The sequence below is a fragment of the Pteronotus mesoamericanus genome, unplaced genomic scaffold, assembly GCF_021234165.1.
Source record: "Pteronotus mesoamericanus isolate MK-2021 breed Mesoamerican mustached bat unplaced genomic scaffold, CSHL_Meso_final contig_32, whole genome shotgun sequence".
NCBI lineage: Eukaryota > Metazoa > Chordata > Mammalia > Chiroptera > Mormoopidae > Pteronotus > Pteronotus mesoamericanus.
In genome coordinates this window covers 13,875,957-13,948,045 of record NW_026555134.1, presented here as the reverse complement: position 1 = coordinate 13,948,045, position 72,089 = coordinate 13,875,957, and the positions used below count along the sequence as shown (strand labels likewise).

The window sequence follows — 72,089 nt, the reverse complement described above, 5'->3', positions numbered from 1 at the left end:
AGATTTTATCATTGTGTATATATTTGTGTTCAATTAAAATGCACTTTTGAAATTAATTACAGGAAAATGTAACATTGCCGACTCTCATTTACCAGGTAAATTTGTAATACATTTTGAGCTCTTTGCCTTAAAGTCTGTAGAGATGCTAAGTATTATTATTTCATATCATAAGCATTTTGGCTGGGAACCTCTCCCTCCAGGCACATATGGGATTTTTCTTTTTATACATCAATTTGTACACATAACTGCGTCACTGTCACAGACTACACATAGTCTTTAGACAATAAGTTGACAAATATAATTAAGTCATCAGTTTCAGTCTGGCTCAGTGGTTTTGAAACTTCGTAATGGAGATATTTTCATATCTACTCAGTTTTCAGTTTTTCTCTCCCCCTGTCCAAGAGGCACTTAATCAGTAAGAACCGTACATTGACACAACAAACACACTGATTTTCAAAAATAATACACATGATTTTGTTTAGTATTTTCACGTAACTCCATGTCAGCATAAAAATCAGGAATAGGTTTATTCAGATAAAAATTCTATGATGAAAAAAAGGAAGAAACCAAGCAAAACACCACGAACATATTTCGGAAAAGAGTGATACCTCTTGGGGGGGCCTCAGACACGTCCTTCAGACGGCGTCCAGAAGGCACTGCTGCCCTAGGTGATGGCAGCTCCAAGCAAGTGGTTGCCCTGAAGACCTTGCAGTGGGACAAGAGGTAGGAGTAGAGGACAATGATATTGATGAGCCTAATCCATTGCAGATTATTCTAATATTTGTCCTGATATTTATATGATTTTAGAATAAAAACTTTAATTCATTTTGTAGATTCTGTTGTATCAAAACCAGCCATGCCTGTCAAATTTGTCAAACCATGACCAAATACATGTGTAAGGAAATTGAAATATATTAATTTTAGCCAAAAGTGTGAGAAATTCCTATGAATTACTGGACCCACAATTCTGTTAAACTTAAAAGTACTACATTAACCAAGTTGTGTAACTTACATAAAATAGAGAACAACAGCAACTCTAAACTTCAAAATAAACCTCTTGCTTTGCCAATGGTAAGAGAAAATTAACAGTAGCAAACAAAAACAGCATAAATTGTTTTAGTCCTCTTGTGTTAGGTTACTTTCTTCCTTTGAAAATAATTTTACTAAGGTTGTTTTTTTAAGTGTCAAAGAATAAGCCCCTAGATGTTCCTAAACTTGAAAAATAGTCATGCACAGTTTGTTTCCAATATCATAAAACTTGCTAGCTGTCCAATAATGATCTATTTATTTGTCAGCCACCTGGGAAGTGTGGGTGGTGTGGGCTGTCCAACTATCTTTTGGTTATATCCTTGGAAAGGAGTAGCAGGTGCCATGCCAATGTTCCTGTGGTATTCTCCCAATGCCAGATAGACAGTGTTTTGAATCTCTGTCAGTCTCGTCCCTTAATACTGGTGAATTCAGCCCACAGTTATTAAAGAATACTGACATGTAAGAGTAGAGTTACTGCAGTGTTCACAGACCTGCGGCCCAAAAAATAGAAATGTGAGAGAGATGGCAGCAAGCTCCAGTTTTCCTTGTTTCTCTTTTAAGTACTATAGTGTGTCTATATAATCAAGCCACAGGCAGCAGCATGCTTCTACTCATCCTCTCTCTGGCTTCCATTAAGAATTCCTTGAATAAATTAGATTAATGAGTTATTTAAGCTATAAAACAACAATGTAGGAATCACAATGCAGTCTCATTTATTATTTTTTTAAAAAAACTTTTCTGGTTAATCACAGGTCTACGTATCTCACATTGATTAATTTACATAGGTACTTTTAAAATGTCATCCAGTCATCCAGAGGCCTTTGCATTATGAGTTTAGCCTTAAAAAGCTGAGCTAAATGGAAGAATCAAGTCAACCATCTGATCAGAATTTTCAAAGATGTCTTTGCTATCTTTTAATTTTTATTTATGTAGCCCTAGAATAAGGTTGAGAGCAATTATATTGAAATGCATACATAATTTAATTCTGAATAAGAATAAAGCAGATTATTATGGGAAAATTTCTTCCTAATCTAAGTATATTAAAAAAAATCAAATGTAAATTTATTTCTGAATTTTGTAGCAGAATAACTTCTAGAGAAAAGCTTAGAAGAGTCTGAAATTTCAAATTAAAAGTAATAGTTCAATATCAGTAATTAAATGAATAATCATTTGTCAAATGCCTGTGTGTCAGTTATTATTCACAGATAACTGAATATTAACTGTGTAAATCCACTTAACACTGATGAAATTGACATTTGAGTATTGGAGCATTTCTCTGTGACAGCACTGCCTAGCACTACGCCCACTTTACAGGTGAAACTGAAACTCCGAGAGGCTAAGTCGCTTGTCCAAGGCCATACAGCTAGAAATGCAAAGCAGAGATGTTAGAAGCAGCCCGGCTCTGCAGACGCCAGCAGGCCATCCTGGCCATTCTGCCTTTAAGCTAAACCTGCTGCTGCATTTTCTTCTTCCCTCCCGTCCCCAACCCTTTCCTTACCTCCCCTCCCCTCCTCTCTCCTCTTCTCCCCTCTTCTCTATATCCAGTTATAGCAGTATATATAGCACTTGGCTTTATAATTTTTGTTCCTTTCTTCATAGTTTTAGATTTTTCCTCTCTGCTTCTCACTCAACCCTTTTTGGTTGGCTAAAGCATTCCTACTTTCAGGTCATGGTGACATAAGAGGCCTCACGAAGCCCTGATCCTGGATGGTGCATTCATTATCTGATCCGTTTCTTCATTTTTCAGGAGGCTCCTGACTCCCAGAAATAGTAAGAATTTTATACAGTTGGCAGATGTATCCAACTGACTCATTAGTGATTTGACCAGTTTAAGCAACTAGTAAAAAATTCTCATCTTAGTATTTGTTCATTCTGACAGTTTGTAGCCTTGGTGTTTAGAGCAATTCATGTCAGACAGGAATAGTTTCAGTCAGTATTTTTTAGTGATGTCTCCAGAAACTAATTTCCCAGGGGTTATGATCGTACTAGTTACAACTGTCAAACTAAGTCATGCTTCTTTTCTAAAATAAAAAAAGCAAGAGATGCTATAATCCTCAAGGCATACATGCTTCAACAATGAAAAAAAAATTTCAGGAACTGACAGAAAATGAATTGTACCAAAAAGTAGGCAATTCTCATGCTGTGAAACTTGTCCATTTTTAATCAATAAAAGCAAGTATGCTTTTTGTTTCTATGTAAAAAAGGAACACAAGGAAGAGCTATTAAGTTAATAATAATAATGAGTATTAAAAATCATATTTAATGCTATGATAGATTTATAAAATATTAATAAATATCCATTCCCTTCCCTGTTTTTTATTTCAATTACAATTAACATTCAATATTATTTTGTGTTAGTTTCAGGTGTACACTTCCTTGGTTTTTATTCTTTTTATTTTTGTTAGAAATGGATTTTATTTTTAATATATTATTCTTTAAACTATTCTGAGAGAATGGGATTAACACTATTAATATCATACATTTTTATAGCAGGAAATAAAGAGCCCGCATCATGTGACCTTAACCCCACAGTGACCCGGAGTAACAGGAGGACTCTGAAGCTGTTCAGTAACCCATACAAGCTCAGTCTGCAATGAAATAGCAGAACTGGGCATAGAAAACACTTCTCTAGTTTAAATTGGTGCCCTTTCTATGCACTAGTTTACCTCTAAGTACCTGAGGGAGGAGAGAAGTCTTAAGTAATTACCCCATAGTTTCCTTGCTTTCAGTGTGAGGGTTCTAAAACTTGAATGCATGACAATTACCAAATGCAGATTTCTGGACACTGTGTTTTAAAAAGCCAGGATTGGGGCTAGGGAATATGCATTTCGATAGTCAAATCTGTTGATTCCATTGTTAATTCAAAGGCCAAAAATTTAAAAATCCTTCTGGGTCCTAATTCCACCTACATTTTTTATTTTATGTTGGCAAATTACAGGATTCATTACATAAGGAATATGATGGCCAAATGTTGAAGCCTTCGGAGCGAATTCAAGGGCAGCTGCAGAACAAGAGTGAGAGGAGTAATTGGATCGCCAACACTACGTTACAGATGTAAGTGCCTTGTTGTAAACTATGTTTTCTAATCTTACTACAGCTCTTCTTTTTCCTTTTTAACATTTCCAACTAGGCTAGAAAATGAAAAGCAGGATTCTCTATAACATATTTTTATCCTACCCAAACCCCATGTAAGAGAAATGTCTGTAATGTGTTATTTTTGACATTTCTAATCTTTGTCCCTGAAGGAAATTGGCAGTGAAAAAGTATAAAATGGGAATTTTCAAAATCAAAATATCAATTCAAAGTTCTTTTTTGTTCTAGAATCAGGCAAACCATTTTCAGAATTCTTCCCAAGGCATTCATTTTCTTACGACGTACTTGTTTCCAATTCTCCTCTTTTGGAAGATTGCTAGCTGTAATTAATGATTTAGAGATGTGCCCTAGCTCATCTTTAACAGTGCTCATCTTTGAAATTTAGCTGTTAAGCTTATGTCCTACCGTGATCACATCGGAAGAGCTTTGAAGTTTTATTAAATGGTATAATTGCTACTTTTACAGTCTGGTACTCTTTAGTTCAATTATATAACTAAAAGTGGAGAATATGATTTTAAACGGTAATTTCTGTGTACAGACGAACACCTGTTTACTGACCTTTCAGTCACTATGTTGAAATCTGCTCTAATTGACTTACTTTCACTCAGAAGCGACCAGGCTGTTTTTAACACTGACAATCAGTGAGTGTTATAAAGAGCTTTGGAGACACACAAACCAGCAATCAGACTCTGAGTCGTTCACTTACTCATTTTCTCACTCTAGACAAATTAGTCAACCTCTCATTTTCTTTATTTGTAAAGTAGGAATAAAAAAACTGCTACCCTCATAGCATCAGCTTGAGGACTGAATGAGGTAACTTATAAAAAGCATTTCACATGGTGCCAAAATTATACTAAGTGCTCCACTTAAGTTAGCTATTAATAAATGAAGGAAAGATAATAAAATGTTTTTCATGGCCACATATACATTTTAATGGCAAACTACTGGAAACAAGTATCTCAAGTAAGTTGGTTGAAAAAATTACATACGTGGAATATTACTAACAATGAAATATTATACCCTCATTAAAAAGGATAAGAAAGTACTTTATGTGCTGATATGGAATTCACTACAATACATGCTGTTATCTAAAAAAACACAAAAACAAAAACAAAACCAAAAAACAAAAAATAGTGCAGAACTGGTATATATGCTACCAGATGCCAAAAAAGATAGGGGGGGGATAATAAATTTTGGAGAGATCACACAGAAGAATCAGACACAGATTCTCATCTTAAGGAGCTTATTGTCTGTAAGCGTTAAAAACAGCCTGCTCATTTCTGAGTAACAAGAAACCTATATCTATATTTGTATCTGTATCTAGATTTTATATATTTTACTTAAAAATACATTTGTATATATTTGCTTGCATGTGCATAAAATATTTCTGTAAAGATATGCAAAAAAATTATACAATAAGTTGCTTGTGGGGAGAGAACTGAAGTCTTGAAGACAAAAGTAGGAAGGTTATTTTCTTCTGTATTCGCTCTTGAATCTTTTGAATTTTGAGTCAAAGAATATGTTATTTATTCAAAACATAAATAAATATAATTAAAACAGAGAGAGAATTTAAAAACCAAGATTGTTACAAGGAAATGATAATAATTTCTTAGAAAAATGACTCTTCTTCATGCAAAAACACCCAGAACCCTCAATAGATTCCTTTTATGTTAAAATTGAAAAGTAATGTCACATCAAAATTAAGTGGAAAAAATGGGTTAAACATAATTAACAAAATGTTTTTTATTATGGATATCTGCATGGAAGAGGAAACTGCATTTCATACACGAAAAGACTTTTTACTTATCTTAAAAAACAATGTATATTAAATTAATTATCATATGTATACAACAGTTCACTTACTTGTTCCTAAAAGAACTTTAATCAAGTCTATATTGATTTAACTCTAAAAACATTACAGGGTAGGGAAGATTCTTAAGCAAGATACAAGTACACCTCAAAGGGTTAAGTACTTTACATTTGACTACATCAAATTAACAAATTTCTATATTAAAAAAGTCACTAAAACCATTTAAGTTAAAATGTAAAAACATGTTAATTGATATGAAACCCTTGGGAACATGCTAGTTCAATATATGTTAATATTACCAGGTATTTTTTTGGGAATAGAGTCATGAACATAAACTCATGGAAAGCTAAGTCATATCTTTCTTCAATAATATTTAATTGAAACTATACATTCAGAAAAGTGCACAAATCCTTTATGCACAGCTTAGTAAATTTCCACAAACTAAGCATGCATGCTCAGATACAGAAAAAGGACATTATTACATCCCAGAAGCTCCCTTATTTCCCCAACCAACTATTACCTCCTCATTTTACTGCCCAGAGGTGACTCTCTCTTAATATCTAACACCACACACACTTCAGTTTTGCCTACTTTTCAACTCCAATAAATGGAATCATACTGTATGTATTCACACTAGTTTTTTATCCTGTGGAAAAATTTACCATAAACTTAGCTACTTAATAAACACATTTATTATCTCATAGTTTCCATGGGTGAAGAGCCCTGCATTGTGGCTGGATGTTCTGATCAGGGTCTCACATGAGTGGAATCTGTCTAGATTTTGAGGTTCTGAAGCTGACCTATATCATGGTTAAAACAGAATTGCTCAAGAGCCCACAGAGCTTTGCCATAAACAACAGCGTTGATTTTAGATCCAGTCTGTTATAGGGCAAAACAATATTTTTTAAAAGCAGTATTAGAGCAGCCATTTTATAGGCCATAAAATTTATAATTTTTGTATACTTGTAGGAAAAATTCTGAAAGCCTTTGAAACTGACCAAAAAATTTGTTCCTGTAGCATACCCTTCCTGGTTTTCTCACTCTTTCAATGAATTTGCACTATTTTACAATCTTATAAGTTATGAGTAATAATAATGATGTGAGATTTTTTTCCTCATAGAATTGCACATTAGTTGTGTTAGGTAGAATAGGATTGATTATTGCTTGTGGATAGATAGACCACTGTGCACCTATTGGTAAGCTTGTTTCAGCATTCCTTATTTATCTATATGTGCATGGTTCCTTTGATACTTGCTGGCATCCGTGCAGCATAAGGGAGGCTTCAAACCTGTCCAGGTTCTTGTCATGGAACAAGAAGGAATTTGAGAGCATGACAGAAAGATTTAGCAAAACACAATTAAATTTATTAAAGAGACAGCATGCATTTGAGAAGTGAGAGCAGGTGACCTCTGAGAACCAGAAGCACCTATGGGTCTGGGTGGAAGCCTTTTATTAAACGTGGGCAGGGATGGGGTAGGGAGCTTATATGGCATCCAGAAGGGGCCATCTGTTTAGTTCTCTCAAATGAAACAAAGAAGAGCATTTCCTGTGTCATTCGGGGCCAGAAGACCAAGATATACATGTGTTTTGTTTACTTCTGCTCCTTATACACAGAAAGCAAAATACCCTGAGGCCCCAGATAAGAGTGGAGACAAAGGGGGGAATCTGGGAATTACATCAGCACCATGAGGAAGGATGCTTTTGGAGCCTCCAAATTGCACTGTTTATGTGAATGAGAAATAAATTTTTATCATTATATTAAGCCAATTAATACAATACAGGTAAGTAGATATCACTTAAGGAGAGCAGGTATTTAGAGATGAGAACTAGGATCAAGGTTCAGGTTTGAGAACTCCAACATTAGAGGATAGTTAGAGAAGCTGAAATCTGCAAAGGATCCTGAGAGCACCTGTGAAGTAGAAAACAAAAGAGGTGTAATTCTAGAAGCAGACAATGAATTATTTCAAGAAGCAGAAAGTGGTCACTCATGTCCAATCCTGCTGAGAGTCCAATCAAGATAAGACTCCTGAATAGCCCGTTGAATTTGCTGATTTGAAAACTGTTTGACACCTTTACAAAAACAGTGTTGGTAAATTTGATGGGAACAGAAGCTTGGTTTGAGTAGGCTCAAGGATAACTGGGAAGGGAGGAAATGAGAGAGATAAAGGGAGAATGGAAGGCAGAGAAGGATGTGGAGGGAAGGTAAGTCATGCCGAGTTAGTATACTTCAGGAAGGATCCAAAAGATAGGAAGAAATTGCTGCAGGGAAAGAGTGAAAGGAAGAGAAGCCAGGATCCAGAGCATCAGTGTAGGGTCCCCTTGTGGCAAGGAGGAAGACAAAGACAACATGAATATGGATGATATGGCTTTATTAATGTATTGATTATGTCTATTTTTGAGTATTCTCCACAATAAAGAAGTGAGGGCATCCTTAAAGACGGTGAAGAAAGGGTTACTAGAAATTTGAAGAGAGAAAGTATAAAATAGTCATCTCATAAAGGTAAAAGTGAACCTTCTAGTCAAATATAGTAGTATTTCTGGGTAATTTTGAATAGCAGTTTGAGAGCTTTATTCATGATTTTTATAGCATATTCTACCACAAGTTATGTGAGTGTATATGTTTTCTTCTGTAATGATTAAAGGTAGATAATTGAATTAATAAAAGGATGGGATGTTTTTATTAGTGTATATAATAGAGGGACTGAAAATTCTTTGTATTTTTCCCTGTGGACCTTCTGCATAATCATAGCTGCTTGTGAACTGCATCTTACTCATCTGAAAAAAATGGATGCTGTTATAGAAACAGAGGGCAGGGAAGCAATTCTTGGAACTTTTTGTGGTAGAATATATATTACAAACCTGTGTGTGTGAATTATCTCCAAAGAAAAGACTTTACAAAAACTGAGCATCTCAGAACAATAACAAAAAGATTTTTGAGACAGTAAGGTAATGTAAGAATCTCATTTCTTCCTAAGACTTGGTGAAGATTTTCATAAGGAGAGAATTTTATTTCTGGCAATGAAAAGTTTAAGTCTTCAGAGAAACTTTTTGAGTATTAGCACATATAAAATGCTGGATTATTTTTAAGGCATTCTTTTTTTTTGGAAGAAAAAGAAAAAAAATCTTACAGAATTTCTACTATTCTAATACCTGTTATTTGAGTCAATTTCAAAATAGTATAATTTCAGACTGTAATTGCAAACACGCTGAAGCCTGAGAACAGATTCTACATTTAATGGAGCCTAGCGGAAGCTACCCTCCAAAAGGACAATGAGAGTATCTGAAGAGCGCGGCAGAAGTCCCTGTTGTGAGGGGAGGGACGGAAGGAGTCAAATATCTTATATAATTTTTTTTCAAGTTCTAAAATACATGGTAGGCTATTGCAAGCTCATTTTATAAAGAAAGGATCCATCTGCTTCCCAGATTTCATTGAAAGGTTCATAAAGATGACATAAAGTATAAAAGGCCAAGGATGACCTTTAGTTGCATGAGCAGAAAGCACTTAAAAAAATAATAGCTGCTTTAAAAGCATTTTCTAGCTAGGCACTAAGATCAATTAAACTATTATTCAGCAAATATTTATTCCTTCACTGCATACTTTCTTAGGAGGAAGATATCTCCTTGGACTTTTGATGTTGGCCTTCTCCATGACTTGTATGGGTCAATGAAATGTGGATGGGAATGAGAGGGTTCAAATCCAGATCTTAAATGTAATTGTCTATTTAACCTTAATCTTTAATCAACTCGGAGGCAGTCATAGAACCTGATCCACATAGTCTCAAGTGTGATTATACTAATTGTTATATCATATAATGATAATGATGTTGTTTTAAATGCAGACAAAATGAACTAATGTAACCACACAGATGAGAATTCAGCTGCTTGTCCCCCCTATATATGACCCAACCATTTGTGTTGAAGGAAACAGGTCTTTATTAACAGGGTTCCAACTTTGGAGGCGCTGAGAGCTCTCCTGCTCTGAGCCCTTCTCTCCCAGGAGACCCAGCACTTCCCTTGCTCCCCAAAAGGCTACAAGCCAAAAACCATGCCCAGAAGTTCCCTTACCCTTATCTGCCCATCAGCCAGACACACAAACAGACCTCCATCCTCTCTGGAATGTGCGCTTGTGGGTGTCAGAGTCGCCACCCTCTCCCAGCAGCTTTCTCCTTCAGGATCTGGGGTGCGCTGTTCTCGGTCTCCATGCAGTGGTTCAGGAAAACATATGCTGTGTTACGCTGGGTCATGGTGTCCCAGGGAAGCACAAGTCTCAGTGTAGGACCCTGCCTCCAGTCGTGGGCTTTCACCCATGCCCAGTCTAAGCCCAGGTGCACCTGGCATTTGCCTGGTCCTACAAGTGCTCCCATCCATGTGGGGAGCAGGGACAGAGGCCCAGAACTTCCAAATGCCGAAAGCCCAGAGAGAGAGCTTATACCAAGCTCCAAAGCCAGAGAGTCCCTTGCCTCTGAACCAAGAGGGCGACTTCTCCGTACCAAGTGACAAACCAAGAGAGAGGGAGCTTGCATCAAGCTCCAAAGCCTCATCCCAAGAGAGAGAGCCTCTCCATGCCTTTGCTTTCAAAAGGTCCTCCTGAAATCCCACATGCGCAGGCAGCCAGTGGGGAGTGTCCAGCTTTTCCTATGGTGGGTCTGTGTGTGCCATTTTTGTCAGCTGTCCAGCGTCCTTGACCCTCTTTTGGCTGCCATCTTTAGTCAGGGCAAGAGTTCTCAGTCATGTACAGGTCCACAGGCATCTGTTCTTCTGGGGTGGGGCATTTGGGCCCTGTATGAGCTTCTCCTCACTATGCCAGCAGCCTTCTTCCGCAGTGTCTCCCTTTGGGAAGGAAGGCTGAGTTAATCTGCCTTTGTTTTACAGTGTGCCTTAAGCACCCTGTCTTCTGCTCTGTCAGCCCTGCCCTGTCTAAAGCATGGTATTTTTAATCTGCCTCCTCTTCCTACCCTTCCCACCTTTTGGTTTGTGGAGGGGTTCCTCTGACCCTGGGGTCTCCTCTGTTTTCCAGGGACCTCTGGTCTGACCTACCCTGTTACACTAATACAGATAACTGTTGACTTCAGGAATTAATTAGAAGGCTTTCTGTTTACTCAGCACACCCCTGATCCTTGGATACTTTTCTAGTTATCACTTAGGCCCCTGCAAGGCCGGGATTAAATCGAGGGTAGCTTTCCCTTAAGACTTCCTGTGTCACTTTGAAAGCTGCCCACCCATTGTTTCTCTAATTCTGGCCTCCTCAGATCCATGACTTTTCATTTTATATCCTGTCTTATTTAAGATATAATTTAATATTTGTTAAAAGTTCTCTATCTCTGAGGATATTTTTGTCTTAGTGAAGGGATCCTGCTGACATAACTTAAATCATATATATTTTGAACAACTGACTGACCTAAATGAGAGCAAGGGAATACAGAATAAACAAGATAAATACTTAACCAATAGCAAAGTGATAGATTTAAACCCAAACATTACACTTATAAATGTAAATAAAAATAAACTAATTTCTCCAATTAAAAGACAAAGACTATCATATTGGACCAAAACAACAAAGCCAACTGTATACTACTAAAAGAGATTCACATAAAATATAAAGATACTGGAAAGTAAATAAAAAAAAGTTATACTGTGTAAACCTTACCTAAAAGAAACTTTTTGTATCTATAATAAAATTAGTAGACTTTCGGACAAAGCTCCTACCCCCCCCAAAAAAGCATTAGTACAAATAAAGGGGCACATGTGTACATATTCTTATAAAGCTAAAGTAATTAACACAATGTTGTATTGGTATAACAATGTATGTATAGATAATGGAATGGAATAGAGATATAAAAAGAGATCCATTCATATATGAATACTGATTTATAACTTAAGTGACACTCCTGAGAAAGAAAATATAATAGTAGGCACCTTGACCAATCATAGATGAGAAACTTAACTATGTGAAAAAACCAAATATTAATTCTAATAATATGAGCAAGTAATTTACAGAAGAAAAATAGGTAGTTTAAACTCTTAATGTATGGTTTTAAACCTCATTGTAAAAACTAAAGATATTCCTCTAAAATGAAACTTGAATTGACACTACTTTTCTGCTAAAATCCTAAACTGTTTTAGCAGGCAGGGGTTACTCATCTGGGTCTCAGGGAGAAGGTGAGGCTGGAAGATCCAGGCAGGTGGTCGATCCGTATTAAAGGTCTGGTGGCAAGATGAGGGACATGAGGCTGAGGTTCAGCGAGGTGACATAGGACTCAGGCAGGGTTAACACGCACAGTTGGGCACTTTGTGAACAGCACAAAGGTGTCCGGCAAGGGAGCCAATAAGTGCTAGCTACCGACCCTGTGAGTCTGAAGATCTAGGTGTTTCTTCCCAGAGAAGACACCCTTTTCTAGTTCACACAGAAACATTGTGCAGACTAGTGGTAGCTCTGTAATCACAGCAATTAGCAAAAACAAGATGTGACCAAAAATAAAGCATGGCCCTAGTCTGGGGGGACATATTAGCAAAGCTTTGATCTTGATTACAGGAACAAGGAAATAGCCAGATCACTAAATGTAGGGCATGAGATCAGTACGAGAGGAGCAGCAGGGCTGACCTGTTTTCAGTCTCTTCGGCTCGCAGGTCTCCCCTCTTAATTAACTCTGACCATAGACAGATTTGATCTCAAGTGCCAGGGCAAGGGTGGCTGTGGGTAGGAGTCTAACGGCTTCCATCTGAGTATAAAAGGACCAGGGGGAGTACGTAATGAGGGAAGTCATTATATATCAGCCTTCTCATTTGCCTTCACTCCCGAATTCCAGATTACCAAACAGCAAAACAGTTTGCCACTTATCTGTCGAAGCAGCCAATGACCGATTTTCTAAATCTGCTGTGGCCTACAACAAATGCCCCCTTTAAATCAGTACCATACCACATCAGCCTGAGCCCATCGCTTCTTTGCTGAAAACTCTTTGCTGTTTTCCCATTGTGTGTAGAATAACTCTTAAGGGGGCTTACAAATGCATCCCTGATGTGATGCATGCCTATTTCTTATACCTCCACATCTCAAATTGTGTTCTGTAATCTCAAACCAGTTTTGCCCAGATTTGTCTAAGCAGCGCTGTTCTGCTGGAACGCCAGTCCTGCTTTCCATTTTCTCAGGTAGCGCCATCCCTAGCAAACCTTATCTGATGTCCTTCCCTTTGTGTTCTCGTACTGTCCACACCTAACTTCATCAATTGCTTTTTTATTTAATCATTCATTCACAGAGTACATATATAGTGTTCATTATGTCACAGTCATACTCAGAGCTGGAGATAAGAAAAGAGGAAGATAAGAAAGAAACAATAGGCAAGGCCCTTTAACCAGGGCTCCTCTTAGTCCAGTGGGAAAAACAGACAATGAAATTGAAATTGCGTAATGACTGTGATAGCAGCGCAAGCTCTTATTATTATTTGATTTTGCTTGTTCTCCCACTGAATGCGAGTCCTTTGACTGTATTTTATTACCTTCTCTATCTCTAATACTTAGCATTCCGTAAGCAAGCACACTGTAGTTGATAAATGCTTGTGGAATCATTTTCTCATCCAATCATTCCTAATTTAACTATGCTGTCCTTGTTTAAGTGCTTCCGCAATATTCTCCCTAAGAAGTCCTCTTATTTCTAGCTGGACCAGTCTTCTCACGGCTTGCTCACTCACTTTCCCTCAATCATGTTGTCTCCTGCCCACAGCTGTTCAGTGGTTTTCAATCATTTCAGAGAAAAATACAAATTTCTTAGGTAGGCTTAAAAAGCTCTTTCTTTTCTGGATCATGATGATCCAGATTTCCTTTCACTGTCCTTTATTGCCCTAATCACACTCCCTTCATTCATTCCACAAACAAACTGAGCACATTCCCACCTCAGGATTTTTGCAGTTCTAATCCCTCAGGCTGGAATGCACTTCCCTTTCTATCTTTGGATCTCTGCTTCCTTTTCTTCAGGCTTCCTCTCAAATGTCACATTACCAGAGACTACATTGCCTACCCTGTCTTTCTTGACTGCCCTGTCTAAAGTGGCCCTCTGTCCCAGCCTTTCTCTATGCCCTCACCCCATCTTGTTTTTCCTAAGTTACCACTGTCATTGAATCCCTGCCATGCTCCAAGCATGATGCTAGGACATAGGAATACAAGTGTGAACAAACCAACAAAATTACAACCTTCTAAGAGCTTACATTTTAGAGGGTGAAAACAGACATTAAGTGTTTTAAAAAGATGAATATCTTGTATATCAATGGTTGTAGTGCTAAATGGAAAAACAGAGCAGGAAAAGGATAAGGAGGATAAGCAGTGCAGGGAGACATTTTCAGGTCTGCCATGACAAAATAACCGCTTGAGCTAAAGCTGAACTTTCAGGGAGCCATTTTAAATAAGAGGTTAAGGAGAGTGTTCTTATTATCAGTCTGCATTTAGGTAATGACAAACAGAGCTTCTATGTCAGTCCCCATACCTCTTAGTTCTGATTTAAGTCCCCTGAAAATTGTCGAAGTCCCACACTAGTGCTTGAGATTTCCTGGAGCCAGCTGTGCTGCAGAGGGACCTGGACCCGGTTTCCACTTTCATGTCTTGGAGGCACTCTCTGCCTACCTCCCCTGTGCATGAGGTCAGCAAGGTGCTCCAAAGAACTCCAGGACTCCTGCCTCCGAGGTCATCCTGGGCTTGCATGGCCAAGCACCAGTCCCAGGAGGACGGCCTGAGAAGTGGATTGCTTTCACTGGTTGGTATGGTATTTCTTTCTTGGGGTCATGAGGGGTTGGACCACCAGAATAGTGCTGACCTGGTGGTTTGATGTGACTCTGAAATAGTGCTTTGGACTAAGGATCGTCATGTTCCCTGATTAGGAAATAAACATACTCATTATTGATAAAGTGCTATGCTTCACATGGATCCATGCCCTGTTAAATGCATTTCTTTTTAATCAAATGGTTTGTGTAGTGAGGGGGTCCACAATCAAAATTTCCCTGGGGCCCCACATGCCCTACTGGCAGCCCAGCCAGTTATCTCTAACTGTGTAACAAACTGGGTCAAAACTTAGTGTTATAAAACAACCATTTGTGGTCTCAAGGATTTATAAGTCAAGAATTTGGATGAAGCATGGGGAGGATAGCTTGTCTCTTCTATAATGTCTAAGATCTCAGCTGGTAGACTTAAAGACTAAGGGCTAGAGTCACCTGAAGAATCATTCACTCACACGCCTGGCAGTTGATGCTGAAACTATTAGATGAGGTAAGGCCTCTCCTCAGGGCCTGAGCTTCCTCGCAAAATAGTAGCTGGGACCCAAGGACTTGAGTCCCGAGAAAGAGAGGTCCAAGCAGAACCCCTTTGTAGCATAGTCTAAGAGTCATGCAGGGCCAATTTTGCTTCTTTCCATCTATTAAGATAGTTCAAAGGGCATGCCCCGTTCCAGAAGGATAGGAAAGAGTTCCCACCTCTCAGCGCAGAGTGGCAAGGTCCTGGAGGAGCACTTGGGACTGGAAACACTGCTGTGTGATCTTGGAGAAAATACAATCTGCCACAGAAAATTTCATAGAAAACACTAGCTTTGAATAAAAACTTGGCAGGACATTTGAAGAACAAGGGGGAAATCTTTGTAGACAGACAGAGCGGGGGCAGAGCTCTTTAGAAGGGAGCATGGCTGACCAGTGTGGTAGAGGACCATGTCGCTATTCCCTCTGAAGGCCCCGTCACCTCCCTGGGCGAGCTGCTCCCGAAACAGGTGTGTCTTTATGCTCTCTCAGCTCCAGCGAGCTGTTCCTTCTGGCTCCTTTAGGCAATTTATGCCTTAGAGTGATGGATAGGGGGAGTAATTGTGATTTTACCTTACAGAGTTAATATTCTGCCTGCCATACGAATTCATGCCTCTATTTAAAACTTTAAATTAAATAAGCTTAAATGACTTCATGACATGACTAATAACTTTCTAAAAGCACTGCCAGAGAGCGATTCACAGATCTAGAAAGCTCAAAAACCACCAATGTAGGTGTTCACCCCAAAGGGTACATGTGACAATCCACTAGTAGGAAGAAAGTTTAGAACTTGCATTTATATTTATTTTTTTAATTGAACATTTTTTGAAAAAAACAGCTTTACTAATGTTAAATGCATAGCCTGACTCGGTTGCCCTCACTTTACTTTTAGATTAGTCCAGAGTTCCCTACAACAAGAGAAATATTTGGGGGGAAGAATGATGGTTTCATAGCGCAGAGGGCTTGATAGGAGAGTCCTCCCCTGTCCCTCTACTTGAAGTAGATGGTAACATATTGAATGTTAAGTATGATGTAAGTAGATTTATATTGTTTTATGATATATGATATATGGCTTTAACTAAGTGCTCATAATACGTGCAAATGGCTTTAAAAATTATCTCAAAGAAACCAGTGCTTGACATAGACACTACTAAAGCACACAAGGAAACAAGAAGACAGTGGAGCTGAACCTTCTGTTTCCTATTAAGAGCTCTTTTTATATACTTCAAAGTTGCTAAGAGAATAGATCTTAAATGTCCTCACCACAAAAAAAGAAATGATAATTATATGCCATAATGGAGATGTTAGCTAAGGCCACAGTGGTAATTATATTGCAATATATAAATGCATCAAATTAACATAGAATATACTTTAAACTTACACAATGTTATGTCAATCATATCTTTTTTTTGTAAGGAGCTCTTTTATCAAGCATATTACAAGATGAAACAATGGCAGTCTAATCAGCTCTTAAAAGGTTGGGCAAAAATGTTCAGAATTGTCAAGGAGACTCTTTGCAATACACTTTCACATGCGTGATCATCCACAGTTTAACTTAACTCTAAATGTTTACTGTATATTGTTTTATTTTGCTTTTATAATACTTTTTTTTCAGCTTCACAGTCATTAAAATCAAGCTTCAATATAAGCTTAATGTCTGTAAAAAAACTTATAGAGAAATATACATAGTGCCTGGATATTAGATTATATTAAGAATTTTCTGTTGATTTTTTCCATGTTAATACGGTTGTAGTTATTTAAAAAATACATATTTTTAAGACCTGCATATTGAAATATTTACAGATAAATTGTATGTAGCCTAGAATTTGTTTCAAAAATAACCCGGGGCAGTGGCCGGGGGAAGCATAAGGCGTGGATAAACCCATATTGCTAAGGATTTATAATGACTTAAATAGAGGACAAATGCAGAGGGACGTGTTCTAATAGTCACGCTACTTTTCTATTAAAAATTTTCATGTTAAAAAGGCAAAACACTTTAATTTAGAAACTCTAATTTGCTGTATCACATAGTGCTAATGTAATATTTTCAAGTAATAAAGCATATTCAATAGCATTGGTCTCACTAAATTATTATTAAATGTGTAGGTATCCAACCAAAGCAAAACTTTTTGTACCGTTAATTTAAAAGTCTGCATCTGTTTTAAATTAGCACCTCCAAGGCTAGTCAGTTCTTAGAGATGGCAAAGGCTCCACAGAGCAGTCATTGACGTGCCAACCAGCTAGTCCAAAACCAAGCATTCTCTATCTGGCTTTTACATCCTGGGGACAACATAATTCTGCCTTAATCATAAGAGTCAGGTGCCAGGACACTAGGAACACCCCTCCGGCCCCAAACCTGCATAAAATCATTCCTATTCGGCAATCCTAAACTGTTGACTCAGCACGGCTTTGCCTTCCCCGGGGAAACTCCATTTAAGGCAGTGGAAATCTTCCCCAGCTCCAGTCTCCTGCCTATGCACCACCTTGGTGGCTCTCTTCTGCGGTCCTGTGTGCCGTGTCATGCCTCCTGTTTCTAGGACCTGCAAGTATAACGCACTTGGTGTGCCCTGAGCATCTCCTCTGTGGCTTCTAGTAGCGCGTCTGTCTGACCATCTCGTAAAAGAATTCAAAACAGGTGCACATAGCAAAAAAAAAAAAAAAAAAAAAAAAAAAATGGAGATCACCATCTTAGAAGTCATTTAGTCCCCATTCAAGCCCATCATGAAGATTTTCTTCAATATTGTCTTATCCTGTGCTTGAAGTATTCCCTTTTGGTTTTAAACCCCCTACATCCTGAAGAAGCTGACTGCATTGTATTATGCTGCTTACAACAAACGATCAGTAAATTGGCACTTGTCATGAAAGAAGGAGAATGGAGAGAGGTAGTATCACATAATTATCTCATTTTTTAGCATATTCAGAAGTGCTGAAAAGTGCATTACTTGATTCCTGAAACATATTGAAATGATCTTGCCTGCTTCCATCAGTGCACCTGAGTAGAGCGTCTGATAAGAAGACTCCAGGGGCAATTAGTCCGAAACACTTTTCCTCACTCTGTCATTCAGTATCACCTTTTCCACGATTTATGCAGTTACTATTCCAATGATTGCCATCATCATTTAATTCAGAGAATAGAGCAAGAATGACCCTGACATATTTGAATTTGGAATCTAGGGGAAGATAGAGTATTTCCTATAAGAACTTTCCTTCAATTATTGGTACAGCTCAACAAGGCAGTGTGAAGATAATTTTCTCTGACCCAGCAAACAAACCACAAGACATCTGTTTTTACTGCTTCTTTCCCAAATTGGAAACGATGACAGCTGTTGCATCCAAATTCGCGGGTTCATAAAGCCATTCAACTATTGATTGACCTCTGTTTGACTTTCATATTGCTTTATTAAAAAGAAAATATAGTTCTTGGAAGAATAAAATCAATTTTGGTAACTTCAGGACTGAATTATAGGCAACAAATAGAAATACTCAAAATTGGCCTGTAAATGAAAATTTACAGAAAAGGGGAATGTAATCCCTGGCTTCAGGCAGAACTGAAAGTAAAAATAAATGTAAGAAATCTGTTGAGTGTGTTAGCTGTACATCCTTGCTGGATTATAGAGCAGTTCCAAAAATACTCACTTAAAAAAATCAGCTTTATTAAGGCATAACTGACATATAAAATTGACTTGCAGTTCTCCTTGCCATTCTCTTTTATGACTCTGTACCGCCTACCCTGCCTGACCCATTGGTAAGCCAAATAGGTGGCAGCACGGGTCATAGCCATATGTCCCTGGGTTAGAGGTTATTTGAAGGTAAGTAGAGATTCTGAAGTAGTATTAGCCAAGGTCGTTCTGAGACGTGTTGGTGGGATGAAGAGAGAGCATTTCATAGGGTCAAAAGCATAGTAGGTATACCAGAATGAATGCAAAGTCTGAAGAGATGGGATTGAAAAAAATACAAAGGGGTTATTAGAAGAAAGAGTTCAAGACAGTTGTAGAGTATGGTTTCTGTCCAGCAGTTCAGTACGTTTCAGAGGCCCCTTTTAACCTGGAGCCTGATGTGGTATCTGCTGAAGATATGGTTACTCACTCCTACTCCCTTGCTCCATCCATCATAACCACGGATATTCCTGGTCTGGGATGTACATGAGGAGGCGAGAGGTCCTTGATTGCCCAAGCTTGTAATCTAGCCAGGCCCTGAAGCTGCCAGCATTGCTTTGGGACAGAAAGGATGAGGCAATGTCCAAAAGTTAGACATAATAAAGAGTGAAGATTAATATACAAAGCGGGCGATTTTAGGAAAGAAAGTGATGAGATTGATAACAGTGAATCCATGTTATGGGCCCACCTAGTTTTCCACTTCAGAGCAGTTTATGCCTGTTTGAATTACCCTCTGCTCTCAGTAAAGCATGCTTTCCTGCAAGATGTTGACGTGTCCTCGGTTGTGGCTATGAAAGAGTACCTGCCATGGGGACCTCGCCCAGATTTGGGTGGGCAGATGGCTGGGAAAGTTTGGGGATTTTATGATTATGTACAATGGACTCATGCCATGTGATTCAAAATACAGCTTCACCTGTGTCTTCCACGGTCCCGTTACCTCTGCCCAGTGGGAGTAATCCTTCTCCTGCCTGTGCGGAAACTCAGTCCCTCTGACTACGCTGGTCATTCTTCAATAAGAGTAAGTCCTATGATTTTTTAAAGGGGCCAATATAGTCACAATTCAGAACCGTAATATGTCCTAGATAATATTCAAAACTCTAAATTTGATTTTAACATGAAATCTCACTTACTGTCTGCTGAAGCCTTTTCCGAGCTGGTCACTGACAGTGGGAAGTAGGACATGGTCTTTCTTTTCTCTTTTATTCTTCTACAGTCTCTTCTCTTTTTGTAGCTTGTTACCATTCTAGGTTTTTCAGTCCTTCTTGTGTTGATGGAAAATGGTGGGGAGAATTAGTGAAAGGAGATTGAAGGAGGCAATGGGCATCAATAATCCATGAATTTTTCTTCCAAAACCTTCTTCATAAAACTCTTTAAATATCCCTCCTCCTATTTTTTTTTTCATTTTTTCTGATGTAAGATTTTTATCAATGAGCATTGGTTATTTCCTTTGAAATTCTGTATTCAAGGAAGTCTAGTACCTCATGTGTTCTGGGGCTTCATTCAAAAGTTTGAATTTAATATACTTTTAACAAATATGTTATGGAATGTTGGTGTCTTCATTAGTCAGGATGCTATAACAAAGTATCAGAGACCAGGTGATTTATAAACAACAGAGATTTATTTCTCACAGTTTTGATGGATTGAAGTCTAAGATCAGGGCGCCAGTGTGGGTGGGTTCTGGTGGGAGCACCCTGCCTGCTTGCAGACTGCTGACTTCACCCTTTAGTAACACTGACAGAAAAGCAAGGGAGCTCTCTCAAATCTCTTCTATAAAAGCACCAATCCCTTTTATAAGTGCTACACCCTCATGACTTAGTCACCTTCCTAAGGACCCTCCCCCTAATACTATTACTTTGGACATCGGGTTTCAGCATATGAATTTGGAGGGCATACAAACGTCCAGTCTGCCACACTTGGTATATATAAATTCAGTCCCCAGGAAAAGAGATAACCCTGGAATCCTTCCTAGAGGATTTGTTTCCCTGGAGACTTTTTTCAACTACCTGATTCATGTGGTCTACCTGGTAGTTTTTCTAGTAGCAGTAGGCAAGGGGAATATATAGTATCCTAAGAGCGCTTTGAAGGGTCCCTGAAAGACTGATATCAAGTGGCATTCTTAGTCATATTCGAAGTGGGTAGGGGGACTTTAAAATACCTGCCATAAAAACAGGGTTCTAGGGTTAGAGCAGAGGATGATCAAATGCCATGGGTGATCATTTTTAAGGGTCAGCAATACTGTAAGTGGAGTCTTCATGGCAGTCTAAGATAAAGTTTATAGTTCCAACTTCTAAGAGCTGTCAAGTTTTAGATTAGATCATATATATTTGAATATTTGAGAACAGTGTGTCAAATGTAGCCATCACAAAATCTCCAACCCAAAACAATGTACACCAGCCCAATATTTCCCTGTCACCATGCTTTTTAAAATTGTCTCTGACAACATGTTTATTCTCATCACCACTTGGGTGGGTGACTTATAAGTCTATGTTTCCATTCTACATTTAGGAGTTTGACGTTATCTTCAGACAAAGGGGAGTTATTAGAAGGTTTCAAACCAAAACAATTATATGATCACGTGTGCATTTCAGAAATCATATTCTGGCTAGAGTTTAAGAATAGATTAGGGAAGAGGTGAAACTGATCAGTACACCAAAGGTAAAGAGCGAATGGAGGGTCAAAAATAAAATGAAGGAAGGAAGGAAGGAAGGAAGGAAAGAAGGAAAGAAGGAAAGAAGGAAGGAAGGAAGGAAGGAAAGAAAAGACAAGCAGAGAAGGGAGAAATATAAGAATGCTACCCCAAATGCCAAAAGTGGAGGGAGTGATGAACAGCATCATGTTCCTAGAGGCCAGCAAAGATGAATGCTAAAGAACAGTGACTGGATTTGGCAATTGAGCTAAAGTTGTTTATGGCTTTCAAAGAAACGTTTTAGTGTAGTGGTTCTGTCATAAGTTTACTGCAATGAGTTAAGGAATGAGAGATGAGGAGTTGGAGAAAACCAAGTGCCGACTACTTTTTCAAATAGTTTTCCAATGAAGAAAAAAAATAAGGAGAGGGGTTAAAAAGAAAACATATTTAAGGAGGGGGAAAAAAGGAAATAGAGGAAAGAAGAAGACAAATGTTGATTTTAACTGAAAATACTGAAATAAAATAGATGAGAATGGTCCCTGAGAAGGTCTGAAGAGATGAAATCCATAGCACATCTGCATCAGTTCTAGATTAGGAAGGAACTTCTGGTTTTTAAGATCAAAGAGATACTAGTAAAAATGGGTAAAATGAAGTTTATAAATCTGGAGGCAGAAAGCTGAGGGAGCTCATAATCTAGTGAGTAGTAGCTTAAGTTTAAATTCCTGCTTCTTTTTACAGGATTTCCATCAGTCTTACTTAACAGAACTTACATCTTCTATTCCACATTTCAAGTATTTTTCTACATCCTGTGCATTGACCTTTTTATTTCAATTAGATTGTAAACTCCTTAAAACCACTTTTGTCTTGAATTGCTGTGAAGGTTTACTACTGTGAAGAACACATAATAAATTCTCGTTGAATACAGACGGCCTTCTGTTATCTGTGGGTTCTGCATCCTTGGATTCAACTGACCGTGACCTCGGAAGGAAAATATTTTAAAAAATGTTACATTGTTGCTGACATGTACTATGTAGCTGGGCCTATGATGGTTGTGTCTGTACTGAACATGCATAAACTTCTTTTGTCATTATTACCTGATACAGTATAAAAATTATTTACATAGCATTTACATTGTATTAGGTATTTTAAGTACTTCATAGATGGTTTTTAGTTTACAGGAAGATGTGTGTAGGTTATATGCAAATACTATGCCATTTCATATAAAGGCCTTGAACATTCTTGGATTTGGCATCTGAGAGGGAGGGGAGTGGGGTTTCCTGGAACCAATCCCTCCAGAGAACTCTAACTAATAAAATCTTTAGCACACTCCTTGACACATATGCATGCTTAATAAATGGTAACAATGAGTACTACTACGGGAAGCTCTGATGCATTAAATTTAAGTTCCTCTAGGAAAGCATACAATTCCGATCCCTACCTCAATCCTAAGAACTTTTTGCTTGTTTTCCTTATGATCTGAAGTAATGGCTTTCCAAGCTAAGTTTCTATTAGCCTCTTCCCACCCTTTTGATGAAAATATGTCAACTATTTGCTACAAGATACACATCACTAAGTAGCAACATTCTGTTCACCATTACTGCTCTCTTGAATTCGAGGTTGCTTTGGAGGAAAAAAAAATTGGAACAGTTGTAGTAATTTTTTTGAGATGAATGGTCAACGTGCTCGATATCTATCAATTAACTTAATGTAATTTTAGTGGTTTGCTGAAAGTGTCTGTTCAAGGCTTCCTGGCTCTAGTTTCTGAAGTACAGAGCTCCGCACAATCACATCTTTGCTCCCGATAGATAAGCGCCAGGTCCAGTGATAGGACTAGGAGTCTAGCCATCTGATCCTGCAGTTCCAGCTGTACACAGCACCAAAGTTGCAGGGAAATTGGGGACTTGAGAGCCGCCGGAGATTCTAGTTGCAAAGATCCCGCGGTTCGCCCCGCCCTCAGTGAGCGCGGTGGCGTCACGTTACGCCAAACGTTCTCCCGGAAGTGCTGGTGAGTAAACGGTGGGGGCGTGTCTCTAGGTAACCCCGCGTGCAGTTACTGGAGAAACGCGGGAAGTGGGGCCCAGGCGCGGTTCTGTCCACTGCTAAGGTCGTTTTAGTTCCAGATCGAGCGGATAGCCTCTCCGAGGCCAAGAACGTGAGCCTGACCCGGTCTCCAGTGCGACGCGATGGAAGTAGTGGAGGCCGCCGCCGCTCAGCTGGAGACTCTGAAATTCGGTGGCACCGGCTTTGGGGTTGGCCAAGGGCAGGCGGTGCCGTCACCGGGCTCCGTTCCTGTCCCGGAGACACCGCAGCCACCACAGTCGGATGAGGTGTCCCCAGACACTGGGCAGGACGCGGAGGCTCAGCTATCCACGGAGCAGCCGCCTGAGCTCGCGCTGAGCACTGCAGTCGGCGGCAACCCCGTGCCGCAGCTGGGGCCCGAACCGCCACCTGGAGGGAACTGCGTCACCGGCTCGGGCGCTGCAGAGCTGGTGCCGACCCCAGACTCCCTGGGGACCTCGGACTCGGATTCGGACTCGGACAGGTCGGGTGCCTGCGGGTCCCGAAGCTGCTGGGAGAGCGGTTGTGTAACCTGCGGGAGGAGCCGGGGCTTGGGGGCCGAGGCGGTGCCCGCCTGGGCCCGGCAGGCAGGGGAGGTCCTTGCAACTCGCTGCGCACGTGTTGACTCGTAGCTGGGACCGCCCCTTTCTCGCTGTACCCTGCGGACTCCACATCTCCTCCCTAAATTTGGTAGTCTAAAAGGTCCTCTGTATAGATGGTAGCATTTTCAGTTGAAATATGGGAAACCTGAGAACATTACATTATTTCCATAATACTTAGTTCGGCGTATCCCTTCGTGATTACAACTTCTGAGTTTCGCGTCAGATCTGACATTTTCTTACATCAAGTTTAGTCGTGTGTTCTTGTTGAACCAGATGTAGTGAGGATTAGTTAAAGGATTTTATATGTTTCCAAATTTCCTTCTGGCAGTTTTGTTAATTCTTATAATCTTGTGGGGAGAATATGTTCGTGAAATTAGCAAGATATTGTTACTTAGTGTTATTGTACGCTTTGATTAGGTTTTGTAAGAGTCCACCATCCCTCACCTGTGCTTTTTAAATGTGAAACGTCTGTGGTGGGAGAGAACTAAAGTGTGTGGGATTTTCCTTGCCCACACTAACATTGTTTACAAGTAATATTTGAACGCATTGTGTGGGATATCGAACAGAGGGGAAAAAATAGGCATGATCTCTGCCCTATAGTCTAGTGAGAGGGATGAAAAAGATGAGTAATTATACTAATAAATGGAGTTGGTGAAAATTACCGTGAAGGAACAAGCAAGGCACTGAGAAAGTATTAGTAGAGCCAACCCTGTAGGACACTGTGGCCATGTTAAAATTTTCATTCTAAGTACTGAGAAGCTTTTGGAAGATTTTAAGCACAGAAATGGCACGCTCAGGTTAACATTCTAATAAGCTTTACTCTGTAGAGGAAGAATTGAATGGGTTCAAGAGTAAAAGCAGAGAAGCATGAGTGGAAATAGTTGAAAGATGTTGCATGAGTCCACAATGTGACCATGGTTGTGTCTGGATTAAATATTTTGAAGTCACGCTGATCTGTCTTGCTAATAGATGTGGCAGTGGCCTAGACAAAGAGCCGCCATCAGAGTGGATTGTAGTGACTAAGACGGGGGTTGGAGACCAGTGAGGAAGTTTAATTTGGATACTATATGTGAGATTTCCCTGACAGCAAATCGGAGGTGTCGGACAAGCGGCAGTATAATGAGTTTAGAGTTTGGAGGACAGTTCTGGGCTGGAGATGTACATTTGAGCAGCACCATATTTCAGATAAAACCGTAACTTTTTACGGACATTTTCAAACTTGGAGAATGTAGAGAGTAATATAATGATGCACATATACTCTTCACTGAACTCAGCAGTTTCCAGTATTTTGCTAATCATTTTAGCTCGTATTTCTACCTTCTTTTTAATTTGATAGTTTTAAGGCAGATCTCAATCAGCTGGTCACCTTACCTGTAAATTTTTTACTATGCAGTATTTGATAAAATGCTTTTTTATATAACCATGTCATTATCAACCTTAGTAAAATGAATTCTGATTCCTTAATATCACCTGATGCTCGGTTTGTATTTAGATTTTTCTGGTTGTCTGAAGGATGTCTGTTAACAGTTGGTTTGTTTGAATTAGAATTCAAACAACATTCAGAGTCTGATCTGTGTGTTACGTTTTATAAATCTTTTTTAAGTGAATGTGATATTTAAAGCCATCAAGAGCTAACAAGTTGTTAACAACTCTTTTAAGAAATATTCAGGGGAGGAATGAGGCCACAGCTGAAGAGATTAGACAGAGCTATTATAAAATGTATGTATGCTGATGGGAGCATCTGGGATAGAGGGGGAAATGCCTAATACAGCAATAGTGGGAAGGAGTTCACTTGCGAATGCGATGGGTTCTTTAGTCCCAGGGGCGACATTGGCCTCTGCCCATTTCCCCCGGTAACAGGAGGAAAGACGATACTTGCCGGAGCTAACCTCTTGGTTTCAGGTCCTTCAAGATTCATCTGGGAAAACATGTTTTTCAATGAACTGTGGTATAGTATGGGACAGGCTCTAGTAGGCAGTTTGCAAAAAGTGCCATGGGAGATAGGCAAGTTAAGTCCCATAATTCTACTTTGGATGGGGGGAGGGTGGCTTCAGAGGAGGTGATATTTGAGTTGAGACTATAAAGAGAAGTAGAATTTCTCTCCATTGAGTACATTCTAGTCAAAAGTAGTATCACAAACACAGGGAAAGTTCTATAAACCTCTTTGCTAGATGTTAGGGTGCGTGTGAGAAACTGATCGGAGATGGGGTGCGGAAGGTTACCAGGAACCTGACTGCTGGGGGCTCTGAGATGTCACACTCAGGGTGCCTGGCCTTTACCTTGTCCACAGTGTAGGTTTATGGGGGGAAAATTTAAGGTTTTTCTCTGTTTTAATATTTTCTGAATAAAAATTAGGAAGAATAGTCCAGACCCATAAAACCATCACTTTGATTTAACAATTATTAACATTTCAGAACTAATAGGTTCATGTGTATATCTTACTGAGCCATTTTTAAGTCATTCACACATAATATTTTATCCCTAAATATTTCAGCACACATTCTCTAAGGGGACATTCTCTTGTATACTCATACTACTACTAGGAGGTGAACAAAATTAATAATGATTCCCTCATATCTAATGTCCAGTCATGAATAATTATTTATTTTTATTGAATTTACTGGGGTGACATTGGTTAATAAGATCATACAGGTTTCAAGTGTACAGCCCTGTGATACAGGACCTGTATATCGCACTGTGTGCCCACCCCCCAGGGTCTAATCATCTTCTGTCTCCCTATTTTTGACCCCTTTACCCTTAACTACACCCCACCCCGCCCTTCCCTCTGGTAACTATCATACTGTTGTCTATGTCAGTGAGTTTTTGATAGTTTGTTTTTCTTGTTCATTCATTTGTTGCTTTCAGTTTTATATCCCACATTGGGTAAAATGATATGATTCTGAACTTTCCTTGTGTGACTTATTTTGCTTACCATGATATTTTCAAGGTCCATCCATGTTGTCACAAATGGCATTATTTTATTTTTTTCATGTCTGAGTCATACTCCATTGTATATATGTACCACATCTTGATCCAATCATCTATAGAAGGACACTTTGGTTATTTCTATGTCTTCGCCACTATGAATAATATTGCAGGAATGATGTTTACTAATCTGAAGATAGAATTTTATCATTGAGAATGCAATAGCTCAAAATTATCCCAAAGATTCTACCTATAGTGACTGGATTAAAGTCTTAAGCAATGAATAAAATAGAAGCTTAAAGAGAGAAGCGATTCAGTGAGGAGAAGGCACTTTTTTTTTCTTTTAGCTTGCTAGTGTGAGGTAAGTGTAGGTCATTTACACAGAGGTTGCCAGTGTGCAGCCAGAGATTAAATGGAGCTCAGAGATATCAGTGCTGAAGATTTAGGAATTATCTACACATGAATGCTAATTAAAAACATTGGAGTATATGAGGTTATCTGTGAAAGAGTACAGAGAGAGAAGAGAAGAAGGACTGAGGAGGTAGCCAGCAAACAACATTTAAACTCAGAGAAGGGTTACTGGTATTGCAACAGGATTTGCCGTTGAAGTCAAGGGCTAAAGGTGTTTTCAGAGAATAGAATGGTAAACATGGTTGGTACCTTTTGAGTTTCCAAGTTGCTTGAAACTATTGGCAAGTAAATGATCTGGTCATTGGTGACCAGTAAGAGAAGTGCATTGCCCAGAGCTCTTTTCTGTCAGTGATTTGACACAGGCTTAATTATATTAAGACAGTGGAGTGATGTGTGAGACTATTATAATAAGTGGGCTGCAGTTATAACTGGTTTTGAAAATGATATCAGTATATTAAGGGCTAACTTTCCAAATACCATAGTCAACCTCAAAATGCTAGCTTTTGAAGTATGTCAGCAAGAGTGAACATGTAGTAGATCCTACCTAGTTGAATAAATATGTTAATATCATCATGTTACTGCTTTACTAAGTTTTCAACTTTCCTTTCCCTACAGTGAAACAGATTCAGATAGTTCAAGCTCTTCTTCCTCATCATCTTCCTCATCTTCCTCTTCCTCTCGAATATCGCTTCCTCCAGTGCTGTCTGATGGAGAAGACAATTTACAAGTTGAGAAGGAAAATAAGAGTTTTCCTGTTATTAAGACAAAAGATGAATTACTTCTTAATGTAAGTACTTAGATTTGTTACTAAACCTAATTTGGATGTTCTAAAATTTATTGTGGTACTAGTATTGATCTCAGTTATCCTATATCTGATTCATAAATTTGAATACTTCTCAGTTTTATTGGGCATACTTTTACCATGCCTTACCTTCCTTAATTAAGTAAAAGAGAGGACTGTTCAGAGGATTGATCTGGGTAATTTCTAAGGTTGCTTCTAACTCTATAACATTTGATAATTGTTCTTCCTAGGATGTCAGTTTAAGTTTGCTATTTTCCATTTTTTTCATCTTCCCTAGAAGATATTTCTTATATAGATTTACAAACTTGCTTTTTTTTATTTGGTCCATAAGGTAGAACATTGTGCTCAATTGCAATTAAACTCATTGTTTTAATTGATTGTACTAAGAAACATAAAAAGTAAAATTAAATGGGTTGAACTTATTAGGATTGATTTCTCTTGGAGTTTTAGGATTGTTTCTTTTAGAGTATAAAGGACTATAATACTTTTGTATATGTATAAATATTGCCTTAACTTTTTTACTAGATCTGTAATTCTTACCTTGAGACTCCCTGGAAATTTAATATAAAATCTTAGGCTATTTGTTTATTATTATTCGGGATAGAGTGCCCATATTTTCTTGCCTTTTTTTAAAAACCATTCATTCATTCATTCATTCATTCATTCATTCATTCATTTATTTTACAGAGAGGGGAAGGGAGAGAAAGAGGGAGAAAAACATTGTCTGTGCGCCGAGTGGGACCGAATGCACAACCTAGGCCTGTGCCCTGACTGGGAATGAACCAGGAAGCTTTCACTTTGTGGGATGACACCCAACCAACTGAAACACAACTGGTCAGGGCTTGAGTGCCCATATTTTTATCAGAAAGTCAAAAAGCATCCATGGCCGCAAAGAGGCCAGGAACTGTGTTCTTTGATGGACTAAGCTCCTGTATTTGTAGCTTCCATAGTGCCTGATAGAGTGTTTTATAGGTAATGGGTTCTCAGTCAATAGTAATAAAATGAATAATTGAGTGGATAGGTGTCTTTCATTCATTCTTAAACTATTCAGCACCCCTGCCATATGCTAGGTGCTATAACCAGGACGCTTGGAGGATTAGTGAATCCTCCTGTATGAAAGTCATGGGAACGACTCTTACTGTGTTAGCTGGGGCCCGGTACACAGCCCTGAACAAATGATGGGGGTTAGTGGAAGGGGCATGCGGATTGGCTGGGCATGAGTCATGTAGCCACTCCTGTGCGTGTGGGAGAGTGTGGGGGAAAGTGCGTGCCTGAGAGAAAGCCTGTGGGTGAGTGTGAGGGCGGGAGTGTGTAAGAGCAGCTGGCAGAAAGGAAGTGCGAATGGGTGCGTGTTTGGAGGAGGGCAGAGGTAGGATGGGCGGGATCAACCCCACACAGACTGCAAGGAGTGGGTTCTCCCACAGGAAAGAGAGGCTTTCATCCATTTCAGAAGGGGATGCTGTTCAGTCAGGAATAGTCGTTATCCTCTATGTGCGGAAAGGGAATGACTTGGAAGAAGTTATCATGTCACTTAGGTTGCAGTTTTGTGGTTGTGAAAAACAGAGACTCCAGTTACTTCAAGAAAAGGAGGATTTGCTCTAAACTTGCATAGGAAAGCCGTTAAGAATTAAGGCAGCTGTGGAAGATGGCCTTGCTGTGCCTTTTATATGCTTCTTGAACATTCTTATAGCTCTCTCAGTGGCATGTTATTCTTTCTTTACTGACTGACTCTCTGTTTACCTGTAGATTCATCTTTTTCATTCTAGATTATACATGGATTCCTATGTTCTTGGGTGTAAATATAGTATCTCCTACCTCCAGCTTTCCCATGAACTGGCTAATGAGATTTATGTTTCTTTGCACACTTTTGGGATACTCTTTATACTTAGAAGGTGTTTCCTCTTTTGTTACAACTCTAGCTGTTTTGTTCAAGTCTCCTGGTATAGGAAAACACCAGCTAGAAGTAGTGGTAACAAAATATATTTTCCTAGCCCCGGCTGGTGTGACTCAGTGGCTTGAGCACCGGCCTGCAAACCAAAGGGTTGCCAGTTTGATTCCCAGTCAGGGCACATCCCTGTGTTGCGGGCCAGGTGCCCAGTTGAGGATGTACAAGAGGCAACCACACATTGGTGTTTCTCTCCCTCTCTTTCTCCCTCCCGTCCTCTCTCTAAAAAAATAAATAAAATCTTTGACAACTGTAATAGAATAAACATGATTTATAAATTTAAAAAAAATGAATATGAAAAAAAGACACCTGTAATAGAATAAACATGATTTATAAAATTTAAAAAAATGAAACAAAATATATTTTCTGAAGAAAATTAATGAAATGTTCTGTACATGTTGTCTTTGCTTAAAGATACACATAAGTTAAAATGGGCCAAGCAGTTATTGCCAGATGTTTAGAGATCTCTAGAACATAGACATGCCCAATTTAACTCAGTTTTATGTCCTTTCCCTTTATAAAGTATCTCATTCTAGGCAGGGGCTGTTGTCATTTGGACATGCTGAGCTTAATTAGTCTTTTTTTATCAAGCAGGAATGTCACCATCTTGGATCGACATTACTAAATATTTGCTGCTGTTAGTAAGTTAGATCCTGTTGATATAAGTACTAATTCTTGCAGATTTGTAAGTATAAGTATATGGAAGTATATGGGTGAAGTAAAATTGAGATTGTTCATTTAGAATTAAACCGTAGATAGTTGCAGCAGTCCCTAGGCAAGATTTGGTTATAACTTTAATGAAAAGCAGAGACAGAGGAAGAAGAAAAAAAAGAGGGATTAGTCAGCTATAGACGCAATGGAAAGAAGACTCTTAATTAGCTCTTTTTATAATGCCATAATTCCGTAATATATGACATTAAATAAAACCACGTGGAGTTATTCTTTTAAACATAAACCCTTCTTTAATGCTGAGAAGCTTTATATTTAACCTACACACTAAATATAAAGCAGTATGTACATTATGGCTTGGAACTACATTAAACCACATAAGGTTTATTTTGTGTTTCAATGAATTGGAAAATTAGTCTTTGAAAAATGTTCTCAGCAATTTATGCCTTGAACTTTTCATTCAGATAAATCGGATATAATTAAAAATTTAGAATCATAAAAGCATTTATGGGATTGTGACATTTCAAAGCCTAAATCAGAAATGAATTTTATAAATTAGTACCTACTGTTTTTTTCTTCTGAAAACCTGAAAGATTTTATATAACAATTTAAAATTTTGGTTACAGTGCTGCAACAATGATAATAATGTGTATTTATATAAAATAGAGCATGACCAAGGAAAAAATTTAATGATTGTAGGCAATTCTTGGTATATTTACCTTCATAATTTTGAGACTGCCTATGTTGTATTTTAAAACAAGTGTACTTTGTAGTTAGATTGACTATACTCCACTTCTGATTCTGCCAGTGTAGGCACATACCCTAAGACATCCCAACATAAGGATATGGAACCATCTGGCTAGAGACAGTGGCCAGAAGTTACAGTGGATTATTTCATACCTTTTGATATCCCACTGTCTATTAAATTATATTGTACCTTGGCCTACACTTAATACTTGTTGACCGAATATGTTGTTTTCAAGGGCTAACTTTGTTTGTAAGTTTTGTCCTAAATGCAGGCCTCTATTTCACCTTCAGCTTCCTGTTACCCTATTTGGAATTACTGCATTGTATTTTAGGATACTGCATTGTTCTCAAAACGCCTGATATTTAAGAAATGATTTATATGCTTGAGAGGAGGTAATTTTTAATATTTGGAGCTCTTTACAAATATATTTTTAAAATATATTAATATTTTGTTTCATTGTACAAAGTTATTCGAGTAAAGCTTATATTAGGCACAAACAATCCCTTAAATTGTTTTATTCAGTAGAGTATCCATTTATGTCCTGTGTATATACGTATATATGACTGTTACTCATAAATCATGCACATATTAGATTACCCCATTCCCCAGTAGATTTTAAGGAGGTTTTCTTTTTTAAGATCTTATCTTTAGAGAGAAGGGAAGGGAGGGAGAAAGGGAGGGAGAGAACAATCAATCCGTTCCCTCTCCTATGCTCCCTGACCCCAACTGGAACCAAACCCACAACCCAGGCATGTGCCCTGACTGGGAATCAAACCAGTGACCTTTTGCTTTGTGGGACAACACCCAGCCAACTGAGCCACACCAGTCATGGCAATATAAGTGAGTTCTTATTACTTTAAAGGATAAAGACAAGTGTCTGATAATGAGGAATTTAGCTAGAGAGTGAGCTTACACACTTACGCTGAGAGCAAAGTAACTAACACCAGAGAGATAATGATTGCATGTCAGACAAAAGAAGTCATAGGACTGAGCAGAAGGGGTGTTAACTTGCAGTGCAGTGGTCGAGGGAGGCTCATGGCTTGAACTTATATCAAAAGATGGATAGGATATATTGATCATGGATAGGTGACAGGTAAGGAGAATAAGAACTTTCCCAATGAAAGGACCAGGTCTGCTGCTTCACGTGAATTCCCAGTGTTGGTTACATAGTAAGGGTTCAGGGATAGTTTCTTTGTTTATTCATTCATTATGATGCCTACTGCTAATGTCAATTTAAAAATGGACACTTTTTTTACCTTTGGACATTTCTGAAAAGTTGGGACTAATTAATGACATTTTTACATTATTTGTATGCTTTTACCTTGAGGGCATATAAAATGAGTCTTGGATTTGATGAAACATGGCCTCCTCTGTTAACATAAAAGATAATGATAGAATTCATCATTGAAGGTTTTTTTTTCTTATTGAGATGGATTATAATTGTATTTTACTTTTATATTCATGTGAGTCAACTTTTGAAGGTATTCTTATGAACTTTTTTCTATGACAGTAATTTTAGAGAAAAATAGGATGAGAACATTGTATTTATTTTAAAAAGGAAAATATAAAGACACTACAAAGAAATGTTGACTTTTATTTTTTAGGTGAAAATATTTAATGGCATAGTCTGAATCTGAGTTTAGTGTCATATACAATAGCGTTACTACAAAAACCAAAAGGTTGCAGGTTCAGTTCCCAGTCAGGGCACATACTTAAGTTGTGGGTTTGATATCCCAGTCAGGTGTGTACTGGAGGCAACTGATCACTGTTTCTCACTCACATTGCTGTTTTCCTCCCCCTCCCCTCTCCCTCTCCCTCCCCTCTCCCTCTCCCTCAACCCTCTCTCTTCCTCCTTCTCTATAAAATCAATGAACATATCTTGGGGACTGAGGGTTAAAAAAAAAAAAAGACTTCATAGTCATAAGATGCATGCTGTTATAATGTGGTCTTTAAAGTATACCTGCATTAATGACCACAGATAGATTGGTGCTGTTCATACCCGGTTACGTTTTGTAATGGAGGGTTCTTGAATGTATATGACCGTGTAAAGCAGTGCTGTCTGGTAGGGCTTCCTGCAGTGATGGAAATGTTCTCTATCCTATCTGTCTTAATGTGTTCCTAAGACTTTGGGTTTAAGCTATTGTCTTAAGCTGTTGAGCACTTGAAATGTGGCTAGTGTGACTGAGGAATACATTTTAAATTTTTTGAAATTTCAGTTAATTTAAATAAATATAGAGTCTCATTGGATAAACAGAATAAAATGAGTCTTTCTTATCCACTCATCCATCTTTCTGTGAGGGTAGTGGGATAATCCAGGCTCATATTTTAAACTTCTTAACCTGCAGCAAATAGCCTCCTTCTGTCATCCTCAGTATGTTTGATTTTTGCTTATTGTATGATGAAGAAGCTCTTTCTATCCCAGGTTTCCTTCATCACATCTACCTTTAAAATTTAGTTCATCAGTGTGTATTTTATTTCTGATTCTTTATATTCTCTGTGTGCTGTCAAAGTGGTAATGTTCTTGCCATATTTTTTTACTTATTGGAGTACATCTGTCTTTGTGTTTCTCCTTCTGTTTTCTGTCACACACGCACCTTTCCCCACTTTCAGAAAATCAAAGTGATTGATTTTTTGTTTCCTTAAAGAAGGTTATGAGGCCTTTGAGACTGAGGAGATTTGTTTATCTTACCTGGGGCAGCTGCTGTGTTATCAGGGAGCCAGGTGTTAATCTAATAATTATAATAATGTTTGCTGCTGCAAACCTGAGTATCGATTTATCAATCCTGGGCAGTGAAGCTTCCTTCGAAGCCAGCCTTTTTCATTTTATTTTTGAGAAGGTTGGGTTGAAGTTCTTTTTATTCCTTGAGAATTCTCCTTTGAATTCTAAGAATTGTACTTTCAATATATAATTTTTGCTCTGATTGAAAAAGACAGACCTCTTCTGAGATAAGCCTGGCCAGGTTCAAGTTCTTGTTGGATTTATTGTCTAGTTAGGAAAGTAGACTTTAAGAAGTAAACAAATAGGATGTTAGATAGTAATGTGTTTACAAGAAAGAAAAGCAGCAGGATAATTTGATAGAGTAACTAGGCTTATTGGTGGCGCAGTACTTTAGATGTAGCAATTAGGGAAGAGAAAGTGACATTCGACATCCCAGTGTCAGTACAAGAGCTCTCATTGCCCCTTCTGACGTGGCAAATCCGAGGAACTTTCCCGTTGAACCTTATAAAGTTCTACCTGTTTGAATCTGCCAAAAATCCTTATGGAGAACACATCACTTGGGTGAATTCGTGTTGGAGTTTGCGATATTTTCCCTCCTTTTGTCCTTCTTTTCTAGCATGTTCATTTAAAAGAAACATACATGCATATCTTTTCTCCCTTAGTCCCCAAATGCCTGCCATTTTCAAAGCAAATGTGTATATACTGCTTGATTTAACTGGACTTCCAAGGGCAAACCCTGTAATGGGCTCTCAACCTGGGATTGTACAGGCTTTGTTTCACTTACTAATCCCATTTATGTCTTACATGTCTTATGTACAATATTTAGTTCTTTATGCAGCTTTTGTGTTGTGCAGATATTTGGGATGGAAATTTTATGCATAACGCTTTCATAGGTAGGTCTGTAACTGCAACTTAATTACCTTCATTGGCTTTTTTCAAGAATGCTCAGGAAATTGTGTAAGCATTCCTCTGCTAGCAAGGAACTGGGATTGCTGAACTGGAATTAGAATGTGATGGTGATAACAGATGGTGGTGCCTATGGCTGTTTTTGCCCCTAAGTTTGGTTCTGCATGAGATTAGAGATCTTCACCATTTGTAGGCAAAACTTTTATTTCTGTTCATACATAGGACAAAACAGGGTAGCAGCAGGATTTAAGGGGGCCTGCCAGATTGTTTTTGACCACAAGTATTGGTCTCTGCCCACTGGAAATATTCTGGCTTTGTGCATCTTCCCTTCTCTTCCTCGTGGTGTATATCTCATAGACATCTTTTTTTTTTTAAGATTTATTTTTATTTATTTATTTGTTAGAAAGAGAGGATGGGAAGGGGAAAGAGAAACATCAATATGTGGTTGCTTCTCTCGCGCCCCCGCTGGGGACCTGGCCCGCAGTTCAGGCATGTGCCCTGACCTGGAATTGAACCTGTGACCCTTTGGGTCGCAGGTTGGCACTCAATGCACTGAGTCACACCAGCCAAGGCACATAGACATCTTTAGAGCAGAGGCTTCCTCAGACTTTATAGACTGACTTGCTCAACTTAGAGTAACTTATAATGATCTCAAAGGATGATAAAAAGTCATTTGATAAAGTTCAACAGTCATTTCTGATTTTTAAAAATACTTGGTAAGATAGGAGTAGATGTATACTTTCTTAATCTTATTAGAAAGAAATTCCAATCAAAATGCATCATCATTCTAACATTTAAAATGTTCCTAGTAAAGAGTCAGACATCATATCATAGTTGCTTGACATTTGACATTCTGGAAATACCAACTAATGTTTAAAAGTGAAAAATATGATGAACAAATACTGAAAAGAAGGAGTACTTATATTTTTAAAATATAATAATATAATGAATATGCAAGGAAATCACTAGATACAAATTTCACTTGATGTTTTCTGGTTTTTAAACAGTACTCTATAGAGAATCCATTTATAATAGCAGTAAAAATATTAAATAATTAGTAATTTATAATAGCAAATAGAGTACAAAATGGCTTTGAATAAACTTAAGGACTATGTAGGACCTGTAAGAAGACAGCTGTACCTGAATGTGATTTTAATCAGTACTAACAATACTAATATAACTAACTGATGTTAAAGTTTACCAAGTGAAATGAATATGTACAAATAGCTAGAAAAATTCCACAGGGAAATATATTGATGTAGAGTTGGTAGGGATACTAGCCCTTATTCTCGAATACTAAAACATACTATAAAAGGCAGAGTTGTTAAAATAGCTTAGTACTGACATTGAACTAGATCAGTAGAACCAAATGGAGATTTCAACAAAAAACCCAAACATACAAGTACATTTAGTATATGTTAACATTTTTTTCTCAAATCAGTAGGGAAAAAGATTTATTCTTCAACATGTGGAAATAACTGGCTTGTAATTTGGATAAAGATAAATCCAATTTCTGCCTTGCATTTTTTCAAGAATAAAATCACAAATGGACCAAATATGCAAATATTAAAAATGAAATTAGAAAAGTGATGAAAACATCAGTGAATTTTAGAAATTAATTTGGTCAAGGAAAGATCTTTATAAATGTGACTTACACAAGTCTCAAAAGCTTAAAAAAAGAGATTGATGTATTTGACTTCATAAAAATTAAAATACCAAAGCTCATTAAACAACAAATGCTAAAAAATATGCTAGGAGGTAAGGGAGTGGGCCTTTGCCACATATTGGATAAAGGGCAAGTGTTCTTAAAAACCTAGAGTTCTCTTACAAATTAATGAAAAGATAAAGACAAATGTGTAAAATATACAACCAATCCATGAATATATAAAAATAGCCAGGAAACACGCAAGGATGTTCAGTCTTCCTGATTAATGAAGAAATTCAAATTAAAGCAAGATACTATTTTGGACCTATCGTTTGTGGAAGTGTGAATTGGTGTATCCTTTTTGGAAGCAAGTTTTGCAATATGTGTCAAAAGTAAAAATGCTTATGTCTTTGAATTTAGCAGTTACACTTAGAAGAATTTATCATAGGGGTTACTCAAAGATAAATGTGAAAGAATGTTCTGTGTTTCATTGTATGTTATGGTAAAAATTTGAAAAAGACAGACAAATGTTTCATCAGGTGACAGGTGTATTAAATTATGGTACATCTGTACAGTAGAATACCATAAGAGTATTTAAATAAAATTAGATATTTATGTTTTGGTGAAGAATGTGCCAGATGTGATAGGTAAGATAGCTTATATCACAATGTCTATATTTTATTTCAGTGAAACATTTTGAAGTTAGTAATGCGAGGTTTATATCTACATATAGTAAATATATTTGAAAGACTTGAAACAGCAGTCTGTGGAGAGGAATTGGGAGATTAAAAGGAATAAGGTAGTAGGATTTTTGCTTTTTACTTTTCATCCTTCTGTGCTACTTGAGGTCTTCCTTTTATTAAAAACAGAAATTTGTATTAGCTTTATGCTTTAAAGTTTTTAAAAACCATAACAGTATCAGAGTTTAGAATTGTACCAAACCATAGTTACATTGCATGGGACTTTATTCCTCCTAATAGAAAATACAAAACAAGGAGCCTTTCATTTTGTGGTCAAATAACATTTATTTAGTATTTGAGAATAACATTGATTCTGTGTCCTAAGTGTTAATAATGGCTTGTGGTCTGCACTCCTGTCCAGTTCAGAGGTTTTATAAAAGATCTAACAGTACTTCCTCTTGCAGAGATTTCTCTACCCTTTCTTCTACTACCATACTTTCTGGCTTGATTTAACCAGGAGGCTTTATCCCAGTGTAAATGACAATGAAAGTTTTCCTGCTAGATCTTACCATAATTTGGATGGGCGACAGGGCAGAGTGTCTCACTACAGTTATGCATTGGAAATACCATTGGTCAGTTGTGAGAGGTGCCTTTCCCTGCACCCGAATCAGTGTGAGGCCCATATCACAGTTGCCTTCTGCAGTATCTTTAAAGCCCTCCTGTCTGCAGTCCCTCAAGATTATAGTTGTCCAGTCTTATATTTAGCAGGTGTGGGTTTCTTTAGCTAAGAACTTCTTAAACAAGGCTATGCCATATCACATGTCTTTTACCAGCTCTAACAACTGAGCTTCCTTCTCTGTTCTGTTACACACATATGAACCACTTTTCAAATCACAGTCTTGCCAAGAAAAGGCTCTCCACATTGAATATGGTAAAATGACAAGTGGTTGTCCTCTTTCTAAAAGTACAGGAAAATTCAGATATATAAATCATAGCCACTTCTTTCCACAACCATACAGAGAGGTAAGTCTTCAGCATTGAGTTAGAGGAGACCCTTAGTGTGGCTCTTTATAAGTGATCCTTGATCAGAAAATAGCATCTCCTAGAAGCAAGTTATACTTGAACACTGTTTAAGTGATTTTGTTTAAACCCTTTTTGGAGTCCCTATAGAGGAAAATCATTACCTGGGATGCATTTGTCTGCAATACACTGTATCATTTAGGTGTTCTCATCTTTTTCAACATTTCCCCAGAAGTTATCTTCTCCCAGACTAACTCCTAACATTGCCATTAACAGAGCCTTTGCACTTTCGAGTCTTCGTAGGTTAAAATTTCTAAGAGTTAATTGTGTTCTTTTTTGACAAAGGTCAAGAATAGAAAGAAAGCTCTGTTTATGTAATTTAAATCCTAAGGCCAACTTTATTCTTAGATTTCTCTTAAACCTCACCTCTACTTCAATGTCTAGTTTCTATAGCAACTGAGATACAGTTAGGTGCTAGGTCAGAGAAGAGCAATCTTTTGATGTTAAGAAATTTGGTTTTTAACCTAAAGGGGGAGGATATAGTAGACAACACTCTCATAGCTTTTTCTGTGCTGATGCCTACATTCTGTTCCCAGGGATTCTGTATTTTCTTTTTTCCTGAAGAGACCAGACATTTATCTTCTTACATAGCCCCAGAAAAGACTGTTACATCTCTTCAAACAACTTAATCACAGTCAATTTAATTGATTAATCAAATCAAGACAGCTAAGAGATAGAGCTCTTCTTCTGTGGAAAAACTGTAGTGACCAGGGGAATTATTATTTTTTTTTTTCCAAATGCAGTGTCTCTGAGAATTATGTGAATTGTCTGTTTTCTTCACCTTGGATTGCGTAACAACCTTTTTTTTATTGGTCTCTTGTTCAAATGTAATTGGAAAAACCTTGAGTGGTATTTTTTTTTACATTCTCAGTCCATCTGGCTCAGGGTGTAGACACTAGACCTGTTGTATCACTTAGGTGGGGAGATGCTGGCGGTGGGAGAAGTACTGCCAGATGCTGAGGAGGATGACATCAAGGAGCTGGCATGGGTGCTTACTGTGTTATATCCTCAATGACGTGTATAGGACTTTAAATAGAAACTAATGCCCATTTTTTTAAAAAGTTAAGTTGTTAAAGCTGGAGGAAAATGAGTGCTTTTTTATATTATAGGAACTACCTTCAGTTGAAGAACTCACTATTATTCTGCCTGAAGATATTGAATTGAAGCCTCTTGGGATGGTTTCAAGTATTATTGAACAATTAGGTATGTAAATAATTTTATTAATACCATATATATATGCACACACACACATGCACACACATCCCGCCCCCTGAGCAGTGCACTAATAATCAAATCAGAGACTTATGACTAGTAAATTTGAACAGATAAATTCAGTTTTAGTTATATAAGTAATCCATAAATACATTTTCTTTATAAAATTTTAAGATTGCTTTTACTGACATATTTCTTCAGAATTTTCTTTGATGTGCAATAGCTCATTTTCTGTTGCTATTAAATTACTAAAAATTTAGTGGCTTAAAACAATACAAACTTATTATTTAAGAGTTCTTTGGGCCAGAAGTCTGATATGGGTCTTACTGAGTTAAAATCAAGGGGTCCATCAAAACTAAACTTTTTTGTGGTGGTCCGAAAGGGGCATCTACTTCTTTTCCTCTTTCGGCTTCTAGAGGTTGCCTGCACCCCTGGGCTCATGACCTGCTTCCTGCATCTTCAAAGCCAGCAAGCTTCTCTCTGAATGCAGCCTGGAAAGGTTCTCCGCTTTTAAGGGCTCCCTACATTGGGCCTTCATGTGTAATGTAGGATCATCATTCCGTCTCAGGGTTCTTAATCATATCGTCAAGAAAAATAAATTTAATGTAAAGTGACATTTTCCCAGGTTTAGGGATCAGGGTGTTGATATCTTTTTTTGTGGGGAGGGCATGATTCTGCTTACTGACTTTGATTTATTTTATAAACATGTGAATTAGAAAGGTCTGTGATGCAATACTGATATTAATGGCATGAAATACGAAGCTGTTGGGTATAAGACAACTAGACATTATGGATTTCCTTTCAGCACCAGGAGATGGCCATCAAAAGGTCTTGAAATTAATTCTCATAATGAGTTACACCTGAGAATACAGCTCAGCATTGACAGTCAGAGGGTTTTTGAACTGGGAAAAAGACCGAGATCATCCACCAGCCGGCCCCCTTAGTTTACAGGACTTAAGGAACACAGAAAAATTTGTCTCTTGCTTTTATCATCAGTTGTATGAGTCACTGGTAGAAGTGAACTTTATCCTTTTTTTAAATTTAATTTTTATAGTGTTTCTCATTACCATTTCGTCCCTTTCTACCCCCTCCCCCAGCAGTCACCACACTGGAGTCCATGTCCGTGAGCCCTTTTACCTCTTTGCTCAATCCCTCCACCCCCTAACCGCCCCTCCCCCACTAGCTGTCAGCCTGCTCTTCATCTGTGAGTTTGTCCCCATTTTACTTGTTAGCTTAGTTTGTTCATTAGATTCCACATACGAGTGAAATCACATGGCATTTGTCTTTCTCTGACTGGCTTATTTCACATAGCATGATGTTCTCCTGGTCCATCCATGCTGTCACAAAGGGTAAAATTTTCTTCTTTTTTACAATCTTTTGACCATCTTCTAACAGTGTACTTATCAGTATTTTTAAAAATTAATATTAATTTAGATAAATTTGCACTTTTGTAATTTATTAATTTTTATAAAAATTATAGTTAATAAACTATATGAATCTCAAATTATATTAGTTTTTGAATCATCTTATTTAATAATATGCATAAATAAGTCAAAAAGGTAATTACACAATATGAGTTGAGCATTTATGAAACTTGATGTATGTAGAAAAAATATAGGTTATAATGTTTATCCTCAGTGAATAAAATGTAAATATATGATACACATGAAATGATGCTTTTTAAAGATACTCCTTTTACTAACACATCCTGATTGACTAATAAAATTCTCAAGCTTGTGGGAATAAAGATTGAATGAATCGAAATCCGCACATGTTACTCTGTTTTGAAGGCCTAAAATATCTAACATTATTTGGACCAAATTACAAACAAGAAAATAAAGTAAGCATTAGCATGCTAGGCAAAAATATCTGTGAATTCAAATAAGAGCCCAGAGATGAAAAGAGAGGATTTGGTTTTGTTCTCTGCATTTCTCATAGAAGTTATTTTGGATCGCCTCCCTCCCTCCCCCTGCCCACCCTCCCTCCCTCTCTCCCTCTCTCCCATCCTTTTAATCTGGAAAACACAAGAGGCAATTTAGATATAATCATATCTAAGGAGAAACAGAGAGATTTCATGAAATTAAGGATGTATGTATTAGTACATACTTTCATAGTATTGATAGCCTCTTTGTCAATGTATGGTACAAACTCTTTGTACCCAATACCTGAAACTATGTGCCACCTAAAATTAAAGTAATAAGAGAATTGGTCTTTTAGGCTGTGGAAACACAGTTACTAATTGTGTTATAGGGAGAGCATTGGAACTGAGGGACCCAGTTTCTAGTGATAGCTGGGTATGGAATTGGCCACTGATACTGTTAATTTCTTCAGTCCTGTTTTCTTATCTTTCTTTAAAATGAAGCTATTGGATTAGATGATTTTCAATTTTCATGTAATTTGACTCTTTAGGAAGCGGATTAGACAGCAGAGAGAATTGAGAATGAATTCTGTTAGTTCTCACTGTCATCATCATCTTTATTCCAGAAGCAGATCTAACTCAGAAAATGTTGACTCATGATCTGGAATTTATATGCATATTCAGAATTTAGAAGCCCTAGCTGCTGCCTACACCCTGCCCCTCCCCCTCCCCGCTGCCATCTCTCCCCTGCCTGGAGGCTCCCTTCCCCGCCCCTTTTGTTTCTCAGGGGGATGTGAGTTTGCAGATGGTAAGGGCCCTGCTCCCTCCCCTCTAGTTCACACAGCACTTGCCCCCTTCCTGCCCTGGGGGCCCAGGTTGTAGATATTTCACAAAGGTTTTCCCTGTTTTTCTGTGTACTTTTTTTAAGAGCCTGGGATCTCAGGTGGGAGCTCCGCACAATAAGTCTGTTGGTATTTGGGGAAAAAAATTGGTTGGGACATAGTTGAAATTTTTTTAATGAATTTTAAGAATCTCAACTCATATATTTTTTCGAAGTGGAGGTGGCATTGTCTTGTAATGTGACAAAGGATTCTTGCTCGTTGCTCTAATTTTCAAGAACCTATCATTTGTTGCCCCCAGCTATAGTAGATTGGTTGTTTAACATCTGTGGCACTTACAGGAATTGGAATATGCCAGACTAGTGGAATAATGCTTTTGCTTTTTTGAGAAAAAAAGTGATAAAAATTATGGTAAGCTCTATCATTTTTCATCTGTTCAGGAAGATGGCTTTTGTGAAGTTAACTTTTTCATATAGCAGTAAGTAATCATAGAAAAGAATTTCTAGAGTGAGAAAGACTAATTTCTCCTAAAACTGGAGTTTTGTGACTAAATTACACTTTTTTGGCTAAAAATTGCTTGAGCAAACGTGCACAGCTTGAATTTGTAGACTTTTTAATGGATGAGTCAAATTTTCTGAGATTTTATACTTAAATTTTCTTTCTTAGAATTGCAGCGTTTTGTATTAAATATGTAGAAACTATTTCCCTGTGCTATATGGTATTAAATAAACTTTGTTCATCTAAGAAGAATGGTTACTGAGGCATGTTATTTCACCTTAAATTTCATATTAAATTATGTTGGAATTAAAGCCTAAATTCTCATTTAAATTCTACATTATCTTCTGATTAAGTCTTGAAATAATCTGTTTTGTTTTATTTTTCAGTAATAATCGAATCTATGACTAAACTACCACCAGTTAATGAGGAGACTGTAATTTTTAAAAGTGATCGGCAGGCAGCAGGAAAGGTATGTAAAAAAAATTCAAACCCTACAAATTATTCTGTTTCTTTGTTAATTGGTGTTTTCGACTTTATCTGTCCTAAAAAAGAGTTTATTAATTTTAGTAGGTGAGCAATCTAGAGCTCTCAGATTGTACATTCTGGATTTTCTTCAATAGTTTGTGTATTTGTTTAATATTGCTTATTACTCGTTGCTGGTTGAGTCATTAAATACATACGTATGGGATTTTTCTAAATGCTTTGTCAGGTACTTTGCTACGCAGCAGCTCTACATATTGAGGAAGACGCAGTTCTTCGCTGTCCAGGTACTCAGTTAAGTACAGGAGACTTTTTCCACCACGTGGTAGTTCTGAAACGTTTTTAGTTTGTGAGTCCCATTGAGTAGTGGCTCTTAAAATTCTTTAGACTTTGGTTTCCTTAAGTGGAAAAAGACGTCAGTGATAGCAATAAAGTTTCACTGTAAGCACATTCTGGGGAATTACGAATATGTAATTAAGTACTCACCATAAGGTTGAGTTTCTTTTAACATCCTAATAATGGACCAGCCCTGCATGTCCATTTTTGCTATGGAAGACCACGCACTTTACCCAGCAGTTACGCAATTCTGAGCAGTTGGCAGAGGACGTAAACCTCCTCAGACCAAGACTGTAAATACCCATCAAGTATTTCCTCCCTGGGACAGAGTTTAATTCGCCTCAGTATTCTTCCACTGTATGAAACGCAGGCCTTCATAAATTACATGTGCTAGGTAAATGTGTATTGAGTTGAAAACAAACAAGAAATCAGTAGTTATTCTTTAGAGAAGCAACTCTCTGGGATTTAGTTTTTCCCAAGTAAGCAACATTTGGGTCCTTTTTTTGTTTTGGGAGATATAACTAATTTACATTTAATCAGGAAAAAAAAAGAATATTTTGAACTGTCTGACCCCAGTAAAGTCATTCACATAACTTTCCCTTTTCTCTGCCTTTCCATTCCCTTTTATTCCATTCTAACACATAGGTTGACAGACTAATTTACCATGAGTCACTTAGGATTGCAAAGCAATCAGTGGCAGAATTAATTGAAGTCTAGAGCCAATATATTTTGGAAATTCTTGAGGTTTGTGAAGGGAACAAAGACTTTTTAATGTCTGCGGGATGAGGCTGTGTTTTTTTCCCCTTCAAATTGTCTTGAAAAGAGACAATTCTGGAATGGCTGTGGAGGTTCATTTCTGTCTTTTCCCTTTGCGGGGGTTCAGTGCCAAGCTGGATCAGCTGGAAAGTGTCAGGCCTTTGGCTATAAGGGCATTCTTTGAAGGCTGCTTTCAGAGCAGCAGCCTGTGGATCTTGGCCCTCCACATGCACAGCTCTCCAGCGTTGTCCCTGGGCCTGGAGATTCCTCGATGTGTTTCTTGTCACCCAGAGAAACTTGGGGAGCGCAGGGGCTTCTGCGCTTGCCTTCCGGGAGTGCCCCCCTCAGGCCCAGCCGGCTGCCTCAGGCTGCCCAGCTGCAGGAACTTCTTTCATGGTACCCGGGTCACCTCAGCCCAGCCTGTGCGGTAGCGTATTTGGGGGACTGAACGTACTTTTACTTCTCCGCTGTCAGTTTTTTTCTCTCAACTGACCTCATGGTGTATTTGTATTGTGGGGTGGTAGTGTGTGTGTTTGTGATCCCTTCATGGGACAGGAATCCTTTGAAGCCTTTTAGCGGAAAAGTACTGCTTTTGAATAAGAGATGTTAAGTATAAAAGGCTGGAGCCAAATAGAAGGACACTTAGAATGCTGCTTCTCAAGTGACAGGGCAAGTATAAAACATTAGTTGGATTATATTTTTATATGAGTATTTCTACAAAATACATATTATTACTTAAGGTATAAAGAAGGCTACTTGCTTGCCTTCAAGTAAATAACTTATGTCCTAAGTGTTGTTTCTTGTACCATCCTTGCAACCTATTCCTTCCTTTTCCTCCTGGTCAGGTAGTGTGGACGTTACAAAAACCCCCACATCAGGTGGGAAGACTGAGTTGGGAGTCAAGGTTTAATGGGTCTTTGAGTTGAAGTGGGTTGGCTTGAGTCCTGCTTTTTCTAAAGCTGTTCTTCACAGTTTCCCTCTCAGGTGTTAGCCAGCCTAAAATCTATACTGGGAAGCCGATGATGTTTTAATATACTATTAAATCCTTCTTTTCTATAACTCTAGATTAGCTAAAGTTTTCCTGTGACTATTTAGGGTGTAAATAACCCCTTGCAGGACAGTCAGTCCTTTCCAAAAGGCCCTTGCTGTTTATTCCTGTTCTAAAGGTCCACACTTAAAAAATATCCCTGGGTTCAAATACTTCATTGCATTTATTTCTACTTTGAGTTTATACAATTAACACATGAAAAATACTGTCATGTAGTGTTTGTCCAATAGTTGTGTTTTGGCCACCCTGCCAGTAATAACTCTTCTTGCCTTAGGATCCTGACTAGTGGTGGCGCATGGGGTTAGATAGGTGGGTTCAAATACTGCAAAAGAGTGGGATTTATGTTAGCCATGGAGCAAATGTCTCCAAGGAAGTATTGGATAGGACCAGATATCAAGGACCTTTTGGCGTGGAACAAATGCCTCCATGGACGTTTAGTACAGGACCAAATATTTGCTGGTTCAACCTGAAGTTTTGTTGAATGCCACCTACTGATTCTATAACGTAGCTTTCTATGCCTACCATATGTGGTATTTATTCACTTAAAACTTCATTGTAGCTGTGGCTTATAAACATTTCAGATCTTAAGAATAGGCAACTAGGTGTGCTTTGATTTTTTTCCAAGAATATGAATGTCACTTAGCAGTCTCTGCATAAGCCTGAAGCTATTAAGGCATTTCTGTAGTGAAATCATTTCTAACAGTTAGGAGATGGAATCGTGCCATCCAGAAAGCAAGTCCTTGGGAAACAGCTTTATGAGCCGGGTCGCAAATAGCGATTGCTGTCCCTTGAACTAATGGATTCATAAGAAATTGTTTTAAAGTTATAGTCTCTGTCCAAACTTAAAGAATCAGATTTGTCTATATTTATCAAGGGAATTATAAAAAAATAAAACTTGTGTTTAAGATATTTTTAGAGAAGTGACAAGTAAGATGATATGTTTCTTATTCTATGTAAGAAGGCCAGTAGGAGTTGTGTTGTAATATATTTCTCCTGTCCTTTGCACTAGTTAGAAGAGAGATGTATGCATTTTTATAAAAAATTAGTGATAAATTTCTCACTATTTTTTAAAATTATCTTTTTGCTTTCCAAATAAAAAAGCTTACATTTTCAATGCTACTAGTGTTGTTTTACAATGCATTGGCTTTTTAATTCTTTTCACTATTGATAGTTTTTAGATTAATCATATTTTCAGAATGTAGGTGCTCTGGTAGATAAGCTGTTTTATGTCTTATTGAAAATTAATAAAAGCTTGAATTGTATAGAAGCATCAAGTGAAAACATTTACTATAAAAAGTCAAGAATGTAATAAAACAGGCACTTTCCATATGGTTGGTTTGAAATGGTCCAAGCTATTTGGAAAAAGATTTAGTAATTTACGTCAAGAGTTTTAATAATCATACTCTTGGCTCCAATAATTCTATCTCTGACAAATCATTTTTAGGAAATCTGAAGTACAAAAATTTACATATAAATATATCATGACATCATTTATTATGTTGAACAAATTAGATGCTGCCCAAATGTCCTATGAGTTAAACAAATTGTGCTACATCTATAAAGGAATGTTATATAGCCACTGAAATTATACTTATGAAGAATATTTATAACATGGAAAACTTAATGCACTTCAGGTTTTAAAAGTGAGCAGAATATAAAAATTAATATCTAAAAATTTGTTAATATAAAAAAACTTGGAAAAATATACAGTGACACTTGTCATGGCCTTTTTTTCTATAATGTACTTATATGTATTATCAGAAACTATTTTTATAAATTCAGGTATTTTGAGAAGAGTTGGAAAACTAGAGGCTTCCTTTTAGCATTCATAAAATACTTGCAGAAATAAAATGTGCTAAAAGCAGTTCCTTTACATGAAAGTTAAAGGCTCTATAACATCATTGTTTTCTGAGAAGTAAGCAACTTGAAGTTCAAATCTGCTTTACTGTTTTTTGAATTAAAAAAACTTGTGTTTTAATTTTATAAAAATGTTAGCCGCTGTGTAGAAACAGCAGAAGTGATTGCCTATTGGAGCTTGCTTTTAAGTTTTATGTCGTAAGATTCCAAATGACAGACAGCATTTTATTTTTCAAAAGTTATCACTTGTCATTTTTTTGTCATATCTTAAATGAGCAATAAAACCAAAAATTCATAATTTACCTTTAGTTAGTGCCACCACAATGATTTGAATTTTAGCAAGGGCAAGTTTGTTACACTTGTTTTAAATTTATAAAAAGGAAATCTGGAAAAAGCTAATGTATTTATAATGAAAATTTTATGGTATGCAAAAGATGACTTAAATAGTTTTATTCCTCATACATGGAAGAAATTACCTTTTTATAACAATTATTAGTGCTTTCGATTTTAAATATTACTAATTTTTTGAGCCATTATTTACATGATAAAGGAGGCCTTTATGTTTCTTCTATTTTACAGATATTTGAGATATTTGGACCTGTTGCACATCCATTTTATGTGTTACGGTTTAATTCTTCAAAGCACATTGAGAGTAAAGGTATTAAAATAAAGGATACGATGTATTTTGCACCATCAATGAAAGATTTCACTCAGTATGTATTCACAGAAAAACAGTAAGTACTTTTTTTCCCCCTCACTATCCAGTAAGTAAGTGGTAGTTGTTTGCTTATCTAATCTTTATATTTTATGAATAATTCTCAGCAATGGAAGTTTTAAATGGTAGCTGTCTTCCTAAGAGTTCATCTGTCTTCCTACTAATACCTCTGGAAGCTACAATTTGTTACCTGATTTTACAGCCTGAGATCATTTATATATTTTTCCAAAAATGATTTAATCAACTAGTAGGAATATATTTGGGCCATATAAACTTTCTGAATTAATTCATTGCATTTTCCATTATATGCTTTCTTTTATATACATGCTACTTCATATTAATATTACCATTTTAAAAATTCTTTACCATTTTAAATAAAATTTTCATTGGAGTAAATTCATAGGTTTTACTAAAGAAAATAAGGAAATTTCTGGTTGCTTATAAATTGTAAAGTTACAGAAGAGACAGTTAAAATGTGTCCCTGGAAAGTTGTGTATCAACCAGTGAGAGACAGGGTTGACTTAACTAATAAGTCATTGCTCTTCATTTTGTCTGAAAATATGCTAAAAGATGCCTGTGGCATGTGGGTAGTAATATTTATGTTCCCACTGGTTAATTGTGTATTTTCCTTGTGTTAATTGTGCTGCCAAGTATTAGCTGTAAAGCTGTTTGTATCAGTCAAACTTATAATTATGTAATTTAATTTTTATGTAGAAAATGGCATACAAGGGCCCCCCCCCCCAAAAAAAAAATAGACTTATCTTCTGGAGGGCGGGCCTCTTGTAGTACAGGCTTCCCCCGCTAGGTCAGTGTTCTAGGAATTCGTGTGTATCAGTGTACCAGGTAGGGGTGTGAGAGGCTGCATTTGGCTTCAGCACATTTTTTGAAAGACTTTTTCAACATTTGCCCATTTCATGGGTGATTACTGAGTACACCTGCCCACACCCTGTTGCGTGTTCAGATTTTTTGACCAAAAACATGCCCACCCTTCCTATTCACTGGATCTTGCCCCCAGGGACTTTTTTTGTTTGTTACCCTGGATGAAAAAAGTCCTTAAAGGAAAGTGTTTTTCTGATTTGAAAGAGGTGAAACAAAAAAAGGCAGAAGCACTAACAGGCATCAAAATTGACAAGTTCAAAAACTGTGTTTGAGCAGTGGAAAAAAAGTCTGGATAGGTGTATTGCATCAAATGGAGACTACTTTGAAGGTGACTGGAGTGTAAACATCTAAGAATCAATACACAATTTTTTACAAATAAATTCCGGGGGGTTTTTTTTCAGTCCTCGTATAGTTCAAGTAGAATAGCTTTTTCTATAAAATTTAGTTGAATGCTTCGGAAGATGTAATGAATATGAGCCATTAAAAATACTGTCAAATTAGGAGTGGAAGAAAAGATAACAAAATAATGGGAGCGGGAAGGGGGATCAATCCAAAAAGACTTTGCACTGAGTTTGACACACAAGTCTCTTTCAGGTCTAGCTCGTAGGTGAAAAATGAGGGATGTGGTTTTTGGAGGAAATATTGTACATAGGAGCTTCAAGCAGTGAGTGGTATTAATGCTGTGTTGAAAGTACGAGGCATAAGAATGTCTCTATACCACTCACATATTAAATCAGATCTTGAATTTCATTTAATATTTCAAATATGAAAATTTTGTGCCTGATAATTTATTCAACTCATGTTTAAGAATGCACATAATTATCTGAAGGGGCATTTTATTTAAGTTATTCTTCAGGCTGTGTGAGGTTAATTTTTCTAAATGACTGCTGACAAGAAAAGTGAATTCAATAGGCAGTAAAGTTATAAAGATTTTACTTTGTTTTAAAATCATGCCTTAGATAACTAGCATTTCATTCTGCTAGGAATATTAGGACGTTGCTGTGGATGCCATCCATTTGGCTTTTGCCAAATAAAGTACTTTAACTTAAAACAGATAAACTGAAAAGGTTTTCTGCAATGTTTATTAAGTAGATTTTAAATGCTAGGAGCAGTCTTTGTTTTTGATTCGCAAGAACCGGAATTTTGTCATGGAAAGAAATGACAAAGCGGACAGAACTGGGAAGCGGGGCACACCCTGCAGGGGCCCCCTGCCCGAGGCCATGCTGTTTAGGCCGCGTTTCCGTGTCTGTCTTGGGAGCTCAGAGGAGGGCTTTGCCTTTGAGTTGGAGAGGTCCAGCTCTTCTCCAGCTTACCTGCCTCTGGTGAGGCTATTTTAATCTTAGCTGCCTGTGAGTTTAATTTCTGGGAAAAGTGTTCTTTTAAATGTTGCTTGATCTTTAGCAGATTGTGATTTTCAGTACTAAGTGGACTATTCGGGGCACTTTTCTCATGTATGTCTTTAAAGTCCAGGCTCAGGGCACCGCAGGCCATGAGATGGCACATCGGGGAAAAAGGAGTACTGCAGCTATGTTAAATATGTGGGTGTAAGAAGATAACTAATGAGTAAAGGCTTTTTTTAAAGGGATGGAAAAGTCATTGCTAATGCTTCAGATTCAGTCAAAATTCTAAATCAAAAGTTTAGAGCAAACTTGATGATTTCCATTGTTGTGGCAGCCTCTGACATCTATCAATTAATTCTTATGGATTAGCGATTTAAAGAATTCCTGAGAATCCCATATTTTTGAGATCTAGTTTAAAGCAGTGATGACTAATACTTTGTAAGACTTTAATATAATTGAATAACAAAGCATTGTCAAGCAATGAAATCAAAAAGATTAATAAGATTTAAAATGAGCTTTCATAAATTATTATTATACTCATAACAGATATATGTCCTTTTGTTGGTCATAGATTATAAAACTGTGCAACTAAAAGTAATTAATGCTTGTGATGCACTGTCCTTCAGAATCTTCAGAACTCTTCCTCCTCTGTAAAGTAGATAAGTCTTTTACCCTCTGCGTTGAGAATCACCTGTTGAACCTTGGTTCCTCATAGAGTATTCCTCTACACATTTAAAATGTGTATATTCCTCAGGTATATGAGGAAAAAGAATTTCATATTGTTATCTCTACCATTAAACCTATAAAATCTTAGACAAGGAATTGCCTTATATTTATTTTTGTGTCCTTAGCACATGGAAGAGTGTTTGACCTATAGTTTCTGTGGAATAAGCATTGATTGAGGCAAGCTTTATGAGCTGAGCGCAGGTATCCTGAAAGTATCGAAGTCATAGCATTTGGAGAGGCTTATGAACTGTAAAGTCCCTTTCCTCTGCACACCGCAGCCTTGGCCACTTATTGACACCCCAGTTCTAAAATGTTCTAACGTTTTGTTTTTCTTATGAGCCCCCACATCTTCTGAAACAAGGTAAAGGATACAAAACTGGTTCTTTATTTTTTTGCTCATATTTTCACGTATATTGCAAAATTAAGAGTTGAGCTTATGTCTTTTACTTTAGAATACGCCCTCAACAACCTTAACAAGTACTGCTTTGACTTTTTGTTTTCTCTTCCTAGGGAAAAGGGATCAGATGCATCATGGGAGAATGATCAGGAACCACCACCAGAGGTAAGGATGAGTCCTTTTACACAGTATTTTAGAAAGTAAGGCAGGACTTAATCTTTTAAAGTCATCATTCTTGACCTTAAGGAGATCCGTGCTGCTCCCCATATGCCCTCTGTCAGCCTGGGCGCGCTCTCCTTTCCCGCATGACTGTTGTGTTCCTTTCAGTAAGAATTTTTGCTTGATCATTTAAAGAAATATTTTTAATCACATTTGAATAAGTATCAGATTATCATTGTCCTTGTAATTTCCTATTTTTAGATCAATATTTTGACACCTGATAAAGGCAGAACTGTCATTTTAAAAAATGTTATTCTTCAGTTTAGTGATTTTACTATGTGAGATATGAAGATGCTTGTTAATGGTGCTTTTAATAAGTTGCCTTTCTTTGGGAGGTACAAAATTATTAGAATCTAATAATGTTAATGTTAACTGTTTATAAAATTGGTTGGATTAGGCTAATTTTAAAGTTAAATCTGAGCATACTTGTGGAGCTTGTTTTCCTCTAAGTAGTTGGCTGTCCATTATTTCCATAATATAGAAAACTCTGAAATTCAAAAGTTTATTTTATTATGATGACATTTTGTAGTTTAGAATTATGGCCTAGTGTTAAATATAGATTAGAATTTGGAATATGTGGGGTTTAAACTTTTTTAAAACAGTTATACGGTGAAAATAGGAAATGTTGGGTTTGCATTAAGAAGCTAAAATTTACTTATAGGGAATGCATCTCATTCATCTTCATAATTCATTTCTAACATATGAATGCTTAATCTGTAGTTCAGTAACTATGTTTAATGAATGCATATTTAAGCTAATTGTGTGCAAGGAAAATGTGAAATGTCCTATGATTTTAGGAGGTGATAGCAAAATACTGCTGAAATTGTCTCTCTAAAGTAGCCTATTGCCAATTAAAATCCTTTAATACCTCCCTCCTGCTCTTAGGGCAATACCCAATTATTTTAAAGAGCCCAGTAATGTTCTTTATTCTCTAATTTCATTGTCTCTGATTTTTTTTCTTTAAGAAGCTTTCACTTTGTGTTACAGAACCATTCTCATTTCTCAAAGATACCGAGCTGCACATATTCTCACTCCTTGCAAATGTCCTCTCCCATATTTTCACTGTTAACTCATTTCTAGAGATTTATCTTGGGTCACCCATACCAGGGAATCTTCCTTGTCCTTCTTCTTTTTCATCAGCCCCATTCTGTCATTAAATCATACACTTGTTCATTAGTTTATATATCTACTTTTTTATTTGACTGAACAGTTTCAGAGAAAGAAGTGTTTTTCACCTGACCTGAGTACTTTCTGCTGCCTGGTAGATACCAGATTTCACATGAGCTTAAAAATCTTAGCACTATAAGATCAGTAATAAAAAATCGTGAAGCAACCTTGTAGCTTGACCTGCACCGAGGACAGAAAAATGCCACCCAAGCGTATGGCTAAGAGTTCACCCCCAGAAGATGCCCTCCCCAAAACCAAGAAGGTTAAGATCTCACACAGGTCCCACCGCACAGAGCCGGGCTTGGTGCTGACGCTGGGCCAGGGCGATGTGGGCCAGCTGGGGCTGGGTGAGAATGTGATGGAGAGGAAGAAGCCCGCCCTAGTACCCATTCCGGAAGACACTGTGCAGGCCGAGGCGGGGGGCATGCACACCGTGTGTCTAAGCAAAAGTGGCCAGGTCTATTCCTTCGGCTGCAATGATGAGGGTGCCCTGGGAAGGGACACATCAGTGGAAGGCTCAGAGATGGTTCCTGGGAAAGTGGAATTGCAAGAGAAGGTGGTACAAGTGTCAGCAGGAGACAGTCACACAGCGGCCCTCACTGAGGATGGCCGTGTCTTCCTCTGGGGCTCCTTCCGGGACAATAACGGTGTGATTGGGCTCCTGGAGCCCATGAAGAAGAGCATGGTTCCCGTGCAAGTGCAGCTGAGCGCGCCTGTGGTGAAGGTGGCCTCAGGAAATGACCACTTGGTGATGCTCACAACTGATGGCGACCTCTACACTTTGGGCTGCGGGGAGCAGGGCCAGCTGGGCCGTGTGCCCGAATTATTTGCCAATCGTGGTGGCCGGCAGGGCCTTGAACGACTCCTGGTCCCCAAGTGTGTGATGCTGAAGTGCAGGGGAAGCCGGGGCCGTGTGAGATTCCAGGATGCCTTCTGCGGCGCCTCCTTCACTTTTGCCATCTCCCTCGAGGACCACGTATATGGCTTTGGCCTTTCAAACTACCATCAGCTTGGAACCCCAGGCACAGAATCCTGCTTCGTACCCCAGAACCTGACCTCCTTCAAGAACTCTACCAAGTCCTGGGTGGGCTTCTCCGGTGGCCAGCACCATACAGTCTGCATGGATTCAGAAGGAAAAGCATACAGCCTGGGCCGGGCTGCGTATGGGCGGCTGGGCCTCGGGGAGGGCGCTGAGGAGAAGAGTGTACCCACCCTCATCCCCAGGCTGCCTGCCGTCTCCTCGGTGGCTTGCGGGGCATGCCGTGGCCAAGGATGGTCATGTTTTTGCCTGGGGCATGGGCACAAACTACCAGCTGGGCACAGGGCAGGAGGAGGATGCCTGGAGCCCCGTGGAGATGACAGGCAAACAGCTGGAGAACCGCATGGTTTTATCTGTGTCCAGTGGGGGCCAGCACACAGTCTTACTAGTCAAGGACAAAGGACAGAGCTGATGAAGCCTCGGAGGGCCCGGCTCCCAGCCCCTACACCCTCCCTCCTGGAACACAGAAGCTGTGATGACTATAGACTCCAGCAGGCCTCCCCCAGCCCCAAGTACTTGTCATCTCCTGCCTTTTTTCCATCTACAGAACAGAATCATCTTTTTCTTCCTCCTTTCTGGAATTATCCTGTAACCTACAGGATGAAGGGAGAGGATGGAAAGGGGAGCGGGTTTTCTCAGAATGTTGCTCACCTGAGAACTATGTGATTAGACTGTTGCCCCTCATTCCTACCTTCCATGGTCCTGGCTGACCCTGGTTTTGTCTGCCAAAAGCCAAAACTTCCTTTCACGGGGGGTTGGTTCCCCAACTCTTGAGAAGTTGGGGCTCCATCAAGCCCTACTCTTAGTCTTGTGCCACTCTTCCTGTCCTCGATGATCCACGTGCAGACAAATGGTACAGTTGCCAGACCCAGCTGTCATGGACCTGCGCTTAGGGGAAACTGGAGAATGGGCAGGGCTACCAGCCATGGGCAAACCCAAGCCAAATATTTGGCTCTGAACAGGTGTCCCTGGGACAGACAAAAAAAAACAGTGATCCTCCACTTAATTAAAAAAGCCAATCAGCCTTTCTCCCAGAAGCACAAAGCATTCTGCCCTGCACTGCCGATCCAGCCTGCCGCACCTATAGCCAAGGGCCCAAAATCGGGAAAGGAAGCTATACCTGCAGAGCAGGACATGGGGCGAGAGGGGAGGGAGGGTTTTATAAACAAACATAGCAATATCAAGAGTGAAGGGAGGGCAGGGAAGAGGTTTGGATGGGCAGAGGCTGGTCCCCAGAAAGGGAAGCAGCAGCTTGTACAGTGTCTGAGAAAATAGCAAGCAGTTTAATTTTTTTTTAATGTAAAGTATTTTAGAAGGGAGAGTGAAATCTTTTAACATTTTGAATAAATTTAGAGTTTTATAAAAGAGGCCACTTGTTTTCTACACACTCCCTGCTTTTTTAAGGGAGCATCTGTGGTGTTGGGAAGGGCAGGATAAACCCACACCTGTGAACTTGGTCAAGACTAGGACTTAAGGTGATGTCCAGATGTCCTGATATGTGCCTGTCAACTGTTGATGTGACTGTTCCTTGCAAATCCAAAAAAATTGATTTTTGCTTAGGTTTTTGTTTCAGGAATCAGTGTATTTTTTAAAAAGATTATGCTGCATAATGTGAGAGACAAGGAATGGTTCTTTCAGCATCTGAGTCCCAAACCAGAACAATACACCTCTAGAAATACTTAAACTGAGCTTGCTGTATCATTTCAACAGCTGATGTAACTGATTAAACATCATTGACTACACAGTAACTCTTAAGACAACTTATGCATATTAATGTAGATTTTTACCAGCATTTGAGCAAACAAAACATCTGTTCAGTATAGTGGTCACTAGCTTTATGTGGCCATTTGCATTTAAGTCAGTTAAAATTTGTAAAAATTTTAACTTCCTTTATTGCACTAGCCACATTTCAAGTCCTCAGTAATTACATGTGGCTAGTGTGATGGCACTGGGCTATGCAAATTTAGAAATATATAGAACATTTCTATAATTGCAGAAAGTTACAATGGACAGTGTTGATATAGAAGGTTTATATATGTATAACAGGAAAGTTTTATTAGTGCCAGGAGGATTCTTGGACGTAAGTGACTCTTGGAAAAATGAATATGATGTAAAAAAAAAAAAAAAAAATCGTGAAGCAAATAAAGATATCTGAAGGTACTAAAATTAGTTGATGTTTCTGAATTTGATTATGGATTTTGAGGTGTATGGACTCTTTCTTGGTTCATGGAAGATTTGATCTAAAATATATTTCAGCAAGACAACTGAAAATCCCATACAAAGACTTTCCTATATATTTTATTTCTTCTTTTTAAATGTGTAGACATGCATACACAATAAGCCTGCTTTTATATATTTTTATGAAACATTGTTTTGTGATATTAATAGAATAATAATGCCTGAATTCTAAGAAATCATGGATAGTCATAATATATAAAGCTTCTCAGTCTTGTTTTTTGGGTAGGCTGTAACAGTGCATCTCAATTCTTAGTTACGTTTGACTTTCCTTCTTATAATATAAAATGATTTCCTCTTGGGAGGTGGATCATGCATGTATCTGCTTATCAAAGCTCTCGCCTGGAATCTTGACTAAATAGCATCCTCAGTGATTTTCTCTACCCTTTGCCTTATTGTTTATTTAAGCCCTGACTATATCTGATGTTAATAAAAAAACTAGTACCTATATAGTGTTTAGAACAGTGTCTGTATTATAATAGGCATGTGTAAATTGTAACATTCTCCTCTTTTTATATTAGATTTGATAGTTTATGTTATTTGCATATTCCTTTCTTTAGCATTTTGGCAGCCGATGAATCTAAGCTGGAAGTCAAATGTTTAGCTTAGGGAAAAACCGTATCTTAAGGTTGTTAAAGATCAGCATTTTGAAGTTACCTATCTGAAACTTCCTAGGAATTAAAACACCAAAAAGCCTTGAGTACTTATCTGATGTGTCAGATTAATCATGTGTCAATTAAGAGTCTTTAGGAATTTGTTTAAAAAAATACTTTATTTTTCTATCATATGTAATTAAATATTATTGGAAATTACTAAGTATCCAGACGAGTATCTTTCAGTGTCAGTGTTTAAATAATGGGCTTATTCTTCTCATTTCCAAGTAGTGTATTGAATTGGTAAATCGATGTGACATAAATCTCTGTATTTTTCTCCATCAGGCCTTAGATTACAGTGATGATGAAAAGGAAAAAGAAGCTAAACACAGGAAAAAGAATCGCATTCAAGGCCGGAAAAAACTAAGATCTGAATTTAATGAATCAGGTGAGCTAATGCAACATTTAGTAATTTTTTTTTACCTTGACTTATATTTATGTACATTCATCAGTAATAACACTGAAGAAAACATCCGGGTTTTCTTTTTACCTCCTGCATCCAGCTAATGTTGGAGGTATTTTGCAGCATGGGATGTGGTGGGACAGAGACACAGAGTAAATTTTCAAGCTTAAGGATTAAAAACCGCTTCAAGGGGTAAAAGGCAAACTAAGCCTTATTAGTTATTTGTGCTCATCAGGACTTTTTGTTAAGAAACGTAGTGGCTTCCATATTTAGACTTAAATAATATGGTAGTTAGTGTCTAACTCAAGGTACTTTATTTTTTAACACCTATTTCATTTTATTATACCTTTCCTGTTTTCTTTTGTAAAACTAAACATTCTATAGATTGACATGCAGTGAGTTGTAAGAAATAATACAGAGAAATCTTATGTGCCCATTACCCAATTTCCTGCAGTAATCACATCTTGCAAAGCTATACAGTAACATATCACAACCAGGATATTGACATTGATACAGTCAAGACACAGAACATTCCCATCCTCGGAAAAGATCCCCCATGTTGCCTTTTTATACTCACACTTTCCTCTCTCCCACCTCTTCCTCTTCTCCTGGCAACAGTAATCTGTTCTCCATTTCTATAACATAATTTGTCATGTCAAGAATGCTTATATAAATGGAATCGTACAATATGTTACTGTTCAGAATTGGATTTTGTCACTGAGCATAATATTCTGGAGATTCATCTAAATTGTCGTGTGTGTCAAATTTGTTTCTTTTCATTCCAGGGTGGTTTCCATTATGTGAACATTCCACAGGTTATTTAACTATTCATGCATTGAAGAACATCTAGGTTTTTAATAGTTTTTGGTTATAGGAATAAAGTTGCTTTATACATTTGTGTACAGGCTTTTTTGGGTGCACACAAATTTTCATTTCTCTGAGATAAATGTCTGAGAGTGCAGTTGTTGGGCTATATGATGCTCGTATGTTCAGTTTCTCAAGAAACTGCCGTGCTGTTTTTCATTGTGGCTACATTCCCGTCCCCAATGTATGAATGAATGTGTTTCTCTGCTTTCTCACCAGCATTTGGTGCTGGCACTATTTTAGCTGTTCTCATCGGTGTGTACTGATGTCTGTGATTTTAACGCGCATTTGCCTGATGACATTGAACATCTTTCCATGTGCTCATTTGCTATCCATATATCCTCCTCAATGATATGTTTGTTCATTTCTTTTGCCCATTATCTAATTGGATTTCTGTTTTTTAACTTTTGAATTATGAGTGTATACATAATGTCTTCCAGTCTTTATCCTGTGTTTTCATCCTCTTGAAAGGGTCATCTGCAGAACAAGGTTTTAATTTTGACGAGCCCCAGTTTATCAGCTTTTGCTTAATGGAGTCTGAGAATTTCTTGCCTAGACCTGCATCCCAAAGAATTTTCTCCTGTTGTTTTTTCTAAAAGTTTGCGAAACTATTTTAGGCATTCTGCTTCCTTTGCCTTCCCACATAAATTTAAGAATAATCTCTATATTGAGAAAAAGTCTTGCTGGAATTTTGTTAGGAATTTTATTAAACCTGTATATATATTAGTTTGGAGAGAATTGACATGTTAACTGTATTAATTGAATTTTCAGTTCTAAAATTTCTATTTGTTTCTTCTTTGAATCTTTTTTTTTTGTGCTTAGGCTTTTTATTTTAGTGTGTTCTAATTGCTTGTTGAAGAATTTTTATGAAAACTATTTTAAAATATTTCTCACATAATTCTAACACTTTGTCATCATGGTATTGGCCTCAATTAATTTTGCATTTTTATTAAGTTTGAAATTTTCATTTTTTGGTATGAGTGGTTTTTAATAAAACCTGGACATACTGGATATTTTGTTATGAAACTCTAGATCTTATTTAAACTAATTGTTTTAGCAGCCTTGTTTTTAAAACTGCTCTGGCAGGGAAAGGAAGGGGGGTGTCACATTATTACCATTAGTACCAGGTGGGAATGAAAGTCCAGGTTTTCTTCTCAGTCTCTGTTGGCCCCTGAGGCCAGGGGCACCTCATCGCTGCTGGGCCAGGAAGGGTAGGCCTCCTGCTGTGCTTGGGCTTGTGGGAGTGCCTCGCTACTGCTCCCCTGACTACAGTGGGAGGTGGCCTCGCTACCGCTGGGTGTGACCGAAGCCCTGACTGTGTGCTAGGTGTCCTTCTGACACCAGCCAGTGCAGGAGGTGGAGGAACACGGTGTTGAGGTAGAAGTCCAGTGCCCCATGTGATCTCCAGTGTCACTGCAGGAGGCCTTGTGAGCGGCTCCATATTCAGCTTGCTCTGATGCCACCTTGGTGGGAGGTCGAGGCACCTCATTACATCCTGTCGAGGGAGAAAGTCTAGGCTCCCTATCAGCCTTTGAGAGTGCGGGTGATGATGGTATCTGGTTTCCTCTGTGCTGTCTGGCTGGAGTCTAGTGGTTATTGTCTAAAAGTTTTCTGTCTTGCTAGGCTTTCTCTTTCCTGAGTGTGTGGCCTTTTGGATTCTTTCAAATTGATCATTTTAAGCCTCATGCATGTTTAACTACCATAAGGTATATCTGGAAATTAATGAAAAGGCATTACAATTTTAAACAATATCTTTTAATGTGTTAAAATTAATTTTAATTTTGTTTTTATGCTTTTTTTAATCCTGCTTAAAGGTGAAGATTTTGCAGAAGTACATCAGAATTGGAATGCTTCAGAGCATTCAAAAGGATACTGCAACAGAGAATTCACGCGAGGATTTTCCCGGGGTAGATACCCTCGCCCGTGGCATGGCAGGCCCCCAGCTCCACAGTTTTATAACTCGGAGCATATGGTATCTCAGGAGACTTCAGGATTTCCACCTCAGAGACAAGATAATCTTATGCCACAGTATCCCTTTCCTCCTCCAGTGTTTGACATGCATCATTTTTCACTCCCTCCTCCACTACCACCACCGCCTCCGCCGCCTCCACCTGCGTTTGTAAACATGGGTTGGGCAGCGCCTCACATGGCACCTCCCATACCATACTCTGTGCCCCCGCCCCCGCCGCCCCCGCCCCCGCCTCCGCCTCCGCACCCCTCGTCTGGAGATAGTCATTCTCATTTTGGATCTTACTATTAGGTGAATACATGCATTTCCAGAGAAATGTAGACTTCATATTTTATATAGAAAAGATTTTTTTCTTTTATATGGGAAGGATTTTTTTTTTTTAAAGAAAGTAATTATGGATCTAGATTTTTAAAACATTGTCAAAAACTGAATGCTTCCTTTAGTTGTAAGTTGATATATATTTATAACATTTGTGAAATTGTACCCGTATGAAAATTTCACTTTAGATTTGTAGGAGGGAATTCCAATTATGTAATATTTAATTAAAACTGAATCCATGCTTTCCCCACCCCTGCCCAATTTAACAGTAGTACAGGTTTAATAATAGATTTGGAGCAACTTTCATCATGGATGAAATATACTGAGCATACTGATTATCTTGTGGGTATATCTGAAAATATGATGTTGAAGTCCTATTGAGAGTCTTTAAAATAAACTATTTTTTTAAACGTATACTTTGGAAATTGATTTTGATTATAATTGCAAATTACCAGTAAAATTAAATGTAAATAAAAAAAAATGAAGTGTACAGAGAAGGAAAGCCTTATATATTGGTAGAAGCTATGACTATAATTAAAGTTTATCATTATCTGTGCAGATTTTCATTATTTGGGTACTTTTCAGTAGACTTTACTATTTAGCCATTTAAAGGAACACGAAGATTATTCACGATAACATGCATTTGGCCCCACGTAGGGAGACCATATCTTCCTTACCTGTCCTGCTGATCCTCACATGCGTGGCACAGAGTAGGTGCTTCATAAATAGTTAATGAATGACCGACTTTAGGGTTTTTAATTAATGACCAGCGAGGAGTATTTTACATCCTGTAATGTAAACGTAAGGGAAATTACAGAATTTTAGAGCTAAGGGACACCCTAGAAGCAGTCTAAACTAGTCCTCGTTTAATGAATAAGGAAGAGCCTAGCTAAAGATTCCCAAGGGCTAAGTAACTTAACTAAGGTCACTCAGTGAGATGATGGAGTTGAACCTAGTTTTCTTGATTCGCAGATCAGCACTTCCTATGAAATTGGTGCTTCACAACCTCCTTGACGTTCTTAGAAAATAGTATTTGTATGTGCACATCAGGGTTGTCTGGAGCCTGTTCGTCCCCAGCCCATAGACTCTGGCTGCAGCCAGGCCCCCTTTCACCTCCCTGTGGGCGAAGGAGTCACTGCAGCTGAGAAGCCCTTGCTTTGGTGCACACATCCTTTATCATGTGTCATACTTTATTATTCTTTCTTGAAATGTTTGTAGCTTCTCTTTAGGAGCTACCTTCATAGATTGTGGCAGTCTTCTGGTTGATAGGATATTGTTAGAGTCAAATGAGATCATATTTATAAACACTAAAAAACCCAACGTTTTTCTACAAGAATGGGAAGAGTAAGATGTTACCATCCAGTGATGGTAAATCGAGGTGCTTTAAAAAAAATCTCTGAACCTCTGCATGTCCAGTACTGGTGTCTGACAGTAGATATTACAGTATCTAAAGAAACAGCTGAATGATGGTATTTGATGTCTGCTTTCAGTTAAGTTGCTTACCTTAAACACTTAGATTTGAGTTGTCTTCTTCCTTGTGCTTAATTCAGGATTTTTGAAACTTCAGGGTGCCTGGAAATCACCTAAGTCTTGCATAGGTTATTAAAAATATAATACATTCTTGGACCTTATCCCACATTCAAATCCAGTAGATCTGAGATGAGACTTAGGAAACTTTTTAACAGGTATCCCCTGGGTGATTAACTTCAGGATTTATTCTTTATGTAGATTTCAGCATAAATACACTACTGCAGCTTCTTGGCCAGTCACTTGGGAACTTGAGGCAGTGCTATTTGGAGTAGTGGTGAGGATGAAGAAGTTGATAGGGAATAAGAGAGGGAAGACCATAGCTACTTAAATTCTACCTCTCACGGATTTCAGAACTATTTTGTCAACTATATCTGTCTCTAGAGATTAGCAGGACTGCCTGTTTTCTGTTCTATCTGGAAGAGAAATGCTATGTTCATTACCCCTACCTGAACTTTACAGTGCTGCTTGTAAAATCGTGTGGCTCCAGATCTTTAAACTGCTACCTGGTGTAAAGACAAATGCAACGTTCTAGTCACAGTGTCTCACTTCAAATAGAGAACTGTTCATATGAGCCTTTTCCTATGGTAAAGCAGATTGACAGTCACATGATGGAATGTGGATAAATGCCTCTGTGTATCTGCAGTTGTAACTGTGTAAAATTATAATTGTTGACTAAATGATATACTTGCTTGAGATGACTAACACTGTATCCTCTTCCTTCTACAGAAAAGATAGTGAGGTCCACGGTAACTGGATGACTTGTTCCACTTATTAGAAATAGATATTGAAAAAACTGGATTGAGGCTATCTAATGGAAACCTGGAATAGAATGTGCAGTTTCAGAACTTACCAAATGTAACCATCTCTTCTGTGTAGTTAAATTATTAGTAGAATATTTATAAATACTAATTGGACAGAGGGCAGATGGCAGGGGACCTATGTGCAGAGGTCTCTCTTGTTTGGTGTCAAAGAGGAGTAGAGAAGTTTCCTCTTCCCACCCAGTCTGATTTGTTACGCCCCCCCCAACCTTGATTAATACAAGATGACTAGAATCTGAGTTCTGGTCTGCTATAATTTTAAGCTAACAAATAAGTGAAATTTTAAATCCCCAGGTGCTAAGGACAAGATTTCTTAAGATGACAAGCTTAATGATTTGGGGAAAGAGAATCTCAGGCTTAATGTATCATTCCTATACACACACACACACACACACACACACGTATATATGTATTATATATACACATATATGTACAATATATGCACCATGTATGTGTATCATATATATTCCATTTCAACAGTAATGTTGCCATTTGCATTCAACTTTATCAATTTACATAAATTTTAAGGTAATGAATAACTGGTTTCATTGCTTTCTAGTTATTTTACACAGTGTTCCACCAATGATTTCTTTCCTGTTGCAGAAAAGAGAGTCCATCCTTTTGAGTGACAGAACTCGGAATTTTAGCAGAGGAAGAGAAATTATTCCTTAGGTGCCTACTTGTCACCCTTTCCCAGTCAGTTTGGTTAAGGCTTGAGAATATTTTTTTACTTAGGAATTCTTCATGCTCAGGGTATTTAGAATTTTTCAAAATAGTTATCTACTTCAATAATTAAGTGCTGGGAAAATACATTAGTATGTTGTCAAATCATTTTAAAATTAGATTAACATTTTGTAGAATGAATTTGTGTGCTCACAAAATAAGCATTCATAAAATCTGTGTTCTGATATTTGCATATTTGATGCCAACAATGATAAGCTTTGAGGTATAACTATAAAAAAGGATACTTTAATAGAATGCAAACTGGAAAATTAAAAGAATTATGTATGAGAATTTATTTCCAGTTAATGTTGCAGCTACACTATTTATGATTTAATACATTTAGGGTAAAAAAACCCAAACATTCGTGTCCTTTTCTGCAGAAAATTGCCAATATTCTTTCAATATTTCTCATTGTGTGACTTAGCCGATCCTAAACTTACATAGCAGTTATGTTCCAGAAAACCAAGGAAACAATTATTACAGTGTTCCTGAAATTAAAATTGAGAAGTGTCTTCTTAATACCATCTATCAAACCACTTGTTTTGAGCTACTAGCAGCAATGAAATTACATCTCATTATTGACTCAGTTGTGTACTCTATACCGAAATTGTTATCATTGGTGGGTTAGACATGTACAATTACTTAGTGTCTCAGAAATGAGGTACAAATTTGTGTTTCAAATGGTAAGATAATGAAAATAACCAGTGAAGAAAAATACCAAAATTTTCTTTTGCATGTTCAATAAAAAAGTATGTGTATATTTTTATATATTATATTTACTTATATATGTATATACATACAGATATTTGAAGGCTAGCACAAAAATGTTATACACATTTTCTTTGGTCAGTACCTTTAATTTCCATTCCTAATGTTGGTGAAATGGGAATAAATATTACATTGGCTTATTTTGTAGTTGGTTGTATTACACCATCCCTCAAACAGAACAGATTGACCTTATGTAATAAAAGCTTTTTATTCATATTGAGGCTAGATGGGCTAAACATTGTTTCTAACAAGGCATATGACCCAAATAATAATAATAACCTACAAAAAATACAAAGGAATAAAATCTTTTAGCATAGAATCTCTATTAAAATGTGATAAATAGATGATGGTGGTCTGTAATGTTTGGATGGTAATGATGAACTTCTAAAATGCTCTCAGTCTCAATAGGCACTAGACTGCAAAATCTATTGCTGCATCACTTAAAACCTTTCATTGTGTGGTCCAGTGCCGTTCAGGAGTGCTGGGAAAACAGTTGCTCTCTCTTGGTTCCACAGCTCTTGCAAATATCTGTTAGACTAACATGGACATCATGAAGTGTCTCATCTCAGATATGATTTAGGACTGTCAGGCTTAGTTATGCCAGCTGTCTTAGGCTGATTTATTCAAAGCAAATGATTTTCTTGAACATCAGTTATTTTAATTTTATTTTTCAATCAGTTTACATTCAATATTAGTTTGTGTCTGTTTCCGGTACAGAACATAGTGATTAGACAGTCATGTGCTTTACAGAACAATCCCCCCGATATTTCAGTTACCCACCTGGTACCCTGTGTAGTTATTATGATATTATTGACTCTATTCCTTATGCTGTACTTTACATCCTGTGATTATTTTGTAACGACCAATTTGTACTTCTTAATCCTTCACCTTTTTCACGCCATTTCCCAGCACCCCTCCCATCTGGAAACCATCAGACTGTTCTGTTACCTGTGAGGCTGTTTTCTATTTTGTTTGCTCATTTATTTTGTTCTTGGTTTGATTTTTGACCAAGTATAATTATTACTATATTTATGGCAACAACAGAAATGAATGAATTCTGTTTAGCAAGATTATGGCAGAAACATACTTAAGAACAGAAGAAAATAACTGTAGGCTTTAATGTTATGGTTACATTTGAATGTTAGTTTGAACCATATGGAAGTTCCTACAAATGTCAATTTCATATGATTCAGTCTTATATATGGACTAGAGAATATATTCCTGTATTTATTTTTCTTCCTAGAACATCTCCCAGTACAGTTACTGTCCAGAACACATTTTGGGAAATACTGTCATAGCTGATAGCTGGCAGAAATTCGTGGTAGTACATATTTTTAAGGAATACCATGTCTCGCTAAGAAGGCAGTCTGTTAGCAGAGTACAGGTCCTGGAAGTACTATTGAAATATTTTGCATTAGGCTGAGAGGAAGAAGGGCTGGAGAGTCAATGTCTCCTTCTTTGGGAGAGGTATAACAATACAAATATTTCTGAACTTTGATAATGCACAAATCCTTAAAATTTTTTTTAATTATGGGCACCTGGGAACATGTACATACAATAGTTTAGAAATGAGTTAAAATCATTTGATGAAAATGTCTTTTCAATTTCTTATATAATACTTAATACCTGTTAGAATATATTGCCCTAAAGAATGTTGAATTTTAAGTAGCTACATAGGAAAAACTTCCAAATGATTGTACCCAGGAATAGAGGAAATGAATGGTCTTAGATATCTAAAAAGTATCTAGCATGTACGTTTCTGCCCAGTGGGGAATGTCTTCATAATTTAGACTATAAACTGGAGCTCCTCATTCTTACATTCAAAGACAGGGGCACTATCTTCAGCTTAACAAATTTAGTTGTGTGTCTCTACTTTTTTTGTTTAAAAAAATCATCTTTTAATTTTTTTTATTGCTGACATTATTACAGATGTCCCCCATTTTTACCCTTATTCCTCCTTACACGAAGCCCCCACCCCACCCCTTGGCCTTCACATTGTCTGCCTTCACCACATTGTTGTCTGAGCCATAGGCGTATATGTTCTTTGGCTAAACTCTTCCAGCCCTCTCCACACCTTACCCTCTGAGATTTGGCCATCTGTTCCATGTATCCATACCTCTGGTTTTATTTTGTTTGTCAGTTTATTCTGTTTATTAGATTCCACCTATGAGTGAGATCATATGGTATCTGTCTTTCTCTGACTGGCTTATTTCACTTAGCATAATATTCCCCAAGTCCACCCATGCTCTTGCAAAAGGTAAGAGTTTCTTCTCTTTTACAGCCACGTAGAACTCAGGTCGTGTAAATGTACTGCAACTTTTTTATTCACTCATCTACTGAGGGGCACTTGGCTTTACAGCGCTCATTCCAGGCATATTGTGAGGAAGGGTGAAATTTGATTTAAGTTTACAAAGTCTAAGGACATCCTACTAATAACTAAAATGCTGATCACACAAGAACATCAGAAAAGGAAGGTCCCAAATGGGCCACAAAATTATCTTAACAAAGTTTCTGGAAGGGGAAGTGGAAACGAGGGCGGAATGAGACCCTCCTTTTAGGCATAACCAGCTTCTGCATCAGTTCTTGTCCTCAGGGTAGAAGACATGGAGATTTATAACTCACACTGGCATAATTTGGTTATAGAAAGGCAAAATAAGTGAATCACTCCTATCAACTGGATTCAGTCATGCTGGTTAATAGTTTTTTAATTGTCATAAATTTTTAGTCAGAATACATCCAGATACTTTGACATATAGCCATCGGAACTGGATGAGGACTGTTCCCAATGTGGGCATACAAAATACTTCTAAAAAGTTGTATTTCTATGAATGCAATGTGAAATAAAAGATCCCAGTTCTCATGAAGTGCTCTACTTATATTGTCATAATACTCATGAAATTTTACTATAACTGTATTGATTTTCCCTATAGATATATAAACAATAATATAGATTGTATAATCTTGAGGACCAGCACTGTTTGAGCCCCTATTTCATTACTGCTAGTGTGGAAAAGGTATTTCAGAGACAGTAATAGAACACTTGTTTCCCGATGCTTCTTGCTGATTTATAACCTGTGGGATTTTTTGTATTTCTAAAATGTAGTGGTCTGTGTGTGCTTATTTCAGATGAATACCACAAGCACTGGCAATAATTATTTTTACTTAATAACATGACAATATTTTTCAGGGTATCAAATATCTATTGTGGCACACATGTTTCAGGTCAGGTGTGCCTCACAAACTGGTCAGGGAGATCGATAGAAAAAGGATGCTTCTTTTTTTTGAACTGGTTTTGAGACTACCCTATCAGCGCTAATGGGGAAATTATAGCATTATGGAATAGCAAAATTAATTATTTTTCTCAGTAAAGTTGGCTTAAAAATGCAGACTTTAGATATGAAAATAGGGCTATCAAATTATTAAGAATGACAAAACTACTGAAGGGTTTTTTGGGTTGATATCTATATTGGTCATCCACTAAGCTGGTATCCATCCATAAACATGCCTTTCAGAGAGCTAACTATAGATAGTAAAGAATAATGGATGGTACGTGTATATATACTAAGGTTCACAAGGAATTTAAAGAATAGGAAGAGAAGACAGTATTTCAGGGGATACTTGCTTTTCCCTTCAGAATTCCTTTGCTGTGTAAAATAGCTTCAGGATGAGGAGGCCACTTGGAGCCATGGACTAGATTTACCTGTAAATATGAAAAAAATAATAAAAGCGCAACTCTGTAAATCTTTTGTAGCACCTGATGGGAAAGTACATATCCTTTGCTGTTAATACTCTTGATCAACCACCCTAGTGAAATTGAGGTTAAAGAGCCATTGAACCTTCATCTGCTCATTTATTCAACAATAAGCATTTGTTTTGTGCTTTTTATTGGCCCTGCATTTGATGCATTAGTGGGAGATACACAAACAAGGACACCAAGTGCTAGCATAGTGGGAACACGGAGACGTGGGGAAGAGAAAAAGATAGGGAATGATTCACCGAGGACTCGTTCTGGGGCTGGTCTTTCAAAAATAAGGGATAAGGGAGAAAAATGTCCAACTGTGAAACAGCTAAGCAATTTTAGAACCTGGCAGGCAGATGGATATAATGGGTGTAGAGAGGAGGCAACCAGTCCCAGAAGCTGGAAACCGAAAACCAGATCACAGAGAGCTTTGGGGACCTAAGTGGGGCACCCTCTTCCAGTGGCTTCATGCTGGGTTAGTGACATTGTTAGTTTTCTATTTTGGAAATATCACTGCCTGGAAGAGTGAGTGTGAGGGAAAAAATGGGAGGAGGCAAATTAGGAAATTATGGATGGAAGCAATGCAGGGGAGCGAAGAAGAGGATTTACTAGTGGTTGAGATGGGGATAAGATTTTGGATGACAGAATTTCAGGAACCTGAATGGACAGGACTCGTAGTGCTAGGGAGTGGGGAAGAGAAGGGAAGTCATCTGAAATGACTAAGGTTTAGGCTCAAGTGACTTGCTAGGGTGTCAGTCCCTGAGGATGTATTTTGCATGGTTTGTCTTTTAATTGCCCCAATTTTCTGCACTAGGAAATACTATCGTGTTACCGTTTAAAGACAGAAAATGAGGCCTTGTAGTGGATAAGGTCTTCATCCAATTTCTTACAACTTGTGATAATGAAGCCATATTGAAATAGTCATTTGATTCTGGGATCTGAGCTTGGAACCGCTATTCTAGGCTGCTTCACAAGGCAATGAATGGTAAAGCACAACACTTTCAGAAGTTGGAATTGGAAGAATAGAAAAAGAACTGTTACAACAAAAACTTAGAAAATAAAGCTATTTAATTTATGTTTAAAGGGGCATTAGTGCTGAGAAAATCTGCTAGAAAATCATAAGGACATATTTAATACCCACATATGCCCTGGTACACACTCAAACAAAAACAAGTTTAATTCAGTGATACAATTTTCTATTTAGCCACTTACACTTTTTATTTCTTTCTTTCAAGATTCCATAATAACGATACTTGTTATAGCAGTTACATAATTAAGCTATAATTTCAAGAGTTTCATTTATGTACACTCCATGGTTTAATACTTCATAACATTCTTGTACCTGTTAAAGTAATTAGTTGGAAATGTAGAATGCTTTTTAAATTAGTTGTAAATCATTTATTTTGAAAATTGATGTAATTAGTAAGAAACAGCGTGTTTTTAAAATCCGTATATACTTTTCAGGTTATAAATATTCACTTAATAGCAATACAAAACTTTAGCTGTTGCTATATTGTGTCAATTTTAGGAATTTGTTTTGGGTATTTTTAACAACAAAGACTTCTAAGATCTATTCAACTGAATGCATCTGTTACATCTTAATTTTTTTTAGTTTGTTTATTATAGAAGCAATTTAGTTTCAAGAGACAATTTGGTTTCAAAATGATGATATTGATTTACATGATGATTTGGCAAACACTTAAATGTAATCTTGTTTTACCTTAAAATTATGCATAGAAATAGATCTCTACAAATAAAATTGACAGAGAAGAGTTATGTAAAATAGCTGGCTGCAAAGCTTTGTTGCACACATACACATTAAAAAAGTACAACTTGTATTTTTAATAAGAAATAATACCATCCTATTAGTAATACTCTTTGGTCAGTAGTCATGTTGAAAGAGTCTGACTTTCCTGTTTGTAGATCATGCCTGTTTTAAGTCTTATGTCAAAATGTAACTCATAGAATGTAGCTGGTCAATTCACAAAGAAATATATATGACCAATAAAAATTTGGAAAAAGAATGTTCAGCATCTACACATACATAGGCGAATGTGATTGGAGAAAACCAAACCACCATGCTGCCTGCTAGCAAGTGAAATTTATAACTACAAACCCTAAAATGGACCCTCAAAGGTGCACGGAGAGTGTGTTTCCCTAGTACACCCACCAGTCACTCATACCTCTCAATTTCATACCTCTCTTCTCTCTGTAAGCCCTTTGCATTTCCACCCCCAATTTCACTGTCCTTCCTCACTCCCAAGTATCAGTTTTGCTTGCCTCTTTGTACAGATAAAATGGGAATGCTCCTATTTGGTGGACATAGGGACGTGTCACCCACATCCCTTTCCAGGAAAGGGCCGTCACCCCCGCTGCCGGGAGAGCTGTGAGCAGGCCTTTCCCTGCAACCTTCTCCTTCCGAGTCCGCCTCACTAGCAAGGGCCCAAGGGTACCCACTTCCAGAGGAAGCCCAAGTCCAGTGTCTCTTTAGGAGGGACGTGGGTAGTGGTGGCATAAGGTGCCAGAGCCTTTTTGGGAATTGTAGTGTGAGTTTTTCTTCCACCGAATCCTGTTTCTTTCCTCTCTTTACCATAGGCGTTGACCCCTAACAAATATTCAGTTATGCCAAACTCCATCTCAGTTTTTCTTCAAGAGAACCCAATCTGACGCCTCGGAAAGCATTCAGACCGCCGTCACCCTGGCCATCTACCAACCTGCTTCCGTCCCAGGGGCCGGTCGTCTTTGGTTAGGGCTTTGATTTAAGACCTGCTGCTGCCTTTGTGCACCACATCTGCTTACTCGCGGACGTCACTCTGGTGATTCTCCCCTCCCCGCGTCTTTATCACCAATCTTTCCTGACTGGAACATTGGCTATGATTTCTCCCATTCCATAATTTAAAACAAAGTCATTCTTTTGGCCCACTTTACCAGCCACTGCCCTATTTCCCTGCTCTCTTTGGCAAAAACAAACAAGCAAAAACCTACTTTAAAAAATGATATGTAATTGCAGTTTCCATTCATTTTCTCCCATTTCTCTTGAGCTTATTCTATTGTCTTTTGCTCCTACTGGTCAGTGAAAATTGCCCTTGTCAAAGCCACCAGTGACCTCTACGATGCACGCTGTGATGGCCTAATCTCAGCCATCATACTTCTTTTCATGGTTGATAATTTTCTACCCTTGACACTTTTTCTACTTGGCATCTAGGCCTTCAAACTCTCTTGCTTATTCTGTCTCACTGGTCATGTGTTTTCAGGTGGGCTACTCACCGCACGGTTCCAAGAGATGCCCCTAAATCAGACAAAAATACAAATGGTGTCTCTCTCTGGGAGCTGTGCGGGGAAATGTGGCTCTGCTTCTAGTCTGTTTTTCCAGTTTGTTCTTTTTCTCTGACTCTTGATGTGCTGGTCCCACAGGGCTGTGTGAGGAGCACATTTCTGTGTTCTAAGTACACTCATCTCTCTCTACAGACTTTGCTCAGACTCAGAAATCTACAGGCTACCTGACATCTTTACTTAGAGAACTGATAAATATTTTCACATGTTGAGCCTGTGTTTTAACCTTGTACTCCAAGCTTGCTCCACTGTAGTTTCTCCCTTTTAAGCTGATGACGACTCCGTTCTTTCTGTATCTCAAGTCTCTGACATCTGATTCAAAACAAACCAAAATTGAAAACAAAGATTGCATATTGCTTTTATTTTATGTTGAGAGAGGAGAAGAGAATAGTGGTGGTTAAATGATATAGTTTACCTACTTTCTGTTTTCTAGGTTATATCTGAATCTGAATATTTTAAGTGGGTTGACAATGACCAATACCATCTGCTTCCTCCCTTCCTAGTGATAGTCATTCTTTCTTCCCTTGACTCTGATATTCATCAGTTTGTTTAACATCAAATCAATCTTTCAGCTTTGGATCTTGAAGAATGTATTCAATATTTGTCCCTTTGAAAAAACAACAAGGCATAGGTATGTGATAGTCAAAATCACATCAATAGTCAAATAGACAAGAAAGGGAGACTTCTTCTGAAGATA

General features: G+C 37.8%; 2 protein-coding genes across 2 annotated transcripts; both read left to right on the top strand.

The window, feature by feature from the left end:
* Nucleotides 1-23,431: 23,431 nt before the first annotated feature.
* On the top strand, nucleotides 23,432-61,445 carry NAF1 (nuclear assembly factor 1 ribonucleoprotein). Its single transcript, XM_054576112.1, has 8 exons — nucleotides 23,432-24,025; nucleotides 28,095-28,266; nucleotides 39,783-39,876; nucleotides 43,467-43,549; nucleotides 48,137-48,291; nucleotides 51,728-51,779; nucleotides 57,213-57,315; nucleotides 60,009-61,445. Exons 1-8 carry the CDS (start codon nucleotides 23,667-23,669, stop codon nucleotides 60,452-60,454), a joined length of 1,464 nt encoding a protein of 487 aa, XP_054432087.1. The 5' UTR covers nucleotides 23,432-23,666; the 3' UTR covers nucleotides 60,455-61,445.
* Nucleotides 53,186-54,779, top strand: LOC129072589 (regulator of chromosome condensation-like). The gene is given in 2 exon segments (XM_054576113.1): nucleotides 53,186-54,257; nucleotides 54,259-54,779. Coding segments are annotated over 2 exon segments (1,251 nt in total). The 5' UTR covers nucleotides 53,186-53,199; the 3' UTR covers nucleotides 54,452-54,779.
* Nucleotides 61,446-72,089: the final 10,644 nt, after the last annotated feature.

What these genes read in the sequence shown, in the direction of transcription:
- NAF1 (XM_054576112.1), top strand. Translation starts at nt 23,667, where the DNA reads ATGGAAGTAGTGGAGGCCGCCGCCGCTCAGCTGGAGACTCTGAAATTC. An exon ending in TCGGATTCGGACTCGGACAG is followed by an intron (nt 24,026 to 28,094) that starts GTCGGGTGCCTG and finishes CTTTCCCTACAG; the next exon opens with TGAAACAGATTCAGATAGTT. An exon ending in TATGTATTCACAGAAAAACA is followed by an intron (nt 48,292 to 51,727) that starts GTAAGTACTTTT and finishes TTCTCTTCCTAG; the next exon opens with GGAAAAGGGATCAGATGCAT.